The sequence below is a fragment of the Malus domestica genome, chromosome 13 (assembly GCF_042453785.1).
Source record: "Malus domestica chromosome 13, GDT2T_hap1".
NCBI lineage: Eukaryota > Viridiplantae > Streptophyta > Magnoliopsida > Rosales > Rosaceae > Malus > Malus domestica.
Genome location: NC_091673.1, coordinates 3,194,232 through 3,246,588, shown reverse-complemented (window position 1 = coordinate 3,246,588; position 52,357 = coordinate 3,194,232). Strand labels below are relative to the sequence as shown.

Sequence of the window (52,357 nt, the reverse complement as noted above, 5' to 3'; positions counted from 1 at the left end):
ATGGAACTCATGAATATGCGACTGAGAGGCAGTGGCAAGACGTGATTCCAATTTAGCCCAAAGCTCACGAGCAGATGTAACGCCAACAGTGAAGGGAATAAGAGACTCCGAGAGCGTTGAATTTAACCAGATGAGAATGTTCTGATCATTCTCGAACCAAGTCACAAATTCTGGATTCAAGGTTGTGGTACGATTTCCTAAGGCATCAAAAAGAAATTTAGGCGGTGCCCCCATGGATCCATCGATCAAACCACGGAGATTATATTGACAGAAGATCGGAGCGAAAAGAGCACTCCAAGTCAGATAATTCGTAGTAGTGAGCTTAATCGGAACTAAAGATCCAATATTATGAATTGTGATTGAGGTAATTGCAGAGGAATTAGGGCTTGGAATCTCCGAATGAGAGAGATGAACATGAGAATCTGCATCAGATAATGGAGATGCACCAGTCGCACCAATCGCCATGGCTAGGGTTTGAAGGCAGCAAGCAAAGATGAGGCAAATCGGAAAAGAAGATCAGAGTAGGAAACGAAAACGTTGGGATCGAGAAAGAAAGGCGGTCGTTAGACCAAAAAATGCGGTGATACCATATTAGAAATGTATTTTTCATTTCATAAAAAAACAATAAGATTACATTTGAGTATATATACATGTAAACCAAGTCTAACAAAATGTCCTAACTAAGTCCAACAATGACTAACTGTCCTAACAAACCTGTAACAATTACTTAGTCTCTAAGTTTTATCTAATGAGGAGATATTTACACTTTCGTCCTTAATAAATCCGTGCATGTCGACTAACATGGATGGTCTCGTTTGAAATTTTGGTAAATTTGCAATTCAATAATTGTCTGAAGGTTAGGCGCGTACATTTTCAAATATGAAGCACTACAGAACTTTTTACTGCATAAAGCAAGTAAAAAGTCAGCCAAGCTCATGAAATGCACCATGTTGATGCACAAAACCGAGGGGTCTTGGAACAACGTAAATCCGACCGTGAATCTGCAAGAAAGTAAATAACACAAGATGTATCGTGGTTCACCCCAATGTCTGGGTTACGTCCACACTGATTATTGTATTTCTCTGAGAGGATTGTGAAGGAGAGAGCTTTGCTCTAAATATAAGAGGGGATCTCAGGCCTAAGAAATTGGCCTTTCCTAATGAGGAGGGTGAAAAGTCATTTTATAGAATAAGGGCTCATCGCTTATTACATATTTGCTCATTCCTTTATTACATAATTACATTTGAGTCCCCCGAGTATTTATATGAGATCTAAATATGGAGGCCCTAAGTATGGTACAAACAGTAGTCCCCCAAGTCTTCAGTCAAGAGAGTCTTTTGGCTGAAGACTTGAAATTCAGTCCATGTGTGGGCCGAAGTAACTAGATGTCGTCTAGAACTGAATACTCGATATGAGGCGGTGCTCAATGTGAAATGAGGCTCAACTAGATGTAGCACATGTTGCGAGGCTGCTCGGCTTGTGACTTATGTTGCCTTGGTTGGCTCGGCTTGGGGCGTTTGAAGGTGAGAAATACCCTTTTATAGAATAAGGGCTCGCTCCTCAATACATAAATGGTGGGGTAGAGTTGATGCTCGCGGTGAGGCGGTTGCTCAGTAGGCGGCGATGCTCTCTAATGATGGTGAGGGAATCCCTTTTATAGAATAAGGGCTCGCTCCTCAATACATAAATTGTGGGCTAGAGTTGATGCTCCCGGCGAGGCGATTGCTCAGTAGGCAACGATGCTCTCTAATGATGGTGAGGGAGTCCCTTTTATAGAATAAGGGATCGCTCCTCAATACATAAGTGATGGGTTAGGAGTGATGTTCGCGGTGAGGCGGTTGCTCAGCTGGCGGCGATGCTCTCTAATGAAGGTGTGGGAGTCCCTTTTATAAAATAAGGGTTCGCTCCTCAGTACATGAATAATGGGTGCTCTCTAATAAAAGTGAAGGAGTCCCTTTTATAGAATAAGGGCTCACTCCTCAGTACATAAATAATGGGTTAAGTTCCCCAAGTATTTTTCATGAGGCCTAGTTGAGGCCCAATATATGGTACATAATGTAGTCCCCAAGTCTTCAGTCAGTAAAGTCTGTTGGCTGGAGAATTCAAATTGAATCCATGTATGGGCCGAAGTGGTGGTTGTTCGGAGGCGGGATTTGTATACCCTGCACTGAAGCTTTGTAGGTGAAGCTTTGCAAGTGAAGCTTTGAAGCTAGAGCTCTATAAATTAAGCTTTCGACGCTAGAGCTTTTGTAGATGAAGCTTTTGAAGCTAGAGCTCTGTAAATTAAGCTTTCGAAGCTGGAGCTTTTGTAGATGAAGCTTTTGAAGCTAGAGCTCTGTAAATTAAGCTTTTAAAGTTAGAGCTCTGTAAATTAAGCTTTTGAAGCTAGAGCTCTGTAAATGAAGCTTTTGAAGCTAAAGCTCTGTAAATGAAGCTTTTGAAGCTGATTGACATGAGTGATGCTCATGAATGTTGACATGGATAATGGTCATGAATGTTTATGTATGATTTGACATAAGTGATGCTCATGAATGTTTATGTATGATTGACATGAGTGATGCTCATGTATAATTTTGGAGTACTGGACATACTTTTGATCACCTAGTTAGTGATAATAGCGGCAGGGTGCCGAATAATTGTGGAGTACTGGGCGTACTTTTGATCACTTGGTTGGTGATAATAGCGGCAGGGTGCCGAATAAATTTGGAGTACTGGACGTACTTTTGATCACCTAGTTGGTGATAATAGAGGGCCTGGCTCTTTTAGGCATATGGGTTTTTGCCCTCCACATAACATTACAGCCCATTATTTTGGGCTTGCCGTTTTTTTTATTTGTTTTATTACCCTATGATGGGGTTATACATATATCTCCGAAAGATACGAAAAATAAATTACATCATTCAAAAATAAATCTGACCCTCTGCTTAATGGGTCACGCGTATAATTCCCTCTTCTGCATGCCATCACCACCGTAATTATGTCTACTTCTTCTTATCTTCTTTTGCTTTCTGCTTTTTCTTTTTCTTTTCCCTTTTGCAGATGGCAGACAAGGAAAGATTAATAGAATGAATAATAAGAAAAGAAAAAAAAAATCTTATCTCTGCTTTTGCTTTTCCAGTGTTATTCGCAGAGATGGGATCTGAGGTGCGTAGGACCAATGGTGGAGTCAAATTGCATTAATGGCTTTGAATATGAGGTACCCATCCTTTACCCATGTGCTTTTGTGGTGGAATCTGGGGGATAAATGCATGCTTTTTCTTTTCACCTGCAGACATACTCATCCGCAACCTTTTTTTTTCTTTTTCCTTTTCACTTTCTGCCTTTTCGACATGTGAACACATGACTGCACCCCTTGAAGTTTGATCATTGGTCCGTGCTTGCCTCCCGCAGGAAATCCAGACATGCATGGAACCTGAGGCTAGATAAACTGTAGCTTGGAAAACTGCAGAGCAAATCCCCTGAATGACGGATGATGTTGGCGCCACTGAAGATGCAGTGCAGCAAATATCAGCTAGACCAAGAACACAAGATTTACTAGTCTGAAATGCAACATCATCAGCATCCTCTCCTCTCTTTATTACTGCCCTGCTCCAATTATACATATTTATAACAATTTTCCCTGCTGCTTCAAGGGCAGTTGGACATTTTGAAACATACCGAGGAATGAGATCAACAACAATGCGTTGTACACTCGTACAACCTCTGGAAGCAACGATGAAAGAGAGATAAGCTTGCTCGAGCTTCGACGTGAGAGCAGAACCTTCATTAGTAAGTTGTAGACTCTGACTGTAAGACTGCCACCTTCGCGAAGGAGAAAACCATAATGATGAAGAAGCCCATTAGAGCGGCGTAAATCTCCTGCTTCAACTAGAGCATTGAGCAGACCAAGAACAAGAGGTGCTGACAATTTCGGACTTCCCACTGCAGTGCCTCGCTCCACAGATTCAAGTACATAAAATGCGTCATGAATTCTCCGTGCCACGCCCAAACCCTTTAAAATGGTTCCATATGTGATAGTATCAACGCCACAGTTTCCTGGCTCAGCCATTTCGTCGAACAACATGAGTGCAGAGTCAATATCGCCGAAATGTACACAAGCCTCCACGACCGCGTTCATCACAACCGTGTTCAGCTTCCCGAATCGTTCTTTAGCGACTCTATCTCCTTTTGAGACAGAGATTGCGGAGCTAGGGTTTGCAGTGGTGGCGGTGGTTGTAATAATGACGGCGATGAAGGCAGTTCTGGTTGGGATTCGTGCAGCTTCCGCTTTTTCAGAGGTTGCTTTCCCGAGTCCATGGCCAGAGAGAGAGAAATGGAGGACGGTGGCTTGCTGAGATTCTAGTGAAAAAGCGATGTGGCCGGCGGTCGAGTGCAAGAGTCCACATGATCCTCTGGATGAACAAGATGCGGCTTATATTGGTGAACTTTTTAAATCTGTTCAGATGGTTACAGATGCAATGGAAGCTCTTGTCAAGAGAGTTTTACTGGCACAATCTGAAATAGACAGCGACTACGAGCTGCAGAAAACGAACAGGAGAGCGGCGTCATTCGGTAGGCTGCTGACGTCAGTGCATGTAGGCTTGTAGACGTCGATGGAACCGATTTTGGTGTCCATGGGTTTCTGAACTGGGTTTTGATTGTACTAAAAAACTGTTCTTGAAAACTACTCAGAAAACATAAAATATGGGAACTTTGCAATGGGATTTGAAAACTGGGATTTGGGTTTTTCTGGGATTTATGGAATTTGGTTTTTTTTTGCAAATTCACGGCAGAGGTGAGAAAATGAAAGAGAACCGACATAGTTTTTTGTGTCAATTCCCACAGACGGCGCCAAATGTTGATGCACAAAACCGGAGGGGTCTTGGAACAACGTAAATCCGACCGTGAATCTGCAAGAAAGTAAATAAACAAGATGTATCGTGGTTCACCCCAATGTTTGGGCTACGTGCACACTGATTATTGTATTTCTCTGAGAGGATTGTGAGGGAGAGAGCTTTGCTCTGAATATGAGAGGGGATCTCAGGCCTAAGAAATTGGCCTCTCCTAATGAGGAGGGTGATGAGTCATTTTATAGAATAAAGGCTCCTCACTTATTACATATTTGCCCCTTCTTTTATTACATAATTACATTTGAGTCCTCCGAGTATTTATACGAAATCTAAATACGGAGGCCCTAAGTATGGTACAAACACACCATATTGCAGCACTGCAGAACTATTTATTGCTTTATGTAGCACTTGAAAATCACAGACAATATAAAACGATAAGAATATTTTATAAATAAAAAAATAGGGAAACGTTGCCGAGACGGCTATATAACTCGAAGCGATTACATCTTGACAAACTTGTTATTTTACGATTTACAGAGCATCCTATTCATAGAGAAAAACTAAAGAACACCCTAATTATTAACGGCCGATAACTCATAAACTTGATGGGCAAAGAATCATTATCTTTGGCCCACAAGAAAACCAATAAAATAACAATAATAATAAAATGAAATAATTTCCCAACAGTAACAACTTCTGAACTTTGATCAATTGCTAAAACATGACGGTTTGGTTACCTCACCTAAACAAGTCCAAGTGGTTCAAGTAAACTCATGTAGCATCCCCCAGAAAAACTGGTATATAGCCTTCAAGTTCAAGAAACTGAGCTCCGGATACGGAAGACCTGGCTACGTACATTTGTACGAAGCTAAATACAATTCGATCAAGAACTTGAAATCAACTCCCTTAGGTTTCGGTGTGGGGTTGAGGAAGTTTTTATTTTGATCCCTTCATTTTGTTTTCTTTCACCAGCTTCACTTGAAGAATCTTTGCTAATCGTCTAATATATTCACATTTTCACCCTTTCCCATTTTTAAGCATGGATTAGGATCATAAGTTAGAACTTTGGCAAACACATTAAGGGGAAGGACATGGGAGTTTAGGAAGAAGAGACTGATAGTTTTGACTGGAAAATTTACAGATTAAAATTCTCCCTGTTTATTTAATGGGTTTTGAGATTGGGTTGGGTATGAATTTACTGCTTTGGGTCGATTATGTCGAGCTCGTTTCAATTAAATTAGTTCCGTCAATACCTGCCGAAATATTTTGAAAGGAACCGAAATATTATGTAAACAACCTTTTTGTTATTAAGGTTTTTTATTTTATATATTTTTTCTTTGTTCGGATAATGGAATAAGGCATGTCATCAGCAAATTGAATTTTTTTCAACAAATCTAACTATTTATCATTACCATCATATCCATTTCCTTGTAACGGAATACAATTCATTACAATTTCTCCAGGGGAGCTGATTTTCACACACCTTTTATAACTTTTCCCACACCCCTCTTTGTTCCAGGCCATCGGATTGAATAAATCAAACGAAAACAACGGATATGATTAGTCAGGGGTGTGTAGGAAGCTATAAAAGGTGTGTGTTTATCATTTCCCTTTCTCCAGCCAGAATGCATGAAATCTTGGTTCACAATATCAGTTCAAAACCTTCGATTACTCGATAAAACTGGATATCCGAACGTATGTCATCAAGTTCTCTTGCTGCAATAATATGCTGCATGTCAGTTTCTGATCTATCATCATCAAGATTCAAGAACTCAGTGAGGTTGCCCCATCCTCAATGCCACATAAGCCAAAACCCTATATCCCACCAGCATCACAGCCAATGCAGCTACATCTATCCACATATCATCAAGACCTACACACTTAATACCAGGAAAGTCCAGCACCCTACAATGCACCCCCATCCCACACTCATAAACCTCATGCACCGAGTATTGCACTCCCACAAGAAGCTTGTAGCAGTAATGGCTGTACGAAATGTACTTCAACCAAGCTATGAAAGGCGGCATGTGCTGAATGTAATATCCGCCTACAAGTAAAAACACCAGCGTTGTCACAGAAGCCAGAGTTGTGCCTTGTTTCACATCCATTAGAATGGCCCCTAGTGCTAGCCCTATGCCTTGGGCGACTAGCACATTGTAAAGAACAATGAAAAGGGTTAGTGCAAATGTGACTATTGAAGGCTTGAGACCACTCATCCAATAGCATATTGTTACGAAGACTGTTGGGAGAACAAGCTCCATTGGCAAATCACCAACCGTTCGCGCAAAAAAATAGGATGAGAGACGGTACATGCCCGAGGAACGTTCTTTTATCAGCATTGGTCTTTCCATAGGGAATGAAAATATGGCATTGGATAGAGGGAAGAAGCCCCAAAATATGGAGAAGAAGAAAAGAAGTCCCACCTGTTCAAGCTACCTTATTAGTATTGCTTCTTATTATAAGTCCAAATCTAGCCTGGTTTTTTAAGTCAGTTTTCATTTTAAAGAAAAACAAAAACTAGTTACTGAAAAAGAAATCTTTAACAGACGAGCAGAGATGAGAGGAAATTGGAGTACCTGATCTTGTATATGCGAAATGTTGGAGTGCCACCACAAAAGGCCGGAAATAATTGAAACTGACATGACTTGGAAAATCCTTAAGCGAGAGAAAGATTCATGCTTCCTCTCTTTTAAACCCCTTTCCAGCAAAACGCTAAATTGCTCCCACCAGCTGGTTGTCCATTTGTAATTTCCACTACCTACTTACCGTATACATGCACAAATGAATATTCCAGCGGAAAATCTAGTTGAAAAATAGAGACTTATTGATTGGAGGTTACCTCTGGATGATGGTGTTCTTGAAGAAGAAACAACCGTGTCTTTATGAGTTTGCTGAATCTCTATCTTCAATGCAGGGTATAGATACTTTTTATAGGAAGATATTAAGAACTGCTTGGTTGTGTTTTGATCTTCTTGGTGGTCTAATCTGCCATTATACTCTACTTCCTCATCCTGTTTTGCATCAGGTGCTATACCTGCTTGTCAAAAAATATTTAAGAGATTTTTATTAAACCAATCATCACAGAAAAAGGATTAAATCTCAAAGAAAGAAAACAATGTCTGACCCACTATATTTATATTTCTTAATGGTGAATGGTGATATAAAGTTCTTCATTTTGTTTTTGTTTTGATCTCATCAAACTCACATGCAATTGGGACCCCGATGTAATTGTATCTCAAGTTAATAATGTATTATATGTTTTAATCATATGACATCGCTGGTTTGGAATGACACTACCTTTGACATCCTAGTTGCTTGTAAATTCCTCTGTCCACAACTAGATACTTATGAGTTCACCGTCACATCGATTTCAGATGATTAAAAAAAAGAAAATTAATGAAAATGACTTCAAAACTTTGAGTTTTAACGATAAGTATAAAATAAAGAGTATAGTGAATAGTACTAAGATTGATTTTTTAGTGTAAAAATATGATTTTTTTGTTAAAATGAACAGTACCAGAAACTTTTTATTAAGATACAATTTGGTACGTGGGACGGGACTAAAATGAGTGGGATGAGACATTCCGTCCTACATTTGTTGCGCCTAAAACGGGTGGAACGCGCTGTTCCACGGAACGAGTTTTAGATGAATTTTCGTTCCGTCTCACCCCCTGAAATGACTCGTTCCACATTCGTGGAACACAAAATTATAACCTCTCCGTCTCCTTCTTCTTTCTCCTTGTTTCCATCCGAAGGCATCTTTGCTCTCTTTCCTTTCCATCCTATCATGTCCTGTCCCATTCCGTTCCATCCTATTCTATCTGCATACCAAACGATACCTAAAGTTTCTTTATAAAAATTGTCGGATGAATGAAAATGATGCAAATTGCAAAACAGATATTTTCGGATGAGGGGTCAAATCAGACTGTACAAGTTTGTACATGCATAGAGGTGTTGTAGTTGTAACATTGACTTTGGCAAGTTTTTGGTGCTTTGAGTACCCGGTACTCCAAATTTTTATATTTTTAAACAAAGTTTTGACAGTTAAAATATCCAGAGTACTTAAGAAAGTCCTTAATTTAGGTGTTTGCTGGATAAAAAGTAAAAAACCCTAATTTGGGATTAGGCTTTAGGGTTGGCAACAAGTCCACATGTCCATGTGAATCCTCCTTGGCTAAGAGAGTGCTGAAAGGTTCCTTTCAATATTTTTGTGCTTTGATCGACTAAGATTAAGAGCCGTGGTCTGCCTTTGCCCTCTATTGTATTCACGGAGCCGTCGGTGCGATGAAACCATTTTCTTTGTGGACCACTCACTCACTCACACGCACTAATATTGTTGTGAAAAAATGGACTCGTACCTGAATGATTAAGTGTTAAAAGTTCCTCATACTTACATTAATCATATGTCCAGTTTGTGACTTGTGGGTAAGCCCTGGGGTTGACATGTACTAATTAAGACTTGCGTATATGAAATATATCTTTAGGTAATAATCTAGGAATCTTTTTAAAGGTGAGTAATGTTTTCTTATCCGTGTTTGGGATGCCGATATGTTAATTAAAGATTGTCAATCCAATCTTCTTTTTTTAAAGTAAAATGTGATTTTGATGACGTAGTACGTCAGAATCTTTAATGTTTTTATATATAAAAAAATGCATAGTTACCACATTTTGATAATTAGTGCTAGAAACTTAAAAAAAAAAGGCTACGCTAATAATGAGAGAAGATATTTCATACCGTTAGCAAGATCAAGCAAGACATCAGCCGGGTTGATGAAATTGAACCCGACCTCATATCCAATGGACCCGAAATACTCCATGACCCGATCAGCATGCCCGCTATAAATTGGGTACCCGTCCGACAACACCATTACTTTATCAAACATCCTATATAGCCTGCTTGACGGCTGGTGGATGGTGGTGATCACCGTCCGACCACCACGGGCCAGTCGCTGCAACGTCACGATGATACGTTGGGCCGTGGTTGAGTCGAGCCCAGAAGTGGGCTCGTCCAAAAGCAAAAGACTCGGGTTGACAAGCATCTCTTGCCCAATACTGACCCGTTTTCGCTCACCACCCGAAATGCCTCGTAGTAGAGGCCCACCAACTACAGTATCACGACACCGATTCAACCCGAGCTCCATTATCACCGTTTCGACTTGCTCTATTTTCTCTTCTTTTGTAAGCTGCTTGGGCAGCCTTAGCAAGGCAGTGTAGGTTAGGGTCTCCAGAACACTAAGGTGAGGATACAAGACGTCATCTTGCGAAACGAAGCCGATGTTGTGCTTCATGGAGCTTGAGAAGTTCTGGCCATTGTATGTTATCTTGCCAGAGATTTTACCTGGCAAGCGGCTGCCCAGGGCGGTCAAGAGAGTGGTCTTACCGCTCCCGGATGGCCCCAACATTGCGAGTAGCTCACCCGGTAGAACGATTCCACTCACTCCATTGAGTACAGTGCGTGTTGGTTTTGGCTTATGTGAAGCAACACAACCTCCGTTTGTTGCTTGCAGCTTAATGCTGTATCCAACATCTTCAAACTGCAGGGAAATGTCAAATTAAATACATATATTACACAAATGTTAGCTTAATAACTACTATGATAGTACCACTATTCTTTTTCTTAAACAATTTAGTTATTACATACTTACCCACATAACATGTCAAATTATCTAATAAAAAAGTTACTCATAAAATATTAAATGCGAATTATCATTAATTGGCCCTTAAGTCTTACCTTAAGTGTTACAGGGTGCAACGACTGGTGCAAAATTGAAGCTCTGGCCGAGGTTGGTCGGGGCTGGTCCGCCATGTCGTCACCCAAACATGGGCTCACATTAGTCCTCGACGAAGCGGAGGGTTCGGCATGAACCGAACAGTTCTGATCAGGCCGGTTCAGATTAGATAGTAGAATGTTAGGTGGAGTGTTTGACATGCTGTTTTCCTGCTCAAGAGGTATCATAATTGCAGAAAATGTTGCACTACGATGATCAAATACAAATAGAGAGTCAATATTAGGCAAACGGGTGTCTGCAGGTCGACCAGCGAAAGAGAGAGAGAGGGAGAGAGAGGGAGAGAGAGGGAGAGAGAGACAGAGACAGAGAGTGGTGGATGAAGGTAATGGAGGGACTCAGAGGAAAGGAGAGAAGAGGTTTGGCGGGGGAGAGAGGAATTAATAGGGGAAGGAAGGAGGATCACATGCAAGAGAACAAGACATGTGGTGATTCTTATAAAGTGATCGAAGGCACGAGATTTAAGCAAGCAGCTGATCACTACTACAAAAATTAAATTAAAAAATAATAATAAAAATGAGTAGTACTGTTTGTTAGATCGATTTCTACCAGAAAGAGACCCCAACCAACTGAGTTGGACTGAGCATATAGGCCAGGGGTAATGCATTCCAATTAATAAATTAGTGTTTCTTTCCTACTAATTGGCTTAGGTGCGGTACGTGTTTGCAAGGCATTTGTTATATTCTTGTGTTTTGACATTTCAACTTATACTGCAAATATAAATTAAGTATAGAATATCGTTTGTATAAAAATACATAGATTTTTATTGTTCATGCCTTAATTAGTTAACCTCTTATCACTATTTTTGAATGATCGGAATTTTATAGGAAATGATAGCGTACACACCTATTTTAACTTTTCACACTTATATTTAATCATGTATGTTGGTTTCGTTTAACTTATTCATTTTGATGATTAAAAATAAAGAGAAGTGTGCGATGAGATGCTAAAAATGTATGAGAAAATCACTTCGCTTATATGCTGTATGTATTACTATTACTGTATTTTAATATTCCATAAGCTTTGGCAAAGCTAATAATCAAAGGGTATATATATTATACTTAACGTATAAATCTATGTTTATTTCGAAAGGGACCAAAAACAGGTCCTACTTATAAATTCACATTCCCATTTTTTTTCTTATACACTAGATATGATTTGAATTTGATGTCAACGGAAATGTTGGATGTATCGTAACTTAAAATTTTCTGTCCAGTTTCTGCTTTTGGTTTGGCCATTAGACTACTTTGTGCTTGAGGCTGAGATTATATACAATAAAGGGTGAGAGATATAATTCAAGAAGCATCACGCTCCGATTCCTTTTCCAAAATTAGAACCACCAGACAGAGAAAGTATGCATTGCCCTTTATTTCTATGCTGCTAGCTAGCTAGCTTATTTGATATTTTCGAATGCAAAAACTGCTGTGGTCCATAATCTTTATTTCGTTCGTCCTATATTATTAGATTGGTCGAAGATGTTCCCTTGATGATTCTTTCTTGTTTAAGATATTTAATTGTAGGCCATGGCCACTGAACAAGTATGCTTGATATTATGTGTCAAAGTTTATGATGAGACAGTCTGACCGTTCACTTTTATTATCTTCAACTTAATCACCTATGCAAACTAAATGTAAATTTCGTGAAAAAAAACCTTGTTAGAATTAGTACTAAAAGGAGGATTTAACTTCATCAATTTTTCAGTGTGATATGTTTAACATTATGGCACCAAAGATTTGACACCCAAAGGCTAATGCATATCATCAATACTGCGAGACTGTGTGTTTATTCGATCAATTAATTAAGATTAATGAAGCTGCTAATACATCATCATCTTCCACTTATGCGTTGAATGCATAGAAATTCAAGTAACCAACCCTATATATTTCTTTTTAATTATATTGGCTTTATTTTCTTTGTAGGGTATCTTCTTTTGTGGTGTGCCTTACGAAAGAAAGAAAGGAAATGTTGGGTTCCTCGTGCCCTTTATTGGTGTCAAATGCCTATTCATTAATACAAGATAGTGGCTCAGATCGTGTCGTCTTTACTATATAAAAGGCTTCGTCTCTAGGTGGTGTCACCGGCATTGAAAGGCTGCCATGCTTTTCTATATTTTTGTTGGAATTGGAATCACCATGTAGCAATTTGGTTGGTGGTCATTATGCTAAGAGAGCTGTTAAACCCACTCTGTTATCTTATTTTTTTCACTCATATTATATTTGCATCTACTATAAAAAGTTAAAAAAATTTAAATGTTATTTTCTCACCCAATATTATTCCTAAAATAACCCTTAATATATATATAATTAGAGATAAAAAGTCACAGAGCTACGCTTCTATTATACGATATCGACAAATCAAGATGACCCACATGAAATTATCTTTTACCTCTTCGACGGAAACATAATCATCTACTTCTTTCATAGAAACATCATCTTCTAAGTTCATTCTTTTTGCTTTCTCTGAATGAAAAGGAGATGGGAATGGAGAGTTATCACGCCCAAACTTTTCTTTTTTCTTTTTTATAAAAAAAAGTAATGCAAAAGGGGTAACTAATGTCCTTATTAGTCATTTTACAAATTGACAAATTTGTAATTAAAAATTTCATAAAAAAGTGGGTAGGAAGATAAGACATTGTGGTTGGAATAACCGCTCTCTTATGCTAATTACTATATATCTCACTAATTTTATTACTTGTTACATGTCGATTGTATTATTCGACCGATAATATAATGTAGATATCCGTCGGAAAATTGAAATGATAATCTGTTAAGATCTTTTGCTTTTCAAGAGAAGATTCGGGTACACAATTGTGTTAAAGTTCTATTATATTTGCCACGAATTAAGGCCTTGATATACATAATGCGACAAGCCCTAATTAAAAAACCTGTACAAGCCTCTTCTCACATTGAAATATACTGAGTGGAATTAAACTAGCTTTTACGTTAATAAAACTTAAGCGTGCAAGTTTGAATGGTGTTTCCGAGATTCGGACTATAAAATTTCCAATTTCGAACTGAAAATTTTTAATCCGAATACTTTGGAAAAAATAAAACGGAAATTGGAATGCATATAGAGATTCGAGAATTCTGAAATTTCGATCTGAATTTATTTTAAGTGTTCTAAACTTATTTCGATATAAAACTTTTGAAACGTTCTTATTTTTTTTAGTTATTTACTCAAATTATATATTTTGTAACAATTTTTGATATTTTATTGTTTGTTTTGGATACATTTTGTATTTATTTTATTTTATAAATTTTGTTAACGCAGTGTCCTTTCCAACCCCAACAGACCCAAAGGCACACAGGTCCAAAGGAAAAGGTTCAATGAGCGTGGAAAGATGAAGTCGAATGCTTTAAAGAGCCCATGGACTTCAGGCATCTAATCAGTAATCAACCCGAGCACTTCCTCGTAAGGTGATTTCTGAGCACTAGATGGCAAGGTGGTCATTGACAGCTCTAAGGCACAACGTCCTAGGAGCAGAAAGAGCGTGCCTACTCAAATGTCAACTCTGAGCCGCCAAAAATAAAGGCTGACAGGTAGGCGCTCAAGTACGAGTCCCCACCAACTCCAAGGCCAAGCAAGGCGATTGACTATGTCATCTCGTTGTCACATGTCGGCCAAAGAATAGAGGAACATCTAGCAGCTCTAATCTATACATTCGACCCATTAAATATGCAAAGGAAGTGATAGACTTGAGCCCAAGGAGGCTGAAGACTCAAAGAAAGCCCATGCAAGGAGGATGAGTACTCCTTAGAGAGGGTCGGACGAATTGAGAGAGAACTTGTACTATACTGGCCGAGCGTTACTTGTAATCTGGTCCTTAAAAAGGATAAGCATACTAGTATAACAAAAAATAAATCAAATATTTGCATATACATATACCAAATATTAAGAAAGAAAAATAAATTGCATAAATGAAAAAGTTGGAGTGTATTCAAAAACTTATAAAATATATAATTTTTCGAATTATATTATGATATTTCCTAAATTAGTCAAATTTTGAAATTTCTATTGAATTTTGATGTGTATTTGATACCTCTAACAATTACAAGATGACACTTATATATAGGGAAAAGAAATAGGACATAAGCCTAACTTGCCTAACTTGCCTAACACTTGCCTAATTTCCTAACTTGCCTAACTTGCCTAATTTACACAAAGAATGTTGATTAGCCTAACTTCACTAGTCATCCAACATGTTTATTTCATGCATTTTAACACTCCCCCTCAAGTTGGAGTGTGGATGTCAATGACACCCAACTTGCTAAGTAAGACCTCAAATTGCGCCGAGCTTAGTGGTTTGGTGAACAAATCTGCAGGTTGATTCGAGGTTCGTATGTAAGCTGTTTGCACCATTCCCATCTGAATCTTCTCACATACTAAGTGATAGTCGATCTCTATATGCTTCGTTCGTTCATGAAACACTGGGTTCGAAGCAATGTGCATGGCAGCTTGATTATCACAAAACAATGTGACTGGTTGTGCATGATTCACTCGTAAGTCCTTCAAAAGGTTCTTTAGCCATATAACTTCACAACAGGTGATAGCCATAGAACGATATTTTGCCTCTGCACTAGAACGAGATATTGTGCTTTGCTTCTTCGTTTTCCAAGATATCGGTGCTTGCCCAAGGAAGATACAATAACCGGTTATTGACCTTCTAGTGTCTTTACACCGAGCCCAATCAGCATCACAAAAAGCTTGTAACTGTAGTGAACCTGTAGAAGGCAAAAGAATTCCCTGGCCAGGAGATTGTTTGATGTATCTGAGAACCTTATGCACTGCATCAAGGTGTGGTTGTCGCGGCTTGTCCATGAATTGGCTTAACATATTAACCACGTAAGTCAGGTCAGGCCTCGTGATGGTTAAGTAAATTAGCCTCCCTACGAGTCTCCTATATGAAGAAGGATCATGTAGGAGCGTCCCTTCAGTTTGTGTAAGGGACAAGTTTGGTTCCATCGGCAATCGTGAGGGCTTCGCACCAAGGAACCCAGCATCTTCTAGTATCTCCAACGCATATTTGCGTTGGCACAGGGCAATCCCTTGTTTAGATCTTGCAACTTCTATCCCCAAAAAATATTTGATTTTTCCCAAATCCTTTAGCTTAAAATGTTGGGAAAGGAAGAGTTTAGTTTCTTCAATTTCTCTCAAATTGTTACCTGCAAGTATCACGTCATCAACATACACAAGTAATGCCATGAAACTGCCTTGACGGTTTCGGACGAACAATGAGTAATCTGACCATGATTGATGAAAACCAGCAGTCTTGAGAGCACTAGACAGCTTGATAAACCACTGTCTTGAGGCCTGTTTTAAACCATAAATGGATTTGTGTAATTTGCATACTCGTGTCTCCCCTTTTCGTCCGAACCCAGGAGGTAGGGACATATAAACCTCCTCGTATAAGTCACCATGCAAAAATGCGTTGTTTACATCAAGTTGGTGAAGATGCCAACCACGGATGGAGGCAATACTGAGGAGGACATGGACGGTGGTGAGCTTGGCAACTGGAGAAAATGTTTCCCGATAATCAAGCCCTTCAATTTGACTATAGCCTTTAGCAACGAGACGTGCTTTGTAGCGTTCAACACTGCCGTCAGGTTTAAGCTTCACCTTATAGATCCATTTGCAGCCTATGGGATGTTTGTGAGGTGGTAAGGGCACAAGAGTCCAAGTGCGATTGTCATGGAGGGCAGCAATCTCTTTTTGCATGGCGTCACGCCATTTTGGATCCTGAACAGCCTGCGAAAAACTGGTGGGTTCTTTGATAATGGTGAGGGTGGTGAGAAAGGTTTTGTGAGTGGTAGAGACATGGTCATAGGATAAATAACGAGATAGGGAGTGAGATGTACCTGATGACTGAACCATGCTTGTGGAAGATGTGGGTGCAACACGGGATGGGAGGGCCACCTCAACATGAAAGTCCTGCAAAAATGTGGAAGGTTTGGTTGGTCGAGTGCTACGACGGAGTGGAGGGGGTGGATCTGGTGATGGAGTGTTTGGAGGTGGGGAAGAGTGTAGGGTAGGTGTTGATAAGGTATCTGGTGGTGGAGGTGTTGATAAGGTATCTGGTGGTGGAGTTGTAGAGGGTAAAGGAGATGATAGTGGTGTGATGTCGGCAAGTGTGGGAGATGTGGTGTTTATGTCTGCTGGTGCAAGGCTTGAATGCGACTCAATGGGAGAGGTCGAGTCAAACGGGATAGGTGTAGTGTTTGATGAAGACGGGGCAATGGAAGTGTTACAATTTTGGAATGGAAAATGATCTTAAAAAAATACGACATCCCTAGAAACAAAAGTCTTATTGTGTTTTATATCAAACAATTTATAACCCTTTTGACCATAAGGATACCCAAGAAAAATGCATTGGATTGCACGAGGGTCGAATTTAGAGGGCCTTTGGGCATGTGTAGAAGCAAAACACAAGCTACCGAAAACCTTCAAATGAGAATAGTTAGGTGCTTTGTGAAACAGTTTTTCGTAGGGTGTTTTACCTTGGAGAAGTGGAGTGGGTGTTCTATTGATAAGGTAGGCTGAGGTTAGGATTGCATCTCCCCAAAAACGTTTTGGCAGACAAGTTTGAAAGAGCAAAGCCCGAGCAACATTGAGCAAGTGCCGGTGTTTACGTTCGGCAACACCATTTTGTTGTGGTGTGTTGACGCAACTAGATTGATGTATGATGCCTTTGAGAGCATAAAATTGCTCAAGTTTAAACTCAGGGCCATTGTCACTTCGTATGATTTGAACTCTGGTATTGAATTGAGTCTCAATCATTTGAATGAATTTGACTAAAATGTCTTTTGTGTCAGATTTATGTTTCATCAAATGAACCCAAGTGCTTCTAGTGTAGTCATCTACGATGGTAAGGAAATACTTGGCACCTGAAATAGAAGCAACTTGATAACCACCCCAAATATCAATATGCAATCATTCAAAACATGATTTGGTAGAAATAGAGCTCAAAGGAAAGGGTGATCGTGTTTGCTTGGCCAATGGGCAAATTGAACATTTTTCCAAATCACAAGCTTTATTGTTAAAGAAAGGTAATAACGAAGTGGCTTTATGAGATGGGTGTCCTAGGCGTTGGTGCCAAAGCTTTGGTGCGATGGTTTGAATATTGTTGCATGTTCCTTTCCTTGATGAGTCGAGGTAGTAGAGTCCCTCCCTTTCAGTTCCCATCCCAATCATCTTCCCCGAGCGAAGGTCCTGAATGACACAAAATTGGGTGAAGAAAATGGTGACATATAAGGAATCATAGGCTAGTTTACTGATGGATATTAAATTTAATTTAAAGAACGGCACACATAGGACATTGTCAAGGATAAGATTATGAGAGAAAACAACTTGTCCAATGTGAGTGACTTTGGCAACAGAACCATTTGGCAGTTCAACTGTATGATTTTCAACTGCTCGTGAGTGTGTAAAGAGACTAGGGCTGCAAACTATGTGATCCGTGGCACCACTGTCCAGGATCCAAATACTTTCGGTTCCTTTACAGGAAAAAGATAAGGCTTTACCTGAAAGTTCTTCATGACTAGAATGATTACCGACTTGATTGGCAAATGATGATTTGTTCTTGTTCAACATTTGAAGGATTTGCTTGCAATCCTGCTTAGAGAACGGGAAATTGGGCAACGTCTCATGCTTGTTACTTTGTGAAACTTGATTCCCTTTTGAAGAAAAAGGACGACTGCTTTCTGTTTCTGTGGCTGCTTTCCGTTTTCGACAGAAATCGAAGGTGTGACCTTTCCATCCACAAAAAGTGCACTTGAGATGTGCACGACAGTTTTTGGTGATGTGATTGGTTCTATTGCACTTTCCACATCGCATCTCTTTGTCTTCCGGTGTAGGTTCTTGCGACAAATTCTTCACTGCAAAGACAAGAGCCTCTGGTTGTGTACTCTTCCCATTGGAAACCTCTGTCTGGCGTTCATGTCGAAGGACCAACGCATATGCCTTGTTCACCGTAGGCAGTGGTTCGAGAAGAAGAGTATTGCTTCGAACCGTAGCATACGATTCGTTCAATCCCATAAGGAACTTCATGGTTTTCTGAGTTTCAACATATGAGTTCATCTCATTCTTTGTTCCACAACTACATGCTGGAATGGAACACAAAGTATCACGTTCATCCCATAAACTTTTAAGTTTAGTGAAGTAAGAACTTACACTCATATTGCTTTGGACGCAATCATGGATCTCGTTCTCAACATGGAACAGCTGAACTATATTCACATGTGAGAACCTCTCATGCAGATCGGTCCACATTTGTCGAGCATCCTTGTAGTTGATGACACTCCCTGAAATCTCCTTTGACATGGAGCCTAGTAGCCATGTCTTGACCAAGTTATTGCAGCGATTCAATTGCTGCAGCTCCTCAGAATTGTCCTCACTTGGTTTGTTGATTGTCCCATCAACAAAACCAAGTTTGTTCTTGACCGTTAAGGCCATACTCATGGATTGAACCCATGTGTTGTAGTTGTCTTCCACCAATGGTTGTGGTACGAGGATTGCACCAGGTTGGTCCGAGTGGTGGAGATAGAGTGGGTGGTTGGGATTTTCCCATTTTGAATGAGAAGCCATGCCTGGAATGGTTGACCTCGTGACTGCCTTAGAGCTTGTGTTTTGTGGTTTTCCCAGATCACAGCTCTGATACCATATTGAATTTTGATGTGTATTTGATACCTCTAACAATTACAAGATGACACTTATATATAGGGAAAAGAAATAGGACATAAGCCTAACTTGCCTAACTTGCCTAACACTTGCCTAATTTCCTAACTTGCCTAACTTGCCTAATTTACACAAAGAATGTTGATTAGCCTAACTTCACTAGTCATCCAACATGTTTATTTCATGCATTTTAACAATTTCTGAACCAAATTTGAAAGTTGTGATCTGATTTGATCCAATTTCAAAATTTTAAAACAAAAATTGGAAAAGTTGTTTCCAATCTGGTCCTCCCAAAATACACGCCTAATATTGGAAGAAAAAAATACACCTCTAATAAAACTATTTACAACAGATAGTTTTTTGATGTTTTAAAAGAGAACATGTATTCGAACAAAGTACCATAAACAAGAATTCCCTAATAATATGCATGTAATCCACCATGCAGATTGAGTACTACTCAAAGCTAAGCTTGATCGAATAATATAAAGGTTACAACCCTAAAACCGTAGAAAAATCTATTTATAGAAAGTAACACACAAAAATCACGAAATATCACAAATATTCTCATACTTAAATGTCGTTTTGGGCTAATAAACAATAGAATTCAACTAAAAATGGCCGTATGCTAGGTTAAAGCATACAATGTCGATGCACACATTATTCTTTTGTCACGAGAAAAAGAGAAGGGGAAGCCCTTTTTTGTATGCTTTTTACCCTTTACTATATACTGCAGTTGCATATACTACAGTAAATTTGATTCGAACGCACTTTAGAAGTCTTATCTTGGGAGCTCTTTAAGTGCCAGGTGTTGCGGTGCTTTGTTTGGAGGCCCTCTTTAAGACGTATCCTTTCCACATTGCCATGAAGGAATGGAGGATAATTGATAACAACTTTGACGTTAATCCACACATTGCCACGTATACCATTGTTCTTATGCCTTTTCCCCATAATCTTTCTTTTTTCCTTTTTTGCTATCCAAGTTTTGATGTGAGTGGCCAATGAACAGCAATTATGATCAGATTCTTTACTTTAATCGCAATTAGAATAAGATCTTGATTTGTCTTCTTGACCATAACCATATAAAGAAATGATAAGCATGGGATGTTTACAAAATCTAATAATTTGATTGGTTAGAAAAGAAAATGAGTCATGACTCATCCTTTAACATAATTTGTTTTATCGATTACGGATAAAATAAATATCAATTTACAATTCTAATAATGAAAACATATTTTTTACCATCACCCTCATATTGGACACTCACATGTGGAGATCTCTTGGGGGAGCTTGGAAAGATTTTGTAATAATTAATCCTTCTTTCACTTTTTTCGGGTTTTAGGTAAAAAATGATCAATAGCTCGAAGTCTGACTTGTAAATTTCGAACAGAAAACGTGTATGCATATATTTTAATTTTCAAGGAAGAAAAAACCCGTTACTTTATCCATATACATATAAAGGGGAGAATGTCAAAATAGTGAAGATTCCATAATACTCAAAATGTCTTTCTCGCATTAAAAATTTGATAAATGAAATTCAAAAAACATGTAAGGTGGTTAGTAAGTTTATTATTTTATAAAAAAACAATATTTTAAATAAATAATATTAAAATAATAATAAAAAACCAATTGCCACACGCTAGTGGACAATAATTTTCAGCACTCAAGTTTTAGTGACCTTCAGGTGCACTTTAAGAAAATTCTAAGCTCTCCATTTAATCACAATGTAGGGTCTTGATGACCATGAGTCATTATGTTCTTGTTTCAATTAGAAGGAAATTAACAACTATTGTTGGTCAATAGATGAATAAATATTTGTATAAGTTACAGTGTTAAACTTACATCAAACAATAACGAATGATGACCCACATGAGCAATTATTGTTAACATTGTTCAATAGCTTCATCTTTTCTAATATTGCGTGTGTATAATGCATGTCATCCTATCAACAAGTCAATTCCATGAGCTATATATAATAAAAGATTTTGGGGACAACTAACATATGGTCTCGACGAGCCCTTTTTAATGGAAGAAAGAAAAAGTATGCGAAGAAAAATAAGTAGTGATAAGGTTTATTAGCATGCATGTTAAGGAAATTAGGGACAAGGTTAGTTAACTTTTTTTTTATTGAAGTAAAGTTTTTCCCAGATAATGTTCATCAAGAATTAGATATTGTTGCAAGCGTATACGGAATCATGTTAGTAATATTATTAGGATCATGCACGAATCGTCGGTCAGTCCATTTGGAAGGAGAGAGTGAGGAAAGTGCAGGGTATCTAAAACGTAATAAATTGTTCCAAGTCTAAACATATGATTTGACTCAAGGAAATTAGTTGCATGCACACATGCATGTATGCATGAAGCAAATGACAAGGCTACATCTGCACTGCTTAGTCCTTATGCATTGTGACAATTCAGTGCAATAAATGAGCAAGTTATTTTACAAAATATCAACCATGCAAGCTAGCTAGCTAAGATCTATTTTGTTATATATATTCTCTCATGTCACCGATATTTTTTGTTCTTTTCTATGATTGTGTGAGACCAATTATATGTAACAATATTGTACCTTAACCCTATGAGCTTTCCCAAATTAATTTGTCGAAATGAAAAGGCATACAGAAGTAGTTGAACATTGGGGACATGCGCATATATACCAGATAAGAGCAAATCGATCATCTTGTCCAGACAGCTTTAGGGACACATTAATAAGAAGCACAGGATGCAGGCGGCAGGCCCCCTGCATTGCCTGTGCATTGCTTCTTATATTATGCTCTTTTGCCTCCACTGAAAACCTCATCGATATCAAATGAGTAAATGCATTTGGGTATGCAAAGTTAAATTAATATTATGGGTCACTGCATGCATGCTATACTAAAGGGAAGCATTCCACCCTATCAAGTTGAGTATGACATCTACAAACATTTCGATTAGTGCCTTCTTATCTTTGTTGTAGAAGTCTGCTGCATGTACCAAAGAGCACGGAAGTTAACCTCAATATATATTCCCTATTGGTTCTTTGTTTATCTCCAAGTTTAATCGATTGTCCATTAGGGTTCTTGTCGCACGTCAATTTTTCCTTCCATGTCTTATTTATCATCAAATAATTACACGGTTTGGTTTAGTAGCGGAGCCAGAATTTTAGTCTAGGAAGGGCCCAAATGTTGAAATCCGAAACGCTCACTGAATCTTACAAAAATTAATCTACCCTGTCGTGAGCAACCTACCAACGTTGTTTAGGTCTGGTATGGCGTCCATCTTATCATCCTCTTCCTTAAACCTAAACCCCAAACCTCTTTGACGTTATATTGATTCCCAGATCAAAGTCCTCCTCAAAGCTTACAAGCAACGAATTGCCTGAAGTCCATAAGAGTCACCAACCTCAAATCAAACCCAATGAAAGAAATTAGAGTAAAAACGTCGGATTGGGGCTCTGAGCCTATGAAAAAACCTTGAAAATCATAAGCATAGCACTAGATTTTTTCATGTAAAAAATATCAAGATGGTTCTGGGATCATCCTAGTCCTTCCATGGCTCCGCCTATGGTTCGGTTTGCCGGATTATGAGATTTTAACGTTGGGGACTGATCATTCCCTAAATATGGCTCTGTTCTTTTAGAGTCAGTAGCATATGGTAATCAGAGGTTTGCATAAGGTGTTGGGTTCAGTCTTCATTTCTCACCCTTTTTTTTAAGGATCTTAAGTTTTGGGACCAATGATAGGAGCTTAAGTTTCAGGACCAATGATTGTCTTAACTTTAATGTTGTATTGCTATAGAGTTCGATTGGTTTGGTTGAATATTGTATATGCATTTAGCGATACATGAAATGCGTCTGCAACGTCGGGCTTATTTGAAATTGCTTTTATAGAAAGTATTTCTACTTGTAAGCACTTTAATTAAAGTGTTTTCATCATAAACACATTGAATTTTTTTTATTAAAAATTCAAGTCCTACACTTGGAAGTGATTCATCAAGAAGCATTTGGAAGGTGCTTCTCTAGAATGCTATGATCCAAAAGCACTTTTAATTTTTTTTGTCAAACACGATCAAATGGCTACATTTCCATAAGCATTTTCAAATAAGCCCTTTGTAATAATTTGGACGTCCGAATAAAAGAATAGTGATATTATGCATAATATATATATATATATATATATATATATATTAAGAGCGTATTCAGTGAACTCCCTAATTAAGCTGGTAGGCTAAAATTTAAGAAGTTAAACAAACAAACTACAATTATGCTTTCTCTCCACCTCCTAAAGGAGGAACTTATTAAGCTCTTAGGTTAAGATTTAAGAAGTTAAACAAATAAACTACAACTATGCGTTACTAGGGAGCATGACTCCTTAAATTTAACTTAAAAATTAAAAGTACATTGGATATGCTTTAAATTAAATAGGACATATGTGATTATGGAATCTCTCGGTATGTGCTAATTATGATTACTTTGAATTAGAATCCATAAAAGGCCACCGCATGCAATGATAAGAAATTAATCTCAAAGAAAAATTGGCAGAAAATCATTGATCCTTAAGATCCACAAATTTAATCTTTAAAAGCACATGTGTGCCACTTTCCACTAGCAAATCTAATCTAACAAATCTATCATTTGATAAAATAAAAAATAATATATATATAAACCCTAATTCTTCAGTTTATCGTGATATATACATGCCATCGTCAAGGGTTTGGTTTCGACATTAGTAGGTAGAGTTAGGCCAAATTGTATGTACTCTTCAATTTAATAATCGTTAACTACATTGCAATGTTTGGGAATTGAAGGGAAAATCAAGAAGAAATGATGAACACAAAATGATGAATACAGAGAGTTTGAGAGAGAGAAAGAGAGAGAGAGTTTAGAGAGAGAAATAGGGTTTCTATTTAACTGACTAAATGAAGATTACACACACTGTTTTTATAAGATACATCATAACTACTTTTAACCAAATACTAACAACCTTACTAACTGTATTTCTAATTGTATTACTTAATACTCCCCCTCAATCTCAACTGGGGAAACCCAGTTTGAGATTGGAAGAACATCTACAATCGCTACTATAAAACCCAGAAAAACAGAATAGACTTGAACCAATTGCAATTTACTAGCACTGCTCAATTTTCCATGCTGCCCCTTTCCTGTCTTACTTTTCATCTTCTTGGGCAGATCTAAATAACCAAGTTTTGGTTATGGAGGTACCCCACATGTATTTTCATTAGTTTCCAAATAGGCTTTGCTTATGCAACTTATTTTCCTTGATCCCAATCTGAGACTTGAAATGATCCCCACTTGCGGCTAATAATTCGGTTTCCATCAGTCACAAACAATGGTCTCATACTTGGACTAGACGCACAAACTCAATATCTATCCATCAATTGCCTTCAAAGTCTTATCAGTGCCCAAAATTCTGTAAGTCCTCTGCTGAAATAGAGAATCAGAACATTGAAAATGGTAGAAGAATAACAGTAGCTGGAATTAACACCCTTCATCTGCCTCTAACAAGAGTTTCTCAAATGACAACCTCTTATAAAGTTGTAACACACTCTCATGCTGGTTATAACAATTTCTTGCAGGTTTACCCTTCGTGGGATTTACTGTCAACAATCTCATTCAACTTGGTTTCGGCCTTTAATATTTCAAAAAATAGAAAATCAACACACTATAGTGTGGCATCGGCCTTAACTATAGCACCACGGGATCGCCCCTTGAGGATTTTACCAAAAAAAAAAACAACTTCTTTGAACAATGACATCGGCCTTCACAACTGAAAATCAACATCAATGTAGGATTACCCTTCGTGGGATTTACCTACTCAAAACACGGGATTACCCTTCGTGGGATTTACTGTTAACAATTTCTTCAAACTTCATCGTATAACCAGACTTACTATAGATTCATGCTAACAACTGAGTTGGTTAGACTCTGAAATTATAGGCTGAGATAAGCTTATGAACAATTTAAACCCAATGACGAGACAACAGAAATTCAAGGACTTACATAGTAACTTCACCAGCAGGACACCAATTTGTTGGCTGTTTCAAAAAAAAAAAAAAAAAAAAAATCTTGACTCAATGTAGTTGCATCGACATGATACCATAATTGCGTACTAATCAGCAATTGAAGCACTATTCTTTCATTCAACAGTTCAGGTTCAGACTAATTCAAGGCATCCAGTTGAAAACAGTGCTAGAAAATTTTCAGAGATAAAATCTTTCTTAGATTCTCATGGAATGCAAGTCAGTCAAATACCTCATTCTTGTATGGTAGCTTCGGATCAAGAAAGGAAGTGCTCCTCAATTCCTACACAAGTATTTAACAAGCCACAACAACAATTGCACTATTCACAGTTATCACTTGGTATGCATGGAAATGTTGGTGGTACTTTTCACCTGTATTCAGGAACAATGGTCAATACTTCGGCATTGCTTGTCAAACAATAACCTTAGATTTGACAAACTGTGATCATTTCCTGCTTCTATACATGCAATTGGTAATGATAAGGATTGTCCACCTTTTGAAGCCTCCTAAAAAACAATTGTTATAGCATCTATATTCACCACAATATTTGGTGTGTTTGTACCATACTTAGAGTCTCCGTATTTAGATCTCATATAAATACTCGGAAGACTCAAATGTAATTATGTAATAAATGGAGGGGCAAATATGTAATAAGTGAGGAGCCCTTATTCTATAAAAGGGCCTCCTCACCCTCACAAACCTCAAGCTCATCCTCACCTAAAAAGCTCTCTCTCTCTCACAATCCTCTCACAAATAGAGAAATACAGTATCAGTGTGGACGTAGCCCAAACATTGGGGTGAACCACGATACATCTTGTGTTCTTTACTATCTTGCAGATTCACGGTCGGATTTACGTTGTTCCAAGACCCCTCTGGTTTTGTGCATCAACATTTGGCTCCGTTTGTGGGAAACGACACGAAAAGCTGTGTCGGTTCTCTCTCATTTTTTCACCTTCGCCGTGGATTTGCAAAATCTGTAAAAACCCAAGAGAACCAAACACCACACCAATATTCTAATTTGTCCTCCTCACTGCCAGTGCTTTTCCATTTACTTTCCGATCCACCTTCTCTTGCTTAGACTAAACTCCATCAGAGGCGCAACTGGATTATAGACGCCATCTCTTTCTCTCTCTTTCTCTACACTTTCTCTCTCTCAAAAGCTAAAAGAAATACCACCCCCACTACCACCACCGAAGGAGAATCGGAAAACCCTGGAAACTACGCAGAACTCAAGGTTTTGTCGATCTGGAATGACGCAATAGGCCTTCCATCTGCTCTAGATTCGAGTTAAAGTCAACACCCGCCTCCATCCGGAAGTCAACCGCATGCTCTACGTCCGCAACCTCCCCTTCAACATCTCGAGAAATGAGATGTACGACATCTTCGGCAAGTACGGCGCAATACGGCAGATTCGCATTGAGACGAACAAGGACACCAAAGGCACCGCATTTGTCGTTTACGAGGACATCTACGACACCAAAACGGCGGTGGATCACCTCTCCGGCTTCAACGTCGCGAACCGGTACCTCACCGTGCTCTACTACCAGCAGGCGAAGATGGGCAAGAAGTCAGACACGAAGAAGAAAGAGGAAGAGATCGCCAAGATGCAGGAGAAGTACGGCGTCTCCACCAAAGATAAGTGATTTCTCCGGCCGCTCTTCTGGTTAATTTTGTGCTGTTTGGATGCTGAGATTATCTGATTATACTATTCCGGATTATTTTTATTCTGGATTGTGTAATATGCTATTTGGGATTCTAGATTTAAAGGTGTTAGTTCCTTTGTTATCCTCCGCGCCGTGGCTCGGTTCCTAGAAAACAATGGGTTCTCCGAAACCTTGAAAAAGTTCCTTTCTGAAGCTGGAATCGAGAAAGGTGAACTGAAGGATTTACCACTGGATTTGAAAGAAATGTACTGCAAGTATTTTGAGATGTGGTGTTAGTACAATTATGGGCCCTCAAAAAGGTGCAAATTGGAGCGTCTGACAAAGTAGTAACGGCAAAAGATAGTGTGCACATGCATGACAACAAAGCAGAGACAGATACATTGAAAGGTGCATTGGAAAAGAAAAATAAAAGTAGAAAGAAGAAAGAAAAAGCAGAAAGAAAAGCAGAAACTAAAAGCAGAAAGCAAAAGAAGATAAAAAGAAGCAGACATAATTGCGGTGGTGATGGCATGCAGAAAAGGGAATTATGGGCGTGACCCATTGAGCAGAAGGTCAGATTTATTTTTGAATGATGTGATTTATTTATCTTTCGGAGACATCTGTATAACCCCATTAGAGGGTAATAATAATAATAATAATAATAATAATAATAATAATAATAAATATAAATATAAATATAAATAAAAAATGGCAAAGCCCAAAATAATGGGCTGGAATGTTATGTGGAGGCCAAAGACCCATATGCCCAAAAGAGCCAGGCCCTCTATTATCATCAACCAGGTGATCAAAAGTACGTCCAGTACTACAAAAAATCATTCGACAGCCTACCACTATTATCACCAATCAGGTGATCAAAAGTACGTCCAGTACTCTAAAATTATTCGGCACCCTGCCGTTATTATCACCAACCAGGTGATCAAAAGTACGCCCAGTACTCCAAAATTATTCGGCACCCTGCCGCTATTATCACCAACCAGGTGATCAAAAGTACGTCCAGTACTCCAAAATTATACATGAGCATCACTCATGTCAATTATACATAAACATTCATGAGCATCACTCATGTCAATCATACATAAACATTCATGAACATCATTCATGTCAACATTCATGAGCATCACTCATGTCAACATTATTCATGAGCATCACTCATGTCAACATTCATAAGCATCACTCATATAAACATTCATGAGCATCACTCATATCAATCAGCTTCGAAAGCTTCATTTACGAAGCCTCGACTTCAAAGCTTCATTTACAAAAGCTCCAGCTTCAAAGCTTCACTTGCAAAAGCTTCACCTACAAAGCTTCAGTGCAGGGTATAAAAATACCGCCTCTGAACAACCGCCACTTCGGCCCATACATGGATTCAATTTGAAGTTTCCAGCTAACAGACTCTATTGACTGAAGACTTGGGGGACTACACTATGTACCATATATTGGGCTTCCACAACTGGGCCTCATGAAAAATACTTGGAGGACTTAGCCCATTATTTATGTACTGAAGAGCGAACCCTTATTCTATAAAAGGGACTCCCTCACTTTCATTAGAGAGCATAAATTATTCATGTACTGAGGAGTGAGCCCTTATTTTATAAAAGGGACTCCCTCACCTTCATTAGAGAGCATCGCCGCCAATTGAGCAACCGCCTCGCCGCGAGCATCATTCCTAACCCATCACTTGTGTATTGAGAAGCGAGCTCTTATTTTATAAAATGGACTCCCTCACATTCATTAGAGAGCATCGCCGCTAGCTGAGCAACCGCCTCGGCGCGAGCATCACTCCTAACCCATCACCTATGTATTGAGGAGCGTGCCTTTATTCTATAAAAGGGACTCCCTCACTTTCATTAGAGAGCATCGCCGCCTGCTGAGCAACCGCCTCGCCGCTAGCATCAACTCTTAGCCCATCACTTATGTATTGAAGAGCGAGCCCTTATTCTATAAAAGGGACTCCCTCACCATCATTAGAGAACATCGCCGCCTGCTGAGCAACCGACTCGCCGCGAGCATCAACTCTAGCCCATCATTTATGTATTGAGGAGTGAACCCTTATTCTATAAAAGGGACTCCCTCACCTTCAACGCCACAAGCCGAGCCAACCCAGGCAACATAAGCCACAAATAGAGCAGCCTCACAACATGTGCTACTTCTAGTTGAGCATCATTTCAGATTGAGCATCGCCTCATATCGAATGTCAGTTCAAGACGACATCTAGTTACTTCGGCCCACACATGGACTGAAGACTTGGAGGACTACTGTTTGTACCATACTTAGGGCCTCCGTATTTAGATCTCGTATAAATACTAGGGAGACTCAAATGTAATTATGTAATAAATGGAGTGGCAAATATGTAATAAGTGAGGAGCCCTTATTCTATAAAAGGGCCTCCTCACCCTCACAAACCTCAAGCTCATCCTCACATAAAAAGCTCTATCTCCCTCACAATCCTCTCACAAACAGAGAAATACAATATCAGTGTGGACGTAACCCAAACATTGGGGTGAACCACGATACATCTTGTGTTCTTTACTTTCTTGCAGATTCACGGTCGGATTTATGTTGTTCCAAGACCCCTTCGGTTTTGTGCATCAACATGGTGCATGTCTTGGAGAAACATTCCTTATCTGGCCACAAAGAAGATCATATGTATTGTAGTCAGCAGCAAAAGAATGAATTTCTACAAGTTGTATTATTTCAAGTTTTCTCCTCCACCTTGTTGAAACCCAAAAGACTCTCAATTTTAACATTGCTTGACGATATATCTTCACCAATGAACATAGTTTCAACAAATGAACAACTTTTTCAGAATCTTGAACTAGTAGACTCTTGGCAATCGGCCTTTTTAAATGTAAAATATCCAACAAATCAATGGCAATCAGCCTTCATTTTCTTTTCAATCAATTAACGGCAATTGGCCTTCAAATTCTACTAATCAATCTTTCACTTAGAGGAAATGGCAATCGGCCTTCATATTCTTCTAAATTAGTAAATGGCAATCAGCCTTAATACACAAATTAACACAGAATTTTCCACTGAGACAATCAAACAAATAGTTAGAGTGCAAAAAGAAAGATGAAACCTGAATCTTCAGTTCTTGAGCGAAAAAGCCCAGAAAACACACCGGAGATCAGCAACCATTCAAGATAGCACATCGAAAGTAATCAGGGCCAGGTGTGTTGCAAGTGTGGGCGTGAATGTAAGCATGAGTGTCCTTAAGAAGTCATCAAAAAAGCTGTCCATTGAGCAACTACACGCAAGTTCACCACCCATGTTTGCACCCGGAAACACCTCCTGGTCATCCATTAGGGTGAATAACATGAAGACCAAAGAGGAATAAGCTCCAATCGAGTGAAAAAGCACCAAAATTTCAAAACTTGGCCTCGACCCAGACCAAATTTCAAGCGCGATACTCTTAATAGACTGAAATAAAAGAAACCCAGATGAAAATTTGAGGTTCTTGATTCCTGTTTTGCATGAACAGAGCCAAATCCATCGAATCAATCACGACCCAGATAGGAATTCAACAACCCAAAATCTAAAATCGATTAGAATTGGATGAAAACAAAAGATTCCTAGTGTGGACGATTAACAGTATCAGCAATTCAAAAGGGTAAAATGATAAAATTGTAGAACTTTTCAAAAGAGTAAAATGATGAAAACGATGAAATCTAATGAAAAGCGGAACCACCAGAATCCATGGTGTGAGCCAGGTGGCTCTGATACCATGTTAACTACATTGCAATGTTTAGGAATTGAAGGGAAAATCAAGAAGAAAGGATGAACACAGAATGATGAATACAAAGAGTTTGAGAAAGAGAGAGAAAGAGAGAGAGAGAGAGAGAGAGTTTAGAAAAAGAAATAGGGTTTGTATTTAACTGACTAAATGAAGATTACACATACTGTTTTTATAAGAGAAATCCTAACTACTTTTAACTAAATACTAACAACCTTACTAACTATATTACAAACAGTATTTCTAACTGTATTACTTTATAATAATACAACACATGTCATTAATTTAAGTAGGTTAGAGAGTCATTTTTGTTGGAAGTTTTGAGACTCTTGTCCCACATTGGTGAAAACAAGATTCCAACGTACCTTTATATATGTTTTGTCTTCTACAATATTAGTTATGTGTTGGACCACTTGGAATGGGAATTGAGGCTTGGGCCACCATTTCTGTGGATTGGGCTTGATGATTATACCATAATATTAATATAAATTAATATTAATTAATCAAGACAAGGGCCTTGGGCCTTGGGGCACTTGGGGCCTAAGAATTAAAATTAATCTGATCAATTAGTTTCAATTTTGAATTAAGTTTTTAATTAAATTAATTAAAAACGTTTTGATTAAAGATACAACCTTTTGTAGAGAGTTGTAAAGCTTCAGATACATCCAAAAGGTATTTGAAGAGGTATGAAAGAGCCTATATAACTGGAGTCCTCAGTTCATTATCTATCATCTTTTCTTCTTCCTTTTCTTCCGTACAAACTTTCCAGAGAGAGTAAACACACAAAGCAATTCGCTAGAATTCTATAATCCAATGCGGGTTGTAGGATTAGGTAGTTGTATCCTGGTCGAGCAGACGTTATAGAACCACAAGCACAAGAGTGGGACGGAATTACTGTTCGAAGGACATAGCTTTTACGCTAGCCTCTACCTTCTGTAATCAAGTTAGTACTATTGATATTCTTATATTAATTTCTGTATTTATTGTATACTTTTCATTCTGTATAGCAAATACTTTTTGTGAAATAAAATAGTAAATTTCAAGTTCTGTTTATTTCTGTTATATTGTTTATTTCTGAATTGTTTTCCAACAATTTTGAGAGAGTTTTCTTAGTTTTTTTCTAAGAAAAATAGGCCTTAGCAGTGAGCACTACATGTTGGGGTTTGACTATTCTAAAGAAAATAAAATTTAAATGGTGAAATTGATGGCTGCCCTTAGTCCACCAGAATATTGTTTAATATGGTGCAGCTTTTCAGGCACAACCAAACGAATGTTGCCAAACGCATATATCCATCTAGAAAAATATAAGATATCAATCTCTACATTTAGACTTTATGTAAGTTACTAGCATTTTGTTAAATTTACACTATTACAATAATTTAGCGATTTAGCGTACGACACATCACTTATAATTAAGTTTAATTTTAACTACAATTAAGTTTTCAAAAATTTAGAAAGAAATTGCAAACAGAAGTTAACTCTTTTTGCTGTTTGTAATTCAAGTATATTGATGCACACCCTATTCCATTTTGGCTTGATGGGGAGATTGGATTCGATGTCAACGACTCCCCCTACTTCAATTTCTTCCCAAAAGCATTTTATGCATTAGTTCTACTTTGATAATCTTCTCTCATTATGTGGCCCAGCTGGCAAAGTCGATTAAATTTCGAATTCCCTGTGATGGTTTTGTGGCAAACATATGTTGCGGATGATGATGAGGAGGGGCATTCTGATTTTGTTTATAAGATTGGACAAATTATTAGGTTCTTGAAATATTGGCTGCTTTCTAATTTAGAGCTCACTAACTAGATTAATTGATTTTATTCTCATAATTAAAGAAAAATACCCAATAGCTACTGATGTGAGGCAAATACGGGAAAACTAACCAAGAATTGTAAATCATAACGGAAAATTGAGTTAACTTATGTTTGAAATTTAATTTAATTTTTAAAATTTCTAATAATTAAAGTTAAATTTAGTTATAGGTGATGTGTCATGCCATAAATCCTTAGATTATTATATGGTGGCGATTAAATGAAATGCGAGTAAATGAGCGAAGCCTAAATGTACAGTCTTGGGATCTAAGAAATATAATACTACAACGTCACCAAAACAGTGTGTATCCTCTCTAGAGTTGCGGCATTTATACAGTTTAGCCGCTTTACAATTGTTTTTTTAATTATAATCTATGTACATATCCTCGATGCTTAATGGTGCTTTAATTATTTTAATTATTCTCTGTTTACAGTTTGGATTAAACGAATAAGAGAAGAAGAGCACACTCAGTACTATATATGTACGTGTATGGTGATAATTGCAGTTGCTATAGAAATTAGAAAACTGCAGTTCTTAATTTTACTGCGAGATAAGGTGGCCGGTGGCCGGTGACAGATGTTGCTGTTGATTATTGTTAATTATCGTGCATTTAAAATAGTAAAATGCATAGTGAAAATTAATGGATTAAGTTGGAGCTTAACCACTGCTTAGTCATTGCCAAAACATTAAACCCATTAATCTCACCAGGTCCATTATATCACATTTTCTCAGTTTCCAACCATCCATGGCTCTGTGTAATTCCTTCTTTTTTGTACATTGTTGAGGTTATATGAGTGGTACTTTTGGTGGCCGGTTTGACCAACAGAATTTGCCTTATTATGCTCACCATAGTGCATCAAATACTAAATTTTAATTATTCAAGCGCACAAACAAGACAGAAAATCTCCATCGGACAAAATATATACCGCCATATCAACATTTGCTAATTATTAGATCCTTATTTACGTAGCACCATTAACTAAGAATCGATGTTGGATTAAAAGGCAACAAAAAGAAAAGAGAAAAAAATAGTACCAGTAAAATTCAATCAGAACATTTAAGGAAGAATATGTATTTCAGCAAACCTAATTTCATTACCATATGTATTACACCATTGACTCAGGTGGTTTCTGTGCCCTAAGCTAGCTAGCCAAGGCCACTGCAGTGATTTGATTTAGATTTTTCTTATCTCAACTGATGTATCAAGGCAAAGATTAATCCACCACGTATATTGAACATAAAGGGGTGTCTCAAATGATGCTAGGATGCACTATCAAGGACTTTTAACCACACATATATTGTCTTTTAAATTGTATCTTATCACCTGCATAACACAAGTGTCGGGTTTTTGTTTCTCACAAAAAGTCTTGGTGATAATAGGTAGAACAATTCATTATATATTGGATTTTAAGTTGTCAATTTTTCGATATAATCCTTACATTTTTTAACACGTACGGCATTTGTCATACATGAATTAATGATGAAATATCTTAATGGACTTGGTGGCCATCCAACAAAATATATATCCATCATTGTCTGGAATCTAAGTTTAAAACAAAAACACACACTGTGTACATGGGGTGGATATTCAAGGTTGACACGGATGTCACTCGCATAGAATTTAGAGACCTATAACCAAAGGCACCACCCCCATCAGTGTCAATTCCATACGCAACTTGCGTTTCGTACGGCAGTATAACCATGTTGAAAAGGAGGGCAGATCCCGCTTTCTGTGCCCTCCTGTGCTCTCCTGTTTGTGTGGTTACAATTAAGTCACGTTAATATTTTATATTACTATTCATTTTTGTCTTATTAGCTTTATAAAAAAAATATAAAATATTGACGTGACTTAACCGTGACCACACAAAATACAAGGGTACAAAAAATGAAAAACGGAGAATCTGCCTCCTGTTGAAAAAACTAGGTTTGAAATTTGAAGCATTTTTTAATAATTATATATGGCCGGCCCCTCACAGGGCTGCAGATTTTTTTTACTTGTAGTCGTTGGCATGTTGCCTTCACTCAAAAAAAAAAACATTTATTTGACTTCTGTCAAAGCTTTTCGATCGATGGCTCCATGTTCGAAATGGCATTTGATAGAGTTAACCTAGTAGTGGAAAATGAGTTGATTGTTTAGTAATAGTAGTCCCTAACGGTCAATGCTGCAGCTTTGAGGAATAATAGTGGTGCTCCTGGATTGAAAGTTTCTATATCATTGAAAAGGGCTGAAACCCTAGTTAGAACTCTTTGGAGTTTGGACTGCATTGGATTGCATTATTGAGTGGGATAATATAAAGCAGGGAAGTATGCAAGATAGTACTAAAGTAGCCGGTGCAATGATGTAGAACATAGGGCTAAAATGATTGAAGTAGTGACGGCTTTGAGGAGAATCGAATTGTTGGATCGCACAGAGTTCCAAAATTAAAGGATTCTAAAAATTTTGCTATGTAACATATAGCATTATTATATCCAAATGTGACTGATTGAAATTCAAGTGGGACCTATAATTGTCTCTTTTCCATCTTTTCTACTTTTCTTTGAAATAAACAAAAAAAAATATATTTCCACTTTTCTTAATTTTTAGCAAATTAATAATAATTAAGTGGATCCTACAACAATTACAAATAATACTTACAATCAAACATGTTGCCGGAAGAGTTAAATGGGCTTGTCTTGACATCCATTGAAAGTGTGTTCGGGGCAAAATTGATTATGAAGTTTAATTGATGATTTTGCAGGAAAGTATGCACGAGGAATCATCTTTAAGTGAAACTTCAATGTTGGATTTTTTGAAACTCTTGTTCATTTGGTTTCTTAAGATTGAACTAATTGTTGATTATTTTGTAATAGGGTTGTTTTTTGTAGCCTTCTATTCTATGCATTTAATGATATTTAGAAACCGACAATTATTGTGAGTTTTAAAGTTTGTTTTAATTTTACTTACTATTTTTTAGCATCAAAACATTGTTCAATTTTTTTAAAAGACTGTCTTAAGAAGGGCCATTTATGAATTCCACACAGGGCTCTGAAATCTCAGAGACGAATAGTTGGAAAGACGTACAATCGGTTGTAAGATTCAAGCATTGCATTCTTAGGCTCCGGTTTCTGATTTGGACCCGTAACACACTGTTATGTAGAATACGACGACATCAGGAACAAAGTGTGACGCTTTACTGAGATATATGAGCATTTTGATCGAATTCCGTTGTTTACTATCCAAAATGGAATTTTAAGATTATAAGATATTTTCGATATTTTTTTATTTCTTTAATCGTTTCCTATTTGTGAGGTCGCACTTGGTGCGATGGCAAGTGCCTTCGTCCATGAGCGGTAGGTCTCGGGTTCGAGACTTGGGAGCAGCCTCTCCATAAATGGGGGTAAAGCTAGCCGACATTCACCTCTCCCAGACCCTGCGTAAAGCGGGAGCCTTGTGCACTGGGTACGAATCGTTTCCTATTTGTACTTCTACAAAGTCTAGAGCAAGTGATTTAGGGCGATAGGGCTGTTATCTCTTGATCCATCAATAAATTTGAGATTTTCTTATTCCCTGAATTATTTCAGTATGCTAATAGATTCTAACTTAGGGTATTTCGTTTAGTTTCTTTGTTATTATATTACGTTGTGTCATGCTTCGAGATCATGATGACCGAGGATTCTGTATGGGAAATCAAATCCGAGGCATGGACCTAAAGCTGTCCGATCACGGAAAGTACTGAAATAATGCAAACACACCATTTTTTTCATTTAAGATGCTAGCTGAGAATTTAACACCTATAGCTTACTGTTAGTAGAAAAACCGACCTGTAAGCTTAATTTGACACAACATTCTCACAAGTCGCTTTAGTGATTAAGTTCCACTTTGGTCATTGCGAGCAGCTGGTTCGCATTTTGTAGCTTTCCAAATGAAGAAATTGTGGTCATCAAAAGAACAGATTCATCAAAATTCTGTCCTATTTTTCGTGAATCAAGATCATGTTAGCTAGCAGCATCAAAACAAAATGGAACCCTACCTAGCTAGCTTTAGTTATATAAAAAAAATTAGTTTGGCCGGGTCGCACGGCACCAGCTGTGTATGTGATGAACATCTTCAATCATACAGTTGCACGTAAAAGTTATTGAATCTAATTGTATGGCTTGGTGAAATTTATAATGGAAGTCAGAATCGAAGAAAGAAAGAAATGAAATGACTTCCCACTAAAAAAATGCATAATACAAAACAGGCTGGTGCAATGCTGTATAATTGTGGCACTACTAGGGCTGATACCAGCAGTTTAGATTCAAAATTGGGTGTAAAGCACTACTATATCAACGTCGAGAAAGAAAGAATTTGTGGTTGCTCCAGGAAGCTTCAACTAGATTTTGTTTTTTGGAGGTGTTGATTGAACTCACTTAGGCATGGTATCTTCTTTAAGCAACATTTAGCATCTTGTAAATTTAAAAGAAAAGTTTGTCAAGAGGACAAGAGCTTGTGGATTTTGGAAATCAGGTTCTAATTTTAGTGGACAGTACAGAAAGCCTACTTTCCAGAGAGGATTGTAACTCAAGTAAACATAACTGGCAGGCTGCTTTCTCTGTGTTTGTACTGGCCTTTTTATTTTGTTTAATAAAATCTGATCACCAGTAACCACAATAACCACAAAGAGACAACATTGCTCCAATGGCTTCCATTATGAAATTCACTAGGATTTAACAAAGCTTTTGCTCAAGTGCTATTTAGATGGGGTGGGGTGAGAATGGTAAATCTTTTTCTTTCTTCCGACACAACGATGTTCCAATTACACTAATTTACTAGGAGGGGGAGTCGAATCTAGATATAAGGAGACATGCACATTATCCTGATCAATTAGTCTAACCACATTTTCGAGAATGGTAAATCTTGGATTTAATTCGTAACGTAGACTTTAATTGTCTTTTTCTTTCTTTTTATTTTTATTTTGAAAATGGCCCATGATAGTAATAGGGCTTTGGTTACTATTGAATTGCCTTCAGTCTCGAGCTGGAGTTTGTTTGGAAGTTTGGTATTTGGTTTCAATGATACAAGTGTTCAACCGTTAGATTTGTTTTTAAAAATTGTTAAATCTTTTATGTTCAATCACAACTGTTCTTTTTTTGTAGCATTGAATGATATGTATCATTCAAGCAAAATTAAGAAGTTTGGGGCCCTTAGTTCTCAAAGAAAACTTTGTTCTAGACTTGTTTTTCATGTTTTAGCTACCGTGAGAAAATGAAAAGAAAATATTGTAGGCGTATCCAGGTGCAAATAAAAGAAAACATTTCAACATTTCGCCATTGCGGTGGAACTATCTGTATAATATGTCCATGAAACCGACTGAACGATGCATAGAACGTTTCTCACGGACTTAGCCTCCGAATTACAGCAACCCTTGTGATAAAGCAAGACTGAAAAACAGAAAATGTGGAAATGTTCAGTAAAATAAGCTACATTCAATGGCTTCACTCAGCCTGTGTTTCTCATCCCTGCGGCGATCCCATTTATTGTGATGAGCAATGCATCCCGGAGTTTATTGTTATCGTCATCGCATCTCAGTCTCTTGAGTACCTCAACCTGCAACATGTTCATAGGATTGAGAAAGGGGAGCCTGCTTTCAATCAGCTTCCTCAAGCTCCGATTATTCTCAGATAGTTTCTCGTGCCCACTAACCACCAATACATACTTCTCTGTAGTCAAGAGCTCCTTTCGCAGCTCGGAACCAAGATGTCGCCTGCTTTCTGAGACAAGGACTTCGTCGTAGTGTTTGGCTATAGGAGCGTCTGCCTTCCCCAAAATCATCTCTATAAGGTCAAGGGTACATTGAAAGAAAGGCCATTCTTTGTACATGGCTTTTAAGTCTTCGGTGTGTCCCTTCTCGCAAACCCCCCTTAAACCTGCTCCAACTCCGAGCCATGACGGAAGAACAAATCTGGTTTGGGTCCATGCAAACACCCATGGAATTGCACGAAGATGTCCGATTCCTGTGGAGCTCTTTCTTCTTGTGGGGCGGCTTCCTATGTTGAGGAAGCCAAGCTCAGCCTGAGGTGTAGCCTCATGGAAGTAGGCAAGGAATTCTGGATTTTCATAGACTACGCTCCGGTAGTTCTGGCAACTGATTTTTGAGATTTCCTCCATGAGGTTACGCCACTTTTCTTCACGAGGTGAGTGTGGAGGGCGTATGGTTGCTAGCAGCACAGCTGTTGTGTATATTTCTAGCTGCCTGACAGCAGTTTGTGGCAGCCCAAATTTTGCCTGAACCATTTCTCCTTGCTCAGTTGACCGTAGGGTACCCTGGAAATTTTAGAAACCATTGTAGGTTATACATCATTAAGTAGAAACTACAAAGGTTTTTATTTATTTAGCCATCAGGCATAAGGTTAGACAAATTCTGGAACCGCAGAAAGAATGTACACTACAGAATCAAACCTAGACAGATTTAGTTGAGTACACGAAGATATCAAGCTATCGACAGTGTCTAAGTTCCAAACATAAGTAAAAGTGTGAACTGAAGTAGGTTGCAGATTTGAGTAAGTCTTTATTCAATGCAGATCATGATTGAGCATTTATCCCTTCAAACATTTTAAAGCTAGAATGCAATCAAGATACAACAGACTAATGAATGAAAGAACAAGAAAACTTACCATTACAGAACCAGGCGGTTGGGATTGAATGGCAAGATATGTAGGGCCACCTCCACGACCAATACTTCCTCCTCGTCCGTGGAACAGGGTAACCTTAATACCGAATTCATTACATGCGGCCACAACATCCTCTTGGGCTTTGTAAAGTTCCCATGCTGCAGTAAAACGCCCAGCATCTTTACCAGAATCGGAATATCCAACCATCACCTGCTCAGTATAACTTTGTAAGCTCCACGAGATTCATAGGACCCTACCAAGGTTTATTCAAAACTGATGAGATAATTACCTCTTGAAGGCCATTATGGTTCTTGATTATGTGATCCCGGTACCAATCAATGGATAATAATTTTCTGATCGCCGAGCCAGCTTCTCTCAAGTCCTTCACAGTTTCAAACAAAGGAACCACCCGCAGCCTATACCAAGATGCATGAAATCCAGTTGTGATATTCATTCTAAGTGCGATTTATGCAGTAGGAAGGGCATTCCAGGAACAACTTAAAGGATACAAATCAATTATTACCCTATACATTAAGACAGCATCTCAATGTTCTTACTCATAAAAGTTTAAGATGGTAAATAAATTGCTGAAGTAATCTAGGAATATCGACATAGAGGTGTGCAAACTTACGTTCCACCAGGACACGGCCCTCCTAGCCCCCCACTAACAGCAAGTCGTGCATCTTTCTGCAACAGCTCGACCGCGAGAACATCACTTGCCTGCCAGTTATGAATTGAATGGCAACATTGATGCCAATTTTATCACTCAAACACATTTATGGAAACACTAATCTTGGAAAGAAACAATCTCTTAATTTTAATGTGCACAAATTCTGCTTTATGGTGCACAACTTCAATATGAATATGGTATAGAAGTGGTATGACATACGCTTGACGCCATAGAAATCACATAGGCTCCAAGGGAATCACTCCCCAGCTCAGCAGCAATGTGGAAGGTATCAAGTACTTCCTTAACATCAGGACCAACCTGAAAAGATTTTCATGAGAAAAGCCATAAGTCTCACAGTGAAGCACGAGCTCGGCAAATTGACAGGTAAAGAGTGTAAATTAGAGGCTTGATGCTGATAATACGAAGGTTCATGTTCAAGGCCTGCATCGCCATTGTTCGAAGTATACATTTTCAACATTCTCAAAACTCTTGGAATGAAATTTTCGATTGAAGTAATTAGGTTAGTAATTCTGAATTACGTTAGCACAGTTATCCTGATGCTAAGAACCTTACCTCCATGCTTTTTGGAACCAGTGGTCTCTTCCCTTTGAGCTCTTTAGTAAGAAATTTGAGTTTCTTTTCTTCATCCCACTCACTGTATGTACCCATATCCAAATATTTGGTAACAGCATCAAGTGTTTCAGCATGCCTACCAGATTCCTGTCTCGTTTAAATCTTCAGTTAAAATATGCTACCAGAGCAAGGTACATATTATATGCCAAAATAAGCACACCTGACGCAAGTCGAGCTTCATTAGTACCATCCCAAACGTAGCAACTCTTCGGATCAGATCAGCAAGCCGACCGTCAGCTAGCACCCCAGATCCACATGATTGCTGCAAAAAAAATATGGTTGTCAACATTAGATAGAAGTTTGTACAAATGTTCCGCAATCGTGTGTGTGACACAGGTAGAGAAGGGGAGGAGGCATGAGTTAAAGAGAGATTACCAAAGACTCGTAGCATAGGAGCAGCGGTTCTAAAAGTTGATCTGTAGTGTCATAGCAATCCCATGGGTCATAGTCACAAGGAAGATTTTCAAGAAGAAGCTCCAAACGTGTTCGTGTCTTCATAAGCTGAACCCGCGGAACAAATACAAGCATTAGTAATAGCCAGAACATACAACGACCCAATAGTCAATCCTTTTTAATAAAGCCTAAACCAACAGCACAGGAATATAAATAGAAACTTCTCTAAGCAGACAACGACAACATACTTGACATAATTGAAGAATGAGTTGATAAACAATACCTTATCCTTTACATTACCAAGAACCACTCTATACGGAGCAATTCCAGATCTCTGAGGAGGCCTTGGCTCTAAAAGCTTTTGGAAACTAGACCTTCCAATCTGGGACTCTGCAAACATTTTCCTTTGGTTAAGAAGTCGACTTGAATTAGAAGGGGGAGACCCTGAAGATCCATTTGGTATTGTATGCCCATTGCGAAAAGGATTCTGGGATGAAGGATTTGACATTGGAGAGTCCTGACCGTCCTGTCGTAAGAGTGATATAAAAGTTAAAACAAAGAGACTATTTATAAGTAACTACAAACCATGTAAGAATCAAAACCGATGCTAGACTCAAATGCCAGCATCATAGAACTTCTTCACCTGATGGTTCAGCAGGTAATTAGCCCTCGGAATTTCAATTCGAGGAATGCAGTCTACATCAAAGGAAAAGCAAGAATCAGTAGTATGAAATATAGGTGAGAGGAAAAAGTTAGCTTGCTATATTAGACACTAAATAATGTTTTGTCAAAATTCGATTCCCTCCACACTTGATAATGAATTAAACTCCAGTGGGATCATTTTCATAAGCACTGCAACGATGAAGTATTACTTTGGGAATTGATGTGGGTTACCACATGCATGATTTATGGTTTGATGCAGAACTAAACAATTGCAGTTTTAAGAGGATAATTAGATGTCACCTGTGCACGAGGGTTGATCAGCTCTGGCTGGAAGTTGTGATGGAAGAGCCGCACCTTGTTGCTTCGACTGATGTCTACCAAAGTACTGATGCCAATTCTCATGGCGATCCTCAGATGAAGTTTCTGGAGAGAAATTTGATTGCCTTAATAGTTCAAAGTGAATCACAAATATTGTGAACATATATATATATTTTATATATATAAAGATAATGAATCCTCAAGCATTCCAATGGAGATGACCAGTAGGCAGTACATAGTTTCAAATTAGAAGGCTTGGGATAAGCAGGTCAGATTACGTATAGGCTACATACAGAGTATTGTAAACAAAAGAGAAAAGACCACAATTCATCAATTTAATTACTCTCAAGTGAGTAACCGTGCAGTCTATCCCTGACATAGTGAAACTAAAGTAAGCGTTTAATGGCATATCAGTGTCTCACAACATTTTTTCTTCTGCGTGACAGAGATTTACAATTGTTGATTAGAACATCAAGCTAACTCAATCAGGTAACACTGTTACCCCCCTCCTCTCAAGCTAACGCTCAAGTAATTGAAATCTTATTGTAACCGCAAGAGAATAGAATTATTGACATAATCTGTTAAGCAGTCGATATATCAATGCAAAAGAACTGCAACATGCCAAACCTTGCTCTAGAATTTCATCTGCCAGCCTTGACAGTCGATCACTGCAACGGTTCATGGATAGCTCAAATTTGAGGTTATCAAGTTCTCGAATGTAGAGATCAATAGCCATCCACTTAGATAAAAGTGAGACATCTTTTGTGACCTGACAATAAAAAGAGAGCAGATCAGTAGTCGTCCTCCTAAACGAAAAATAACAGAACACCACACAAACAATTATAAAAGAATAAATTGAGCTACCTTACAAAATTTTCGAAGGAATAACGTATTTATTGACAGAATAGACTCGTCTTGACTTCAAAGGAACAAGTAATACAAGTAGGAGAAAATTTACAAATCAGAAAACATTCGGACCTAGAATTACCTTTGCTGTTACATTGGGATTTCCATCTCTGTCACCCCCCATCCAAGACCCAAATTTTATAGGTGTGCAAGTTAATGGAAGTGGTTTTCCAGTATGCTGACAAATATATCAGAGAAAGAAAATCTTGAGATAAAATTCAGAAAGACAGGAGAGTGTATGCACAAAAAGAAACTAGTAATAACAGAACAGAAATTGAAGATGAACCTTCTTCAAAGCATTGCTGACTCGACGTAGATAATGAGGTACAGCTTTCCAAAGGGATTGCTCCACAATGTTCAAACCTGCGGTATGATGTATGCAACTCTTTCTGTTAAGAACCAAAGAACTTGAATACCATTAGATAGTAGATACAAATCTAATATTCAACTATTTTACCTGCCCTAGCTTCATCAACCGGCGTAGGTTTATGGCGCCTAAGCTCATCTGTTTGCCATATTGAAGTGATTTCTCTCACCTTCAAAAGCAAGATACATTAGCCAAACGGAAAATTAGAAATATGACATTTCTATGTCTTTTAGAATAAAGGAATTAGGCTGGAAAAACAATACCAGATCTTCAATCAGCATTTCTTTGTCTTCATCGCCAAGATCAGGTCGGTGCTTGTAGTCTAAAAGATGCTGCAGGAAAATATATATCATCAATCAAAATAAATGTTCGAAATGTTTAAGAATAATGAAAAGCCGCAAACAACTTACAGCAATTCTTATATGTTTGTATTGTAAGGTGCGACGATTAATTTGTGTAGGATGTGCAGTAAGAACAATTTCAACCTCCTGCAGCAAGAAAATGTTTGAGATTGAGAATAAATAGACTGATAACTCTTTACCACAAAAACATTGACTATGCCTTAACCGAGCGAGTTCAACGTATACTCAGAGACCCAATTGAGCAATATACACTCTTTACTTCTCAACCAAGGCATACAAACCGAGATGAAAAGAAGGTAGAAGGAAAGGAAACAAGAAGAAACCTGCTTGCAAACAGTATTATAAAGCTCGTCTGGGGAAACACCACCATGAACAAGCTGATTAAATATATCGTCACAAGATTTCGATAGAGATGCCTCATTCGAGTCATTTCGCTGCTTGCGAACCCTACACAAAGAAACAAAATTTCAATAATAATAACCATAAATCTTATAAAACTCAAAGATGCAAGAACTTTTAATAGTTGTCTTTTCTCCAAGTCAACATTCTCTTATTTTTCCTATTTCATTGCCACAACGGGAAAAGAACGAAACTTGCATGTAGTTATAAGAAACTGGGCTACTCCCCGTATTGTTATATGGTCATACGGTGGAACCTCAACTTTCTAAACAAAACCGCGGATTTGGAGAAGGTGAAGAGATTACCTGTGATGGGTTTCGGCAATGCCCATCAAATTAAGGTAGTGGCTGAAAGTACGAGCGAGGATCAAGGCCTCCTCCAAGCTCATCTTTGATATTTCCGACGCCAGTTGCTTCTCCAGCACCTCCGCAACGTCCTCTATCCCCGCATTCCTCATATTACAAGCACTCTGAAAACACACGCGGCACACGTTCAAACAAGCAAAAAAAGCCCGATTTAAGCCTCTGTTTGGTTGGCAAGAAAAGCCAGGAAATGCAAGGAAAGTTGTCGAAACACAATACTCTCATCGCCATTTTTTGTTTTCTTTAGTTTCCTCTGTTTTTCTCGGCAACCAAACAAGGTTTAGGAAGTTTCGAAATGCAAAGGGAAGGAGAGAGACAGAGAGTGTGAATTACCTGAGCGAGGATTCGGATCCTTTCGACTTTCTCCATGATTTGGCTTCGGACCTCTCGCTGCAACACCTCCTGCAGAAGGCTGCCGAGCATTCTGCAGTCGTCTTCGAAGCTCTGGAAGGAGATTTCCTCCGCTATGTCGTCCGTCGTATCCGTCATTGTTGAAGGGGATGGAGTTCAACAGAAAGAATGGGATAGTGGAGTTCTAGAGAGAGAAAGTGTGGTTGTATAAGTGTATGAGAGTGTTTCTGTGTGTGTGTTTTAGAGAGAAAGTGGAAGCGGGAGACGCAGAGGAGGAGGAGGAGGAAGATGGTAATGGTGGAAGTAGTAGTGGTGGCAGGAAAACAGAGAGAGGGAGGGACAGAGTCTATGCGTACGGATACTCTGGGGTGAAATTCGGACACACTTTTACCGAATGGAATGCCAAGGCTTGCTCCCAGGTGGCACTCTCCTCGGTTTTTAAGGACAGCTCTGTGGCTCCGTGCCCACCTAATTCGGGAGATATTTTTATTTTTATTTTTTATAGAACCATATATTTACATCAAATCATTTGTAATTCGAAATTTAAACTACTATTAGACCTTCGAGAAATGTTAGGTAGATTAAATTTACAAAACGTGTTATTTTAGCCAATGCAAAATAAATGTATTAATTAATATTTAAATAATAATTCATGTTAACGGTCAAATATGGTGAGGCTAACAAAGACCAATATGGTCGCATGGTTGGCCCTTGGTGGGTTCGGGGTTGAAATGATAAAAACTAAACAACAAGATTTAAGTCGTTCACCCTTAAAAGTTGGCCTACATCCGAATATATTGACAAAGGCTTACAAATAGCACTTGGCTCAATACAATTTTTTTTTCTTTCAATTAGTTAGACCTATTCTAATGAGTACTTATCTTCCTTATATAGGCCCTCAATTGAGCCCTAAGTCTCTGGGTTTGAGTCTTTCACTTCCTTTACATTTAATGCGCCGAATACATAGACTTAAACTGCTAGCTATCCCTCATTTCTTTAATCGACACATGACAACAAAGTGACATTCATTCAAGTCCACTTGCATGTTATCTTGAGACAACGTGTACCGAGCGCCTTGCTCGCCCCTAGGTTGGTTAGAATCCACACCCGAGTGCTTAATGTGTCAGCCTCTACGTTCTTTCATAGGCATACCCCTTTGTTCTCTTTGAGAGTGCTTAATATGTCAGTCTTTATGTTCTCTTTGATAGTCGCCACGTGACTTAGAGTTGATGTCTGAATAGGCATATCTCTATGTTCTAGGGACTTCATGCTATAAATTTGTCAATACCGACTTGATGTTGCTGGTCGAAATGCACTTTATGGAGAAGCGCTTGGTTTCATTGTAGCAGACAAACCAGATTGCTAAGCGGTTGTCTGTAGCACTCAGGCTCATCCTTCCTAATTCTGTTGAGCCTTGGTCTTTCGTCTCTTGGGCCTTTCTTCCTTTAAGCATGTGTTTCTTTAAGACTCTGGGGGTAAGAATGGACTCCGCATTAACACGCAAATTATCAATAACTATAATTTATAAAATTTGACCTATCACTAGACTTGAGAATAAGTGATGGGACAAAATCTAGTTTTATTCATAAAATGAATAAATAATTCAACAAATAATGCAGTAAATAAATATAATAAAAAACTGGTGGGATCATACCGGTATATTCCTAGCACAGATCTTATCCTGATCAACGAGTTTGACAGATAATTGAAAGGAAAAGAATCTTTCTTTTTTGTTTTCTACTTAAAAGATAGTAGCTTACTAATTAGTAATGAAAAACGAAAAATTTTAAAAAGAAATGGTGTATTTAGAGATGGAAGGTTTTTATTTTTATTGTTTTTTTAAGAATATTTTTATTGTTTGTTGTTTATTGTTTATTGTCACCTATATCCAACTCTAATTTACACTAAAATTAATATGTTAAACTAAAATATTTACGTAGTTGAAAATATCAATGTGTAAACTTGTAAAAATATAGATGTTGATATTTCGACAAATTATGAAAATTTGCAATGAGGCAATATATCAACTCATTCAGATTTAGTAGAAACTAAAGAAAATTTTCTAAAATAAAAATTTTAAAATTCGAAATCTGTAATGAGTTCATCAAAAATTTTGTTGTGAATCGATAAGTATCATCAGTGTTCATTAATTTTTCCATATCTCATCAAATAGGATGAAGTTTACATTCCACTTTTTATTTCTGTATTGATCTTTAATCTTTAAATATTTCAACGAAAAAAATGATAATTTCGTAAATAATTTAAATATTGATTGTGACTTTTATTTAACTTTTATTTTATCACAAGAATTGGTTGTGAGACTTGAGTGTGTGACAAAGTTGGTTAAAAGAGGACGCGAAGGGCTAGTCCTCGTGATATATTTGGTCAATAAAGTACTTGCATAGTTGCATTCAACTGCCAAAAACAATGTGATCAACTTTTTAGATATTTACTTTTGGTGCAGCCACTTGGCAAAATCTTTCTTCATCTACCATTCTCGATCAAAGCTGAAGAAAGAGGATTCTGATTCTCTTTGTGAAAGACATTGGAAAATTTTAAATTATATTCGTTCATCGTATAACGTGTAATTAGAAATTATTATAATAATTTTTATTTAAAATTAAATATAAATAGTATCTGATGAAAATTAATCTCACGTTATACGATGAACATATATAATTGAAAATCCTCAAAATTATCACAAAGAAAATCCGACAATTATCATCGTTCAAAGCTGAATACCCGCATGAAGAAAGCGACTGTTTCTGACGGGCATTGTTTTTCCTTCTTTTGGGTAAATTGGGGCTCCAGGCCCAACAAGCAAAAAGTCCTTGACAAGGCCCATTTTAGTAATTTGGTCTTCTTCATCCACTAGGTAAGTTGATCCAGATTTGCCAAACCCATTAGTTAATTAGTTAACAAGCCTCATAGCAAAGCAATGTCATACAGTTATCTAAAACTGTTAATTTACGTGTTATAATAAGATTTGATATTTAACACTAATAACATCAGTGATACTATTTAAAAACATATATACAATATTTGAACTACATAAATTCGTTAAAAAAAATGAATTAGCATGTAGCATGTCACAGTCATGAGCCATTTTATTCCACATTAAACATTATTTGAATCAAGTCATACAACGGGCTCAGTACAATTAAATATGAAAAAGAAATGTCCATTTCGCTTGCAAATAAAATAAAAAGAACGACAGAATGATAATTTTTTTGAACAATTTTCTTAAAAAGAAATTATTAAACTTTGTTAGTGAGGTTGGGTAAGTCCAAAAGCATTTTTGCGTGTAGCACAAGCATGACAAAATGCACAATAAAAACATATTTAAATCCTAGGAGGCAGATTCTCAGCCCTTCCACTTTCCGTGCCTTCTCGTGCTCTCCTATTTGTGTAGTCACAATTAAGCAACGTTAACATTTTATATTACTATTTCTTTTTATCTTATTATATCTATAAAAAAATAATATAAAATATTAACGTGACTTAACCATGATCACATAAAATAGAAAGTCACGAAAAGTGGGAGGGTAGAGAATCTGCCTCACCCTAAAGTTTCAACGTCTCAACGTCAATAATCGGCCAACTCCCAGCATCCGTGGCGGGAAAGCCCTAAAGCAGAATGGAGTCGAAACGACATCATTAAACAGCGTTTTGACCGAAAGGTCCACCACAAAACAGTGAATCCGCCTTGCTTTTAAAGTGAGTGGAGTCCTGCCCGTCGGGTCAGGTGCGTTGAGTACAAGAACGGAAACAAAATGGAAAACGGGACTACAGCCGCCGCCGCGAAGCCTAGAGTGGCGGTGGTGGTGTTTTTGCTGAGAGGCAAAACGGTGCTGTTGGGACGCCGCCGCTCCTCCGTCGGCGACTCTACCTTCGCCCTCCCCGGCGGCCATCTCGAATTCGGTAATTCTCGCATGGGTTTTCTCCCCCTTCTGTCCTAATCCCAAATTAATTACTTAATTTCGTTGAATCAGTTCCAATTTTTCAAATTTCCACGGCCGCGTTTTGTAATTTTTGCAGGAGAGAGCTTTGAGGAGTGCGCGGCGAGAGAACTGAAGGAAGAAACTGGGCTGGACATTGAGAAGGAGATGGAGTTGCTGACGGTCACGAACAATTTGTTCTTAGAGCCGCCGAAGCCGTCGCATTACGTGACGGTTTTCATGCGCGGAGTGGCGGCGGATCCAGATCAGGAGCCCCAAAACCTGGAGCCAAACAAGTGCGATGGTTGGGAGTGGTACGAGTGGGACAATCTCCCAAATCCCCTCTTTTGGCCTCTGGAGAAAATGGTCAGGACCGGATTTAGTCCTTTCCCCAAAACAGTGGAATAAATGGAGATTCAGCAACCATATGTATTGCTATGTAATTTTACATGCAGGATCATGCATGTGTATTATTGTACCATTTTGAATGCTTATGAATCGGTAAAAATTGAGGGGTTTATTTTGTTTCAAGATTTGGGTTTTACTTTTACGAACACTTATTTTTATGCTCGTAACTACTTAAGTTGCAAAGCGTTTGCAATTTAGTTCGTTTGGATCATAGTCTCTGACTGTGATACTAGTCAAAGCCAGAGTTCGTTAATCACCAAAGAGATTTCTGCGTCATCACGTGGTGTTACAAGATCATCGTTGCGGATTAGTAACATCAACAGTTTCCAATCAGGCTTAGACCATGTCCATAGAAAGGAACATTGCATCAGATGATGTGAAACCTTTTTTTTTTGTTGGAAAAAGCTGAAATTCATTAAAACTTAAAAGTAAATTGGCTAAACTGTCAAAATCGTCATTGAGATTTGCATAACTCATTACTTTGGTCCTTAACATTTCAAATTGATAAACGTGGTCCATGAGATTGTCCACCATACATCATTTTGGTTTTTCCGTTAAAAACTCTGTTAAGTGTTCCGGAACTCTTGGCTGGAAGTTTGGGCAATTTTCAAAGCTTCGTAATTCAATCGTTTCTTAAACAAATTCGACCCATAATATATCAAAATGAAGATAGGAAAGTGTAGAATAAGATTATACCTATTTGGAAGCCCAATGGCTGCCGGCGATGGCCTGAAAATAGCCTCAAAGTTGACTGGTCCGAGAGAAAATTGGAAAACTTGCCGGGAAACTAGGTAAATTTTAAACGTTCATAACTTCTTCAATATTCAGCGAAATCAAGTGATTCAAAAATGAAAACCATACTTCTCGACAAGAAGAAGAGAATGGTACCTTTTTAGACGGCTAAATCGTAGTGATTTGGCTTGAAAACGGCTCAAAAGTGGCTAACTCGAGACCTAGACAGCCACTTTTGAGCCATTTTTCGGCCAAAACACGGCAAGTTAGCCATCGAAAAAGGTACCATTCTTTTAATCTCGTCGAGAAGTATGACTTCCTTTTTTGAATGACTTGATTTCGTTGAGTATTGAAGAAGTTATTAACGTTTAAAGTTTACCCAGTTTTCGGCGAGTTTTCAAGTTTTCCCTCGGACCAGTCAACTTTGAGGCTATTTTCTGGCCATCTCCGGCAACCATTGGGCTTCTAAATAGGTATAATCTTATTTTACACTTTCCCATCTTCATTTTGATATATTATGGATCGAATTTGGTTAAGCAACGATTGAGTTACGAAACTTTGAAAATTGCCTAAACTTCTGGCCAAGAGCTCCGGGACACTTAACGGAGTTTTTAACAGAATGATCAAAATGATGGATGGTGGACAATCTCAGGGACCACTTTTATCGATTTGAAATGTTAGGGACCAAAGTGATGAGTTATGCAAATCTCAGTGACCATTTTGGCTATTTAGCAAAGTAAATTACAAAGGCAACCACCAGTCTAAGAAAAATAGTGGGAGGCCCAATCCCACATTGACAAAGGCCTTAAACAGAGGGCACACCACAAGCAGAAAAAACCTAATCTCCAACAGATAGAAGCAGTCGTTGAACTCTCACCAGTAACCACCAGAGTGATTGCCATGTAGGAACCAAGACGAACGGAGGATCCACAAAGAGTTAAGCACAACTAAAAAAGCCAAAAAAGAAAAGAAAAAAAATCCAACGAAAAAATCAGAACTCAAAGCTCTACAATTGACCAAGTCATCTAGATCCGTACGCCCAACCACCACACATGCAGGAAAAGAACCAGGTTGACACAACATAGAGGTGGACGGAGCAAGGGGATGTGTAAAACACCCATAATTTTTTTTTTTTTTTTGGTAAACTAGGAATTGCATTCCAAGGCAAAGATGCCAATAAGATACAGGAAAGCCTACCACGAGGCAATCAACAAGCTAGAAGGACCAAAAAAAGCAATGTAAGGGGATACAACAATAGTGACGCTTCAACCAAGTGAAAACGTCACCCCAGACATTGCCAAAACAAAACTAATGTGGACAGGGAAGACCATCATTGTTCAATACAAAAACCAACAAAGATGAGGGCTGATCGACCTAAACAACATCACATATCTCCGGACAATCAACTAACGCAAGACCATCCTTCGCCATATTGGCTAATCTTGGAACCCAAGACTAGCGACAGTTTTGGAAAGCTCCCCCCAGCTATTCCACCTTTGCTAAAATAGGAAAGGCCTCCTAATTGCCATTTTCAAGAGAATCATAGAGGCAAAAGATGACCTCAAGAGAGTCCGATTCGAAAATTACCGAGCAAATACCCATAGAGGCACATAATTCGCACCCATAAAGCAGTACCAAAGCTTTAGCCGCCACATCATTGGGAGCCTTAATTGAGTACCTCGCTACTGCAATAAAACGCCCTTCTGCATCTCTCAAAACTACCCCAGCGAACCCCGACATGAACGCCTTAGACCATCTAGCATCAACATTAATTTTTGTATATGGGGAAGAATGAGGAATCCATAATGGAACCTAGAGTGGAACCTAGCCATTCACAACAATCCCCGGTGTCCCAATTGCCTCGGGGGCCTTCATCGCATCCAAGAACGATCCCAACGCATTGGATATTGCCAAAACTACCTAGGTGGGATTGATTGTGTCACACCCCGGACCCGGAGTTGGTAATAAAAACTCGAACCCGAATCCAAAATGTGAGTTAAAAGCTCAATAAATAAATAAAAATTGACACGGGTTGGAAAATAAACTCCTCTTATTAAAAATAATTCATGATTATCAAACAAATCAAGAATTCCTTACAACCTACAGTAAAGAGATGAATAAACTTTCTATTCTCCAATCTAATCAGATCTCGTCTTGCCTATTCTCTTGAATGTCTAGTTCATAAACCTGCATAATAATAAAGGGATGAGCTTCAACAGCTCAGTAGGGACATAACCTTATCATAGTAAATTGACAATATTAAATTAAGTATCATGAAATCATATAGCCAAATCTCAAAACAGCAATTATAATGATGCATGAATGCCATGCAACCTCTTCAGTTACCCCCGTTAATTTATAAAATAAAACATGCGAACCTGCACGTCCCATACCATGCATTTTACCCCTGCAGAGGTGGTTCGAATGTTCTATTATAGAAACTAACCCCCATATGATATCCCAAGTTCATAAACCCCTTTTGCTAGTCGTCTTATCTAATTCATTGATCTCCAGCCCAAATCACCCACATCGACAATTCTCGTCGATATCCTATTCTACTGTGCACATTGGGCTCGCCTGGAACTGGTTTCACAATTAATAGATTCAACTACACAAAAGATCATTTCCAACTACCCTCATTTCCATACTTCCAATCTGAACACTGAAATTCCTACCACATCAACATGAATGATGCAGAAATAATAATAT

General features: G+C 38.1%; 5 protein-coding genes across 6 annotated transcripts; 2 read left to right on the top strand and 3 right to left on the bottom strand.

Annotated features, from left to right (window-relative positions):
- Positions 1 to 6,427: 6,427 nt before the first annotated feature.
- LOC103430654 (ABC transporter G family member 21-like) lies at positions 6,428 to 11,045 on the bottom strand. The gene is made up of 5 exons (XM_008368804.4): positions 10,561 to 11,045; positions 9,565 to 10,363; positions 7,669 to 7,863; positions 7,406 to 7,587; positions 6,428 to 7,252 (listed from the first exon to the last, which is right to left on the bottom strand). The coding sequence occupies exons 1-5, from the start codon at positions 10,783 to 10,785 to the stop codon at positions 6,602 to 6,604; spliced, it is 2,052 nt and encodes a 683-aa protein (XP_008367026.2). The 5' UTR covers positions 10,786 to 11,045; the 3' UTR covers positions 6,428 to 6,601.
- A 6,457-nt stretch (positions 11,046 to 17,502) lies between these two features.
- LOC103452291 (uncharacterized) lies at positions 17,503 to 19,277 on the bottom strand. Its single transcript, XM_029090928.2, has 2 exons — positions 18,133 to 19,277; positions 17,503 to 17,821 (listed from the first exon to the last, which is right to left on the bottom strand). The coding sequence occupies exons 1-2, from the start codon at positions 19,193 to 19,195 to the stop codon at positions 17,784 to 17,786; spliced, it is 1,101 nt and encodes a 366-aa protein (XP_028946761.1). The 5' UTR covers positions 19,196 to 19,277; the 3' UTR covers positions 17,503 to 17,783.
- A 5,972-nt stretch (positions 19,278 to 25,249) lies between these two features.
- On the top strand, positions 25,250 to 27,092 carry LOC114820604 (splicing factor 3B subunit 6-like protein). The gene is made up of 3 exons (XM_029091589.2): positions 25,250 to 25,283; positions 25,398 to 25,519; positions 26,582 to 27,092. Exons 1-3 carry the CDS (start codon positions 25,250 to 25,252, stop codon positions 26,942 to 26,944), a joined length of 519 nt encoding a protein of 172 aa, XP_028947422.1. The 3' UTR covers positions 26,945 to 27,092.
- Positions 27,093 to 37,771: 10,679 nt separating this feature from the next.
- Positions 37,772 to 44,981, bottom strand: LOC103451698 (phosphoenolpyruvate carboxylase 4-like). 2 transcript variants are annotated; one of them, XM_008391110.4, is made up of 20 exons: positions 44,553 to 44,981; positions 44,163 to 44,326; positions 43,782 to 43,905; positions 43,507 to 43,584; positions 43,360 to 43,428; positions 43,187 to 43,265; positions 43,016 to 43,092; positions 42,812 to 42,907; positions 42,451 to 42,592; positions 41,806 to 41,928; positions 41,486 to 41,538; positions 41,126 to 41,368; positions 40,825 to 40,950; positions 40,610 to 40,711; positions 40,390 to 40,536; positions 40,036 to 40,134; positions 39,778 to 39,866; positions 39,436 to 39,562; positions 39,150 to 39,356; positions 37,772 to 38,799 (listed from the first exon to the last, which is right to left on the bottom strand). In XM_008391110.4, exons 1-20 carry the CDS (start codon positions 44,706 to 44,708, stop codon positions 37,975 to 37,977), a joined length of 3,126 nt encoding a protein of 1,041 aa, XP_008389332.2. In that variant the 5' UTR covers positions 44,709 to 44,981; the 3' UTR covers positions 37,772 to 37,974. The 2 variants fall into 2 exon arrangements, with proteins under 2 accessions (XP_008389332.2, XP_017192156.2); XM_017336667.3 differs by having other exon boundaries at positions 39,778 to 39,833; positions 44,553 to 44,963.
- A 3,249-nt stretch (positions 44,982 to 48,230) lies between these two features.
- LOC103451699 (nudix hydrolase 1-like) lies at positions 48,231 to 49,039 on the top strand. The gene is made up of 2 exons (XM_008391111.4): positions 48,231 to 48,491; positions 48,609 to 49,039. Exons 1-2 carry the CDS (start codon positions 48,344 to 48,346, stop codon positions 48,914 to 48,916), a joined length of 456 nt encoding a protein of 151 aa, XP_008389333.2. The 5' UTR covers positions 48,231 to 48,343; the 3' UTR covers positions 48,917 to 49,039.
- Positions 49,040 to 52,357: the final 3,318 nt, after the last annotated feature.

What these genes read in the sequence shown, in the direction of transcription:
- LOC103430654 (XM_008368804.4), bottom strand. Translation starts at nt 10,785, where the DNA reads ATGATACCTCTTGAGCAGGAAAACAGCATGTCAAACACTCCACCTAAC. An exon ending in CTTGCTTGATCTTGCTAACG is followed by an intron (nt 7,864 to 9,564) that starts GTATGAAATATC and finishes TTTGACAAGCAG; the next exon opens with GTATAGCACCTGATGCAAAA. An exon ending in TTTCGCATATACAAGATCAG is followed by an intron (nt 7,253 to 7,405) that starts GTACTCCAATTT and finishes TAGCTTGAACAG; the next exon opens with GTGGGACTTCTTTTCTTCTT.
- LOC103452291 (XM_029090928.2), bottom strand. Translation starts at nt 19,195, where the DNA reads ATGGCTTCTCATTCAAAATGGGAAAATCCCAACCACCCACTCTATCTC. An exon ending in TAGTCATGAAGAACTTTCAG is followed by an intron (nt 17,822 to 18,132) that starts GTAAAGCCTTAT and finishes TGTGTCATTCAG; the next exon opens with GACCTTCGCTCGGGGAAGAT.
- LOC114820604 (XM_029091589.2), top strand. Translation starts at nt 25,250, where the DNA reads ATGACGAGACAACAGAAATTCAAGGACTTACATA. An exon ending in GAAATTCAAGGACTTACATA is followed by an intron (nt 25,284 to 25,397) that starts GTAACTTCACCA and finishes CGTACTAATCAG; the next exon opens with CAATTGAAGCACTATTCTTT. An exon ending in TAGATTCTCATGGAATGCAA is followed by an intron (nt 25,520 to 26,581) that starts GTCAGTCAAATA and finishes CATCTGCTCTAG; the next exon opens with ATTCGAGTTAAAGTCAACAC.
- LOC103451698 (XM_008391110.4), bottom strand. Translation starts at nt 44,708, where the DNA reads ATGACGGATACGACGGACGACATAGCGGAGGAAATCTCCTTCCAGAGC. An exon ending in TTGGTAATGTAAAGGATAAG is followed by an intron (nt 40,951 to 41,125) that starts GTATTGTTTATC and finishes CCGCGGGTTCAG; the next exon opens with CTTATGAAGACACGAACACG. An exon ending in GGGCCGTGTCCTGGTGGAAC is followed by an intron (nt 39,563 to 39,777) that starts GTAAGTTTGCAC and finishes ATCTTGGTATAG; the next exon opens with GCTGCGGGTGGTTCCTTTGT.
- LOC103451699 (XM_008391111.4), top strand. Translation starts at nt 48,344, where the DNA reads ATGGAAAACGGGACTACAGCCGCCGCCGCGAAGCCTAGAGTGGCGGTG. An exon ending in CGGCGGCCATCTCGAATTCG is followed by an intron (nt 48,492 to 48,608) that starts GTAATTCTCGCA and finishes TAATTTTTGCAG; the next exon opens with GAGAGAGCTTTGAGGAGTGC.